The 53,037-nt window shown below is 41.9% G+C and overlaps 9 protein-coding genes across 17 annotated transcripts; all 9 read right to left on the bottom strand.

The window, feature by feature from the left end:
• Positions 1 to 2,023: 2,023 nt before the first annotated feature.
• LOC103182920 (gamma-crystallin M2-like) lies at positions 2,024 to 3,625 on the bottom strand. Its single transcript, XM_007900111.2, has 4 exons — positions 3,566 to 3,625; positions 3,114 to 3,191; positions 2,777 to 3,019; positions 2,024 to 2,299 (listed from the first exon to the last, which is right to left on the bottom strand). The coding sequence occupies exons 2-4, from the start codon at positions 3,120 to 3,122 to the stop codon at positions 2,024 to 2,026; spliced, it is 528 nt and encodes a 175-aa protein (XP_007898302.1). The 5' UTR covers positions 3,123 to 3,191; positions 3,566 to 3,625.
• Positions 3,626 to 9,960: 6,335 nt separating this feature from the next.
• Positions 9,961 to 10,716, bottom strand: LOC103182919 (gamma-crystallin S-1-like). Of its 2 annotated transcripts, none has more exons than XM_007900109.1 (3): positions 10,708 to 10,716; positions 10,368 to 10,610; positions 9,961 to 10,236 (listed from the first exon to the last, which is right to left on the bottom strand). In XM_007900109.1, the coding sequence occupies exons 1-3, from the start codon at positions 10,714 to 10,716 to the stop codon at positions 9,961 to 9,963; spliced, it is 528 nt and encodes a 175-aa protein (XP_007898300.1). The 2 variants fall into 2 exon arrangements, with proteins under 2 accessions (XP_007898300.1, XP_007898301.1); XM_007900110.1 differs by having other exon boundaries at positions 9,961 to 10,229; positions 10,364 to 10,610.
• Positions 10,717 to 13,426: 2,710 nt separating this feature from the next.
• Positions 13,427 to 14,445, bottom strand: LOC103182918 (gamma-crystallin M2-like). 2 transcript variants are annotated; one of them, XM_042336168.1, is made up of 3 exons: positions 14,386 to 14,445; positions 14,046 to 14,288; positions 13,427 to 13,705 (listed from the first exon to the last, which is right to left on the bottom strand). In XM_042336168.1, exons 1-3 carry the CDS (start codon positions 14,392 to 14,394, stop codon positions 13,427 to 13,429), a joined length of 531 nt encoding a protein of 176 aa, XP_042192102.1. In that variant the 5' UTR covers positions 14,395 to 14,445. The 2 variants fall into 2 exon arrangements, with proteins under 2 accessions (XP_042192102.1, XP_007898299.1); XM_007900108.2 differs by having other exon boundaries at positions 13,427 to 13,698; positions 14,042 to 14,288.
• Positions 14,446 to 19,270: 4,825 nt separating this feature from the next.
• On the bottom strand, positions 19,271 to 20,293 carry LOC103182917 (gamma-crystallin S-1-like). 2 transcript variants are annotated; one of them, XM_007900107.2, is made up of 3 exons: positions 20,234 to 20,293; positions 19,894 to 20,136; positions 19,271 to 19,549 (listed from the first exon to the last, which is right to left on the bottom strand). In XM_007900107.2, the coding sequence occupies exons 1-3, from the start codon at positions 20,240 to 20,242 to the stop codon at positions 19,271 to 19,273; spliced, it is 531 nt and encodes a 176-aa protein (XP_007898298.1). In that variant the 5' UTR covers positions 20,243 to 20,293. The 2 variants fall into 2 exon arrangements, with proteins under 2 accessions (XP_007898298.1, XP_042192099.1); XM_042336165.1 differs by having other exon boundaries at positions 19,271 to 19,542; positions 19,890 to 20,136.
• Positions 20,294 to 23,848: 3,555 nt separating this feature from the next.
• LOC103182922 (gamma-crystallin M2-like) lies at positions 23,849 to 24,605 on the bottom strand. Its single transcript, XM_007900114.1, has 3 exons — positions 24,597 to 24,605; positions 24,257 to 24,499; positions 23,849 to 24,127 (listed from the first exon to the last, which is right to left on the bottom strand). The coding sequence occupies exons 1-3, from the start codon at positions 24,603 to 24,605 to the stop codon at positions 23,849 to 23,851; spliced, it is 531 nt and encodes a 176-aa protein (XP_007898305.1).
• A 3,700-nt stretch (positions 24,606 to 28,305) lies between these two features.
• On the bottom strand, positions 28,306 to 29,338 carry LOC103182923 (gamma-crystallin M2-like). 2 transcript variants are annotated; one of them, XM_007900115.2, is made up of 3 exons: positions 29,279 to 29,338; positions 28,938 to 29,180; positions 28,306 to 28,584 (listed from the first exon to the last, which is right to left on the bottom strand). In XM_007900115.2, the coding sequence occupies exons 1-3, from the start codon at positions 29,285 to 29,287 to the stop codon at positions 28,306 to 28,308; spliced, it is 531 nt and encodes a 176-aa protein (XP_007898306.1). In that variant the 5' UTR covers positions 29,288 to 29,338. The 2 variants fall into 2 exon arrangements, with proteins under 2 accessions (XP_007898306.1, XP_042192197.1); XM_042336263.1 differs by having other exon boundaries at positions 28,306 to 28,577; positions 28,934 to 29,180.
• Positions 29,339 to 37,759: 8,421 nt separating this feature from the next.
• LOC103182924 (gamma-crystallin S-1-like) lies at positions 37,760 to 38,837 on the bottom strand. Of its 2 annotated transcripts, none has more exons than XM_007900116.2 (3): positions 38,829 to 38,837; positions 38,489 to 38,731; positions 37,760 to 38,038 (listed from the first exon to the last, which is right to left on the bottom strand). In XM_007900116.2, the coding sequence occupies exons 1-3, from the start codon at positions 38,835 to 38,837 to the stop codon at positions 37,760 to 37,762; spliced, it is 531 nt and encodes a 176-aa protein (XP_007898307.1). The 2 variants fall into 2 exon arrangements, with proteins under 2 accessions (XP_007898307.1, XP_042192148.1); XM_042336214.1 differs by having other exon boundaries at positions 37,760 to 38,031; positions 38,485 to 38,731.
• A 6,909-nt stretch (positions 38,838 to 45,746) lies between these two features.
• On the bottom strand, positions 45,747 to 47,495 carry LOC103182925 (gamma-crystallin S-1-like). Of its 3 annotated transcripts, none has more exons than XM_007900117.1 (3): positions 47,487 to 47,495; positions 47,149 to 47,391; positions 45,747 to 46,025 (listed from the first exon to the last, which is right to left on the bottom strand). In XM_007900117.1, the coding sequence occupies exons 1-3, from the start codon at positions 47,493 to 47,495 to the stop codon at positions 45,747 to 45,749; spliced, it is 531 nt and encodes a 176-aa protein (XP_007898308.1). The 3 variants fall into 3 exon arrangements, with proteins under 3 accessions (XP_007898308.1, XP_042192225.1, XP_042192224.1); XM_042336291.1 differs by having other exon boundaries at positions 45,747 to 46,018; positions 47,145 to 47,391; XM_042336290.1 differs by having other exon boundaries at positions 45,747 to 46,018; positions 47,139 to 47,391.
• Positions 47,496 to 49,990: 2,495 nt separating this feature from the next.
• LOC103182958 (gamma-crystallin S-1-like) lies at positions 49,991 to 51,260 on the bottom strand. Of its 2 annotated transcripts, none has more exons than XM_007900158.2 (3): positions 51,201 to 51,260; positions 50,862 to 51,104; positions 49,991 to 50,269 (listed from the first exon to the last, which is right to left on the bottom strand). In XM_007900158.2, exons 1-3 carry the CDS (start codon positions 51,207 to 51,209, stop codon positions 49,991 to 49,993), a joined length of 531 nt encoding a protein of 176 aa, XP_007898349.1. In that variant the 5' UTR covers positions 51,210 to 51,260. The 2 variants fall into 2 exon arrangements, with proteins under 2 accessions (XP_007898349.1, XP_042192223.1); XM_042336289.1 differs by having other exon boundaries at positions 49,991 to 50,262; positions 50,858 to 51,104.
• Positions 51,261 to 53,037: the final 1,777 nt, after the last annotated feature.

The following is a 53,037-nucleotide window of genomic DNA, read 5'->3' on the forward strand; positions in this document are numbered from 1 at the left end:
AAGAATGAGGAGAGGCAATATGAGCTGATGGTACAATCTTAAAGGGGGTGAAGGAACAGAGAGACCTGGGGGTTCATATAAGTAAATCTTTGAAGGTGGCAGGACAGGTAGATAAAGCTGTTAAAAAAGCATACGAGTTACTAGGCTTTATAAATAGGGGTATAGAATACAAAAGTCGGGAAGTTATGATGAATCTTTATAGAACGCTGGTTAGGCCTCAGCAAGAGTACTATGTTCAGTTCTGGGGCCGACACTTTAGGAATGATGTCAAGGCATTGGAGAGGTGCAAAGGAGATTTACCACGATGGAACTAGGAATGAGGGACTTCAGTTATCAGGAGAGGCTAGAGAAGCTAGGATTATTCTCCTTGGAGCAGAGAAGATCAAGAGGAGACTTAATAGAACTTTTCAAAATTATTAGGGGATTTCATAGGGTGAATAAGAAGAAACTATTTCCACTGGTGGTTGGGTTGGTAACCCAAGGACACCAATTTAAAATAGTTGTTAAAAGAAACAGAGGTGGGGTGAGGAGAAATTTTTTTACACAGCGAGTTGTTCAGATCTGGAATGCATTGCCTGAAAGGGTGGTGGAAGCTGATTCGATAACAGCTTTTAAGAGAGAAGTAGATAATTATTTGGGGAGGACAAGTTTGCAGGACTATGGCGAGAGCGCAGGGAAGTGGGATTGATTTGGATAGCTCTTTTCAAAAAGCTGGCACAGACACGAAGGGCTGAATGGCCTCCTTCTGTGCTGTACAATTCTGTGATTCTATGATTCTATGATTCACGAAATAAACTAAAGTGTAGTGACTGGGTTTTTATAGTTCTATATCTAAGGCAAGGATTATGATTATATTACAATGCTTTTATTAACCTGAGGCAAGTTAAACAAAGCTCCACTCTTGGTTCCCATCAGACCTAAAGCCTGTAACTTATACATTTTTGAAAAATTCAGCAGGTCCCTAAAATAGCTCACTTCTCCCAGGGAAAAAATGGATACAAAGCATTAGATCGCAGATTCCAGCACTTGTGAAAGGTCCAATCAGACAACTGGAATGGTCAAGATATGTCCAATAGTGTAGTATTTATTTTTGATTTAATTCATTTTTTAAGTATTGTATATATTTTATATATTTATAAAATACACATTTTAACATAAATTATTTTATTTATGTCCTGGCCAACAATGCCCCAGATAAAATTGGTCATTGACTCCATTGTGGGACATTGCTATGTGCAAGTTGGCTGCTGCATTCATGCACAACATTGTCATTAAATTTTACAGTAAATCCTGTGAAATGCTTTGCGATGTCTGGATGACCTAATACGGTGTCAAATACAAAGATTATTAATATAGGAATATTGTAAACCATATTGAGACTTTTCACCCCATGTGAAAGGCATATGAATATTAGATGTTGTTCAAATTATCATGGACCTTACATTAGCAGCAAAGGAACAAATGTATGTCCATACTTGAAGATAAAATGTGTTTATGGCCATATCAGTGACTCTTTTTATTTTGCTTTGGTGTAATTGAAATGGTTGAAATAGAAGCTGCTGACACTGACAAAAATATATCAAATGTATTGATTTAGAACTCCGCTGCCCATATTCTCCCCCATACCAAACTCTGTGCCTCCATCACCCTAGTCTTTGCCAGGCTCCACTAGCTCCCTATTGCAGAACAGTTCAATGATAAGATCCTCACACAAATTTAAAAATCAATTCACCTCCCTGTCTCTCTGGTCTACTCACATCCTAATTCCCTCTGCCTCACCACAACCTCGCCCATCTTCAGATCATATCTGACCCAACCTATGGTCACCTCCCTTCTCTTCCCGGCGTCAAGCCCCTGCCACTGTTAATAGCTCCGAGATGCTACCCCTCATGAAGTGCGTTATTTAAATGCTAGCTGTTGCGCTGCAAAATATGAGATGAGTGCCATTGGATGCTGAATCATTTAACTTTATTTAGGTTCATTAATATTTCACCAACCACATCATTGGGTTTGTGAATAAGGCTTAGAAATCCATAACACGTCTGAAAGATCCAATAGTTGAGCTGGAAGAGCCCCAGTCGCTGAATCGCCTGTACTCTCCGGGTCTCATGAAGTACTGGCGGCCTCTGTAGTTGGGCTGATCGTACATGGTCCAGTAGCCGTCCATCACGTTGCAGGAGTGGATGTCACGATAGCGGAAACAGTCATAGACGGATGGGCAATCATCCATGAATTCCATCATCTGTCCTCCAAAGTCAGTTCTCTCGTACACCCTCATTCTGTAGGAGCCACCTCTGTACTGTAATAAACAAAAGAGAGCATTTGTAATACAGCTGTAAAAAACAGATACATCATATGTATGAAAAAATAGAGCTAGTAAAAGATTCAAATTGTCTCATGCGGCTTAGTGAACTTTGAATATAATGTGTATAACTGCACCAATTTTACATTGTAAAACTTTACAGTGAATCCAATGAATCGCTTTGAGACATCCTGCCCATTTGCTGCATAAAACTGCAAATCGCTAATTATTGTAGGATTATTACCATGATTTTTACCATGATTGTGGAAAGGATAAGCAAGTATCCCAAGTGACAACTGTAAAAGACTTTGAGGTATTTGTGTGAAAGGTGCTTTGTAAATGAAACTTGTTGTGGACACTTTGTACACTATCAAGGAAAGAATATCAAACTAATCTATTAGATCGCCATAACAAATGGAATTCCCATCTGCATATCATTCACAACTGCTTTAGTGTTTTAGTGTTGAAACTTACATAGCTGTACATGCGGCATGATCTGATGCTGTCATTGAAGCCCATCCAGCGCTGGTAGTCAGGATACTCTCCCCTGGTCAGAACGTACTGGTAACCCATGTAATTGGGTCTCTCGTACAGAACCCAGCAGCCACTCTCAACACGGATGGAGTTACAGCGGCTGAAGTAAGACTGCAGGTCGTCAGAGTCAGAACTGCACTCATAGTGCCGTCCCTGGAAGTTCCTGTCCTCGTAAAAGATGATCTGAAAAAGAGACACAAGTTCAGTCAGTAACTTGACACATTCAGAGATTTGTCCTATGAACTATGTACAATTTCCAAATTAAGTTTGGCCTTACCTTTCCCATTTTGAGCTCACAGTTAACTCAGCAACTGAGTGGATGTGCCATTGCTTCCCACAGCCTGGTATTTATACACTGAACAGAGAGGACACAGGGAGGAATACTTTTGTTATTCTAATGATTTCGGTCTGATCATCAGCAGAAAAAGTTACAGAACAAAAAATCCTCATTGCAGAAAGACACCTGTATTCATATCCTTTTCATTTTGCTTTCACATCATTTACATTGTTCTGTGATAACAAAAAACTCCCTGTGTTAAATTTGCAACTCAACTGAGTTTGCATTTTCAATTTTTTTATGATGTTTAATGAAAATGCTGTTTATATAATATATCCATTGTATTACATGTTTTTGTTCAATTACTGAAAATATTTCTACAATACAAGGAATATCAGAATTAGATGTTTTACGTGGTGTGTGTTTTGTGCCCTTATTTCTCACTGACTCACACTTCTGTCATCCGAGACCATTCTCATTATTGTTGTTCAGATTACTAGTGAGTGTCACCTGACTTAATTGTAGCTCTTTACACAGTACATTATTCAGCCTGGAACCAGTTAGTTGTTTCTGGACTCTTTCCAGTTTATTTCTGTGTGACAAGGGGATAAACCCTATCACTGCCTTTTATGGTTATTGCCGGTCAACCTTCGTGTAAAAGGAACTAACAAGGCTGGACTCCAATCAGCCTCGATCGGCATTTGTGATAATTGGGCACCAGCCCTAAGTAATAATTAAGCAATGGTATAAAAGCTGGGAGCTTGGGCATGTGAGAGGAGGGTCTGGTGAAGACAGATGCATAGAAAAGTCTCCTTGTTCAAACATTTTCTTTGATATAGTAATCCTTGCATTTGATATAATGCCTTATCACATCTTCCAGATGTTTCAAAGTGCTTCACAGAATATACCGTAAAGTAAATTGACTGTGTAGCTCGTGGGCAAAATGCAGCAGCCAATTGCGCACAGCAGTGTCCCACAAACAGTTGTGGATTGAGTGACAAAATAATTTTTTTCAAGGGATTATTAGCCTTGGAAAAGCAATCTGCCAATCAACTAACAAGCACAGAGAAGAGCAACAAGCATGATCTCCAGTGTTAGAAGAATGAGCAATGAGTAGTGATTAGATAAGCTAAAGCTATTCAGTCTAGAAAATAAACTTCTCAGAGAGGACATCAATATGATATTTTCAATGGGATTCAAAAGGTAAACCCTGGACAAAACTTTAGGTTGTACCAAGGCAATAGAACAAGAGGACATAGCATAGGAGTTATATAGGGCAATTTGAGTTAATGAAGGTGGTAGATTGCGAAGCTGAGCAAGATGGGTTACAGGAGGATTTGAACATACTTGGGAATTGGGCAGATCGGTGGCAGATGAAATTCAATGTGGAGACATATAAAATACTTCACATGGGGATGAAAAATCCTGGAAGGGACTATTATTTGAATGGAAGGAAAATAATATGTATGGAAAATGAAAAGGACCTGGGGGTCCTGATTGACCATAAATTGATGCTCTTCCAACAATGCTCTGTGGCAGTGAGTAAAGCAAACCAGATGTTGGGATGTATCAAAAGATCAATAGCAAGCCAAATTAGTGGGGTAAACCTGCCATTATATAAATGATTGGTGAGACCATATTTAGAGTACTGTGTACAGTTCCGGTCGCTGCAGTGCTAAAAGGATATTGGAGAAATCAAGAAGATACAGAGGACAACCAAAATGATTGACGGAATGGAAGCACTGGACTATGAGGAGCGACTAAGTAAATTGGGCATGTTCACACTGGAAAAGAAAAGATTGAGAGGTGACATAATTGCTGTCTTTAAGATTCTAAAGGGGCAAGACAATATAGATCATGACAGGCTGTTTCAACTTGTCCAGAGTAGTAAAACCAGAGGACATGGCCTGCAATTGAAGGGGGGTAAATTTGGAACGAATCTACACAAACACTATTTCAATGAGCGAATAGTGAACCCATGGAACAGGCTCCCTTGGGAAATGGTTGAAGCAGGAAGTGTTGATTCTTTCAAACACAGATTAGACCAGTTTTATTTTAGGAAATAACATTATGGGAAACAGTACATAGATAGTTTGGGACATATGTGCATGCGATCGCCAGGAAGGTGGAAGGCGAACTAGATCGATCTTGGTCTTTTTTCATCTAGCATTTCTTATGTTCTTAGGTTCAATTTCACGACAGACACCAAGAAGACTTTTCTCTACCAGAGGGTAATTAAGGACTAGAACACCTTAATAGGAAGGGTAGTTGAGGCTAGGACACGACTCATTTGAAAAAAAACTTGATGAGGTGATGGGAAGAATGTAGGGTTTGTGTTCTGGAAAGATGAGATCAAGTGACCCAGGAGCCTTCTTCTGAACCAATCTTGTGAACTTGTGAACTAAACCTCAGGCAAGTCAAAGAAAGTGCTGCACTTGGATTCCCTCAGGCCTCAAGCCTGCATCTTGTAGATTTTTTTTCCTGAAATAGCCCACTTCCCCAAGGAAAAATGGATGCAAAGCATTAGAATGCAGAACACAGCATTTGTCAAACGTCAAATCAGTCAGACAACTTGAATATTTAAATTTTTTCCATAGCGATAATATCTGTTGGTTGACGGTGTTAGCATAAGGGTGCAGAATTGACATACTAACAATCGGTCAAAAGGGGTGAGAGGTCATGGAACATATGGAGTCAGTACAAGGAAAGAGCGTTGAAGGAAACATGATTGGATATGTTAATAACAGATTGTAAATGACTGATAAGAGATTGGAGGAAGATATAGAGGGAGTGGGATGAGAGTATAAAGACATGGAGAACAAAGAAGGAAAAGTTCGGAGGAGCACGAGGGAAGACTTGATGGAAGATCAAAAAGCTTGAATACCCAGACAAGACAGATTGGAACCTCGGCTGCTGAACGTCTCAACCCGCAGTAGTATTGCTTTTTGTCTTAATCCCTCCATGGTGTAATTTTATGGAACTAGTAAAGTTTGGCTTAACAGATTTTGCTTAAACGGAAGGCTGGGTGACCTTTCTTGATATCCAACATTTGGCGCCCGAACAGCAAAATAAATCTGTTAAGCCAACCCGGTAACCGTCAGAAGGACTTGACGGTGTGACTCGCGAGTGTGGAACGGTGCGGTTATACCGTCAGAAGGACTTGACGATATTAATCGAGCATCGACTCGCGAGGGGCTGTTAATCGAGCATCGACTCTGACAGTGCATATGTCGTTAATACGGTGCTTTTGCTTCCCTTATATGTATCCGGGAATTTCTGCACATTAGAGGGAAAACCCTTGTGCCACTCTGAATTGCTCCAAGTAATTTGGCATTGTCTCCAGCAGCGACCGATGCCCCTCCATATTGGAAAGGTGAAGGGACATTCCCGTGATCCTCATGACGAGGGCAACAGTCAAGCTGATAGCTGCGCTAAGGAGGCTGCCATGACGGCACCGGTGTGGACGATGCCTCAGGGGACTGTCAGCGCCATCATGCTTACCCCAGATTTATCCCTGGACCAACTACAGAAGACATTTAAGCCGTACACCGAAACCATTCAGTGGCTCCTGCAGGACGACCCCAGACCTCCGGCACCGGCCTACTCCTGGGTTTCCCAAGTGTCCCTCGCACTACCCTCTCATTCGGTTACCGAGCCACTCCTCATCCACACGGACACACATGGACACGTTTCTGTTTGCGTGCCCCCCTCATCGGCTGAGTTACTTTTTCAGTTATATCACTCAGACCCGGACGGGGAACATTTCTCCAGTACCACCACATATCACAAAATCTCCTCCGCGGCGTGGTGGCCAGATATGAAACAGGATATACATCGGCTCACCAGTCGCTGTTTGCTGTGCTTGCAACACAATCCTATCCCCTCCTCTTGCAAAGCCTGCCTCACCCCAGCGTCACCATCGGAGGGTCCCTGGACGCACGTCCAGATTGATCATATAAGTCCCCTCCCCACTACATCTGGGGGCTATAAATATGCCCTGGTAATCATAGATAAATTCACAAAGTGGGTGGAAGCCTTCCCCACAAAAAATTGCACCGCGCTCACCACAGCAAAGATTTTATTGAGTGAGGTGATCACCAGGTGGGGATTACCAATAGTGGTGGACAGTGATCAGGGAACCCATTTTACGGGGGCAGTGACACAAAAATTAATCTGATTATGGGGATAGATCAAAAATTTCACATTCTCTTTCACCCCCAGTCATCAGGGAATGTGGAAAGGAGCAACCGCACTATTAAAACCATGTTAAAAAAATATTGTGGCGATCACCCCACTCAATGGAACAAGGCCTTGCCCCTATGTTTAATGGTGATACGCGCCACCAGACATTCCTCCATGAATATTAGTCCCCACCAGGCAATGACTGGAAGGCTGATGAGAACCCCAGGGGATTTAATTTACAAGTGGGTTTGTTCCTCTCACATTCTAACCCCAAAGGGGCAATAGCCTCCAAGATGGGGTGAATGCGGATTGGATTAGGAAAACCGTTGAGTGCATCAATCACACAAACCAGTATGTGGCACAACAGCTGGGAAAAACCAGGCAACAAATGCAGAGGTACTATGACTCTAGGGTAAATCCACAGGAATACGAAATTGGCAAGAAAGTCATGGTAAGGAAATTGGGAAAACGGGAACCATTTGACCCCATATTTAAAGATCCATTTGAGATCATAAAAAAAATAGGACCAGCAGTTTACCTAGGAAAGGATTTGAACAAAGAGAAAGCACCCAGGTGGTACCATATAAATCAGTTGAAATTGATATCAGACGAATGAACTGCTGAGAAAACATACTATGCTTTATCCACAGGGGCTGACCAAGGAGCAATGGCGGTGTGGATCGGGGATTATATTCAGCTTCAGGAGATAGTTAGATTAGTGAGTAAAGATCACTAGGTGATACCTCATATTATTCGGTATCAAGGTGGGGAATGTTAGCATAAGGGTGCAGAATTAACATACTAACAATCGGTCAAAAGGGGTGAGAGGTCATGGAACATATGGAGTCAGTACAAAGAACGAGGGTTGAAGGAAACATGATTGGATATGTTAATAACGGGTTGTAAACGACTGATAAGAGATTGGAGGAAGGTATAGAGGGAGTGGGATGAGAGTATAAAGACATGGAGAACAAAGAAGGAAAAACAGAAGGAAAAGATCGGAGGAGCACGAGGGAAGACTTGATGGAAGATCAAAAAGCTTGAATACCCAGACAAGACAGATTGGAACCTCGGCTGCTGAACGTCTCGACCCGCGGTAGTATTGCTTTTTGTTGTAAGCTCTCCATGGTGTAACTTTATGGAACTAGTAAAGTTTGGCTTAACAGATTTTGCCTAAACGGAATGCTGGGTGACCTTTCTTGATATCCAACAACGGGTAAGTGTAAAATGTCTACAAAAGTCCTTCCAGTAAAATAAAATTCATGACTTAATGATACAGAAATAAGATTGATTAAGGGCTGTGTAACATTATTGTGAAGGAAATGGCTTAGGAGCTTTCCAGTGGTGCAGTTGCATGATTGTAGAAACCAATGGTTCATTTGAATTTTCTTAAAATTATAGATTGGAGAGAAACAGTCTCATTCTATTTCCAGTTGTTTCTGTTATTCTTGAAAAAGTCCCCAGTGAACTCCTATCTACTTTAATTTGTGACATAATCTTAAATTAGATTTACCATAATTAAAACATTTCTTCATGCATCAGTTTGTGCTATAGTGAAATATACTTCCCCCAAAGATAGCGAGTAGTGACATGTCTGCACGCTCACCCACAATTGAAGACAAAGATAGACCTTTGGTGATAATTTTTGGTATACTGTTTGGTATAATTTTGGGTTTATTCACATTCGTGTTCAAATTCCTTCACTCTCTGGCACCTCTCTGACTTCCTCGCTCCCCAATCCATCACCCGGCGCCTCCGCTCGTCCCTCACACCCTCCGCTTTACCATCGGAGGTTGCACTTTTAGCAATGTTTCGATGTTTGTAAATATAAGCAGCTGAATAATATCATTGGTAAAATGATCACAAAATTACTTTTTCAGTGACTTACTGTGGAAACTTCAAATCTTGACGTGAAATGGATATGATAGATGGATCTGGTTTCCTGCTAAATTGGGGTTTGACACTGGAAAGACACTGTATATATCATAGATCAATAGGCAAAAAATATTCCTTCATCCAAAGACTTGGAAGAATATGGAAGGCATTAGCCCCAAAAGGTTACAGATGCAGAATAATTTGAGCTGTGTTAAGTTGAAATGGATACCTACTTGGGAAGTAAGACATGCAGTGGAGTTGTGTAAACAGGAAAACAGCTTCAGTTCCACATTCTGAATATTACTTGAAGTTACTAAGGCTGTTTGTGTTGTCAATTTAACTTGAATGTCTTTGGTAGGGTTTGTATCAAATACTATTTACTAACTACTTTACACTGCTGAAGGCCTCGATATCTGGAGGTGGGAACTGGAGAAGATCTGGATGGGAAAGATGACAGAAAGCGCAGTCAAAGTCTTCAGACGGGCTTGAAAGTGGGAAAGGAGGGTATGAGTCGGAAGCACTCCATGATGGAGTTCAAGGGAATGGGGCAGAATAGATGAAAGCTCACATCTATATGATCAGCAATTCGGTATAAAGTTGTTCATGAGAACACATGACTTCGGTAAAATATGGAGAATTGGAAGAATGCAGAAACACAATTACTCTGTTACCCAATGTACACAAAGACCCAAACAATGAAGGTAGTAGGCAAGTGTTTTATTCATTTAGTGTCATTTCATGAGGTTAACGAAAATTTGTCAAGAGCAATCAGTCAGTTTGTGAATAAGCCTTAGAAATTCCGCATACGTCTGAACGAACCAACAGTTGAGCTGGAAGCGCCCCAGTCGCTGAATCGCCTGTACTCTCCGGGTCTCATGAAGTACTGGCGGCCTCTGTAGTTGGGCTGATCATACATGGTCCAGTAGCCGTCCATCACGTTGCAGGAGTGGATGTCACGGTAGCGGAAACGGTCATAGACGGATGGGCAATCATCCATGAATTCCATCATCTGTCCTCCAAAGTCAGGTCTCTCGTACACCCTCATTCTGTAGGAGCCACCTCTGTACTGCAATATAGAAACACAACATTTGTGATGCAGCTGTGATTGAAATTCACATTCTTATAGAAAACAACATGAAAGGCATACAACATCTCTAAATTGTTTGTCAGAATAAGCACCTTAAAACTGTCACTTACGTATGGGTAGGTACGGCATGATCTGATGCTGTCATTGTAGCCCATCCAGCGCTGGTAGTCAGGATACTCTCCCCTGGTCAGAACGTACTGGTATCCCATGTAATTGGGTCTCTCGTACAGAACCCAGTAGTCACTGTCAACGCGGATGGAGTTACAGCGGCTGAAGTAAGACTGCAGGTCGGCACAGTCAGAGCTGCACTCATAGTGCCGTCCCTGGAAGTTCCTGTCCTCGTAAAAAATGATCTGAAAAAAAGACACAAGTTCAGTCAGTAATTTATCATTTTCAGAGATCTGTGCTGTGAACTGTAAATACAACGTGAGAAATAAAGTTTGGCCTTACCTTTCCCATTTTGAGCTCACAGTTAACTCAGCAACTGAGTGGATGTGCCATTGCTTCCCACAGTCTGGTATTTATACACTGGACAGGGAGGACAATGTGAGGAATACTTTTGTCATTCTAATGACTTAAGACTGACCATCAGGAATATACTTACAGAACAAAAAAACACCATTGCGGAAAGACACCTGCATCCAAATCTATAGCAACATCATCCATCCTTTTCATTTTGCTTTCACATCATTTACATTGTTCTGTGACAGCAAACCCTCAGTGTTAAATGTACAAATATTTGCAGTTTGCTGCTTCTGTGAATTATTGTTTTCTGATATTTAAACATGTTTGATCTTTACGAAATGTTTTAAGATGGAAAATATTTTGAAGATCATGTGTTTTTCTAAATTACTTTCAAATATTTCTACAGCACATAGATTGTCAGAATTAGATTTTGCATGTATTGTATGTTTTTTGGCCATTGAGTGACATTGCTATCGCCTGAGCCCATTCTCTGCATTGTTGTCCAGATCATTCGAGTGTCACGTGACTTGGTTGTAGCTGTTTAAACTGTATATTATTCAGTCTGGTTGTTTCCAGACTCTTTCTTGTCATTCATTTTTCGTCGAATAGTTTATCTCTGACAACGTCACGACTTATATACCTCTATCTTCTAATGACTTCTCCACCTGTCCTCAGATGATAACTAGTACAGTTCCTCAGGACTCCATTGTGACCCTCTTTCTTTGTACTGTCTCCATGCTTCCCCTTGATGACTTCATTTGTGTGCATGGGGATCACATCTTTATCTATGTGGTTGACAACATTATCAATGTTTAATCTTTATAGGCTCTACATGTAATGCAAGGATTATTATTATATTGCAATGCTTCCACTAAACCAGTCAATTTCATAGAAAGTGGTATCCTAAATTCAATCAGACCTCAAGCCTATCTATATCTTGCGCATTTTTGATCAATTAAGCAAGTTTTTGAAATAGCTGATTTTCCAGGGAAAAATAGATGGAAATTATTAGATTGCAGATCCCAGTGCTTGTAAAAGTTCAAATCAGTCACACACTAGAATCGTCAAGATTTGTCTATAGCAGTAATATTGGTGTTGTTTAATTGGTAAGTTTAATGGTTCTCGAAAGATCGTTTTAGTAAACAATGTTCATAACTGAACAAAAGTGGAAGACGATTGATGAAGCCCGTTCAGCATTAATATGAAGGAAATGGTTCAGGAGTTTTTGGCAAAAGAGGTGGTCCACAAATCCAACCTCCTTTGGAGGATTGTGTAAACCAATGGTTTATTTGAGTTTTCTGGTAATGCTATAAATGGGAGAGAAACAGTCACATTAATTATTTCTGATCCTTCCAGATGTTCTTCTAAAAGTTCACAATGAACTTCTCTGAGTCTATTTTGATCCATGACATAATCTTAGATTTAAGGTGGTTAAAAATGAATCTTCACACATTGGTTTGTGAGATTACGAAATTCCCAGCCCCCAAATGTTACTCTTAATGCATAAAGTCATATCTGCACCCCACTCTCATTCAGAGACAAACATACACCTTTGACGATAATATTTGAATATATGGTATGTATAATTTTACAGACCTCCAAATATTGGGTGAAAACACTGCGATTTGAAAACATTTCAAAAGTAAATAGGTTATTAGTCGGGGTAATAATTCCTTCAAAATTTTTTTAAAAAATTACTTGGTAACTCAATCCAGGTCTGTTTGTGGGACACTGCTGTGCACAATTGGTTGCCGCGTTTCGCCCACAGACATAGAGTCAATTCACTTTACAGTATATTCTGTGAAGAACTTTGAGATGTCTAGAAGATGTGTAAACTGCCATATCGAATGCAAGAATTATTATTTATAACGAAACCTATATTCCATAAATATATCTATTAATAGGAGCAGCTAAACAATGTCAACAACAACAAAACTATATTTGTAAAGCGCCTCTCATGTCGGGAGGACGTCCCAAGGCGCTGAACAGTCAGGGATCAGGACCCGAGCGTGGGGGCAGGGTTGGGATGAAGGAGGGTGGCTGAAGGCATGGTCAAAAAAGAGAGTCTTGAGTCGTGCCTTGAAGGAGGCAAGAAAAAGAGTGGGGGCAGAGAGGCTGAAAGCCCAGCCGCCGATGGTTGGGCGGGAGACCTGCAGCAGGACGGAGCCCGCTGAGCGGAGGGAACGGACAGGTTGATAGGGAGTCAGCAGGTCAGAGATGCAGGAGGGTGCAAGGCTGTGGAGGGCCTTGAAAGTGAGGATGAGGATTTTGAATTCTATCCTCTGAGGAATGGGGAACAGAAGGACATTCACACAAACTTAACTGGCCAATTTTAAGAGTGACCAAGAGTGCTTCGGAAATAAGGGTATAGGGATCTAGGAAAACGGCAGTGTTAAAAACATGATCTTAAAAACTAATGGAGCAGCTGAATAGGAAAATGGCTTCAGTTCCACATCCACAAAAAAGTATGTTTGTGTTTTCTAATGGAATTCTCTTTGGTAGAAATTATGTAATGAATAATTCAGTGTAAAGTGTTCGTCAGAACACATGACTACTAAAATATGGAGAACTGGAAGAATGCAGAAACACAATTAGTCTGTTATATAACTCACATGAAAACCCAAACAATGAAGGTAGTTGACGAACGTTTTATTCATGTTTAGTTTCATTTCAATGAAGGCAAACAAACTTCTTCAATAGCAATTTAGAAGGAATCCCTCATACGTCTGAAAGATCCAATAGTTGAGCAGCTGCTGCCCCAGTCGCTGAATCGCCTGTACTCTCCGGGTCTCATGAAGTACTGGCGGCCTCTGTAGTTGGGCTGATCATACATGGTCCAGTAGCCGTCCATCACGTTGCAGGAGTGGATGTCACGGTAGCGGAAACGGTCATAGACGGATGGGCAGTCATCCATGAATTCCATCATCTGTCCTCCAAAGTCAGGTCTCTCGTACACCCTCATTCTGTAGGAGCCACCTCTGTGCTGGAATATAGAAACACAACATTTGTGATGCAGCTGTGTATATATCCACGTTTATATAGAGAGCTGAAAAGTAGGAAGTGATTGTAGTAATGGCAATTATCTATTTCTTTCTCATCAGATATAAAAATAATAATAAAAACACTGTTGTATTTCCAAAATGTCAACAATTACATTTCCTAAACTCGATTTGTTAGACATTGAATCAGAGGGAATAATGATATAAATAGTAAATTCAGCATAAATCATTTGACAAAAGACTAGAGCTGAAATATAATACATTATGGGCTCTCACCATCTCTCAATTGTTCAAAAACATAAGCATCTTGAAGCTGTGACTTACATATGGGTAGGTACGGCATGATCTGATGTTGTCATTGAAGCCCATCCAGCGCTGATAGTCAGGATACTCTCCCCTGTTCAGAACGTACTGGTAACCCATGTAATTGGGTCTCTCGTACAGAACCCAGTAGTCACTGTCAACACGGATGGAGTTACAGCGGCTGAAGTAAGACTGCAGGTCGGCACAATCAGTGCCGCACTCATAGTGCCGTCCCTGGAAGTTCCTGTCCTCGTAAAAGATGATCTGAAAAAAAGACACAAGTTCAGTCGATAATTTATCACATTCAGAGATCTGTGCTGTGAACTGTAAATACAACGTGAGAAATAAAGTTTGGCCTTACCTTTCCCATTTTGAGCTCACAGTTAACTCAGCAACTGAGTGGATGTGCCATTGCTTCCCACAGCCTGGTATTTATACACTGGACAGAGAGGACACTGCGAGGAATACTTTTGTTATTCTAATGACTTGGTTCTGCTCATCAGCAAAAAACGTACAGAGCGGAAACCCACCGTTGCAGAAAGACACCTGTATTCATATCTACAGCAAGATCATCCATTCTTTTCATTTTGCTTTCACATCATTTACATTGTTCTGTGACAACAAAACCCTAGTGTTCAATTTACGACTGTTTGCTGTTTCTGCGATTTTTGTTGACTGATATTTCAGTGTGATCGTTGTGAAATGTTTTAAGATAGAAAACTATTCAGAAGGTCATGTGTTTTCCTAAATTACTTTCAAGTATTTCTATAACACATGAAGTATCAGAAATAGATGTTTCATGCATTGTGTGTTTTGTGCCCTTGTTCTCATTAACTCACACTCCTATAGCCTGAGTCCATTCTCTGTATTGTTGTTCAGATCAATAGAGTGTCACGTGACTTGGTTGCAGCTCTTTAAATTGTACATTATTCAGACTGGTTGTTTCTGGACACTTTCCTGTCATTCACCTTTCCTCAAATAGTTTATCTCTGACACCGTCACGGTTTATCTGGCTTCAACACAGATACCTGGTTCCATCTACTAATGGCTTCTCAGCCTGTCCCCAAATGGTAACCAGTGGTGTTCCTCAGGTCTCCATTGCAACTTTCTTTCATTTTACTTGTCTTGATGTTTCCCCTTGATGGCATTGTTCGTGTGCAAAGGGGACACATCTATATGTTCGTGGATGACAATAAACTCTTTATAGGCTCTATATGCAATGCAACGATTATTGTTATATTATGATCTTCCGCAGAGCCTGAGGCAAGTCAAGGAAGGGCTAGCGTGGATTCAATCAGACTTCAAGCCGATATCTTATGCATTTTTGATATTTAAGTTCCTGAAATATCTAATTTCCCCTCGAAAAAATAGATGCAAAGCATTAGATTGCAGATCCCAGTGCTTGTAAAAGGTCAAATTAGTGACACAGCTGGAATAGTCAAGATTTGTCTACAGAGGTAATCTTTGTGTTCTTTAACGGGTAAGCTAATAGATGGTGGGAAGGTAAGTGGGGTCTACTTGGAGCTGAACTGGCTCCAAAGTGACATGCTTGGCAACGGAATATCAGAATCAACCCATTCTCTCTGTCGGGCTTGGTAATCCTGTACCTGAGCCAGACGGGTCCGCAGTATTCCAGTGCACTGCTGATAGCGCAACCAGGCTCATCGGCAGGATCTGGAAGGGCTGACCAATCACTGGGGTCAGGGAGTCATCCCACTCAGTTCCTGTACACCCTGTAAACCAAAGCCCTAATGGGTAGGGAAGTCCCAGCTGGTCAAGTCGTTGGAAAGCTTGCCAGACAGCGATATCACCGGCAAGTTATGCGGTTTTAGCTGGTTAAACTCCACCAGTACCCCAACACACACTCTGCGGTCCCCAAGCCTTGGCTTGTGCCAACCTGTGCCTTATACTTTCCAGAATTAGGTAAGCAGGATGCATCCCTAAAGAGAGAGAGTACGCATTCCATTCTAACAATCTCTCTCTGGAATTCCCATGTGTAGGTGGGATACAGGGAATTTTCAGTTTGGTTTGGATACTCTTAAGCATGGTGATGGGTTACCACAATTGTGCCAAACATCCAGCTGACCAAAAACAATTTTAACAGTTCTCCAAAAGTCCTTCAGTAAAACAATGTTCATGACTGAAGGATAGAGGATTAAGATTGATTAAGGGTCATGTTACATTATTGTAAGTTGTGGAGTCCTGTAGCTCAGTGGTTAGAGCACTCACTTTGCAGGAGACCTGAGTTCATTGGGCAAAGGAACTTATCCACACGCCTACTAATAATCCCTCCAAAAAAAAAAACAATAAATAAATTGGTCATTTTCAATCTACGAGTTGTACATTGCTGTGCGCAATTGGCTGCCGCGTTGTATAATTGTGGAAGCCAATGGTTCACTTAGGAACATAGGAGCAGGAGTAGGCCATTCAGCCTTTCGTGCCTGTTCCGCCATTCAGTTAGATCATAGCTGATCTGTACCTCAACTAATCCTGTCAATTCCAATTTCCCACTTTTTCCCCACAGTTCTTGATACCCTGACCTACAACAATCTATCAATCTCATTCTTGAAAGTGTGGATGGATCCAGCATCCACGGCCTTTTGGGGGAGATAGTTCCAGATTTCTATGCACCTTGAGTGAAAAAAATGCATCCTAATTTCACTCTTAAATAGACTGGTTCCAATTTTAAGATTGTGCCCCTTCTTTTGGATTCCCCCAACAGAGAAAATAGCTTTTTTGTATCTACGTTATCGAATCCCTTTATCACCTTAAACACCTCAATCAAATCACCCCTCAACCTTTTAAACTCAAGGGAATACAATCTAAGTTTATGCAGCCTTTCCTCGTAACTTAACCCTTTAATGCTTGGTAACATTCTAGTGAGCCTGCACTGCACCCCCTCCAGGGCCAATATATCTTTCCTGAGGTGTGGTGCCCAAAACTGAACGCAGTACTTCAGATGGGGTCTGACCAATGCTCTTAACAACTGAAGCATCATTTCTTCCCCTTTGTATTCCAGGCCCCTTGAGATAACGGCCAACATTCCATTCACCTTTTTGATTACTTTTTGCCCCTGGGAACTAGTTTTTAGTGGTTTGTGGATATGGACTTTGTTCATATGGACTTTATATCCCTTTGTTCCTCCACAATACTTAGTCTCTCCCCATGAAGAAAATATTCTGCTTTACCTTTTTTCGGTCCATAGTGGATGACCTCGCACTTCCCTGCATTGAACTCCATCTGCCACAGCTTTGCCCACTCATTTAATCTGTCTAAGTCCCTTTGTAACTTTGTCCTCCCATCTACACAACTTACTGAGCCTCCTAGTTTAGTGTCATCTGAAAACTTGGATATAAAGCTTTCTATTCCTTCATCCAAGTCATTTATATAATATGGCGAGAAGCTGAGGTCCCAGTACAGACCTCTGGGGGACATCACTTGTCACATCCCATAAATCAGATAATGTTCCCTTTATTCCTACTCTCTATTTCCTGCCTCCCAATTAATTACCAAGCCACGTCATAAGGTTACCTCCGATTCCATGTGCTTCTATTTTTGCTAATAATCTTTTGTGCAGAACCTTATCAAATGCCTTCCAAACGTCCATATAAACAACATTCATAGACACTCTTTTATCTACCATTTTAGTGATCGCCTCAACAAATTCAACTAGATTAGTCAGACATGACCTACCCTTCACAAACCCATGCTGACTCTCTTTGACTAATCTTGTCCAAGTGTTCAGTCACTCTATCCCTGATGATGGATTTCAGTCATTTCCCTACAACTGACTTTAAGCTGACAGGTCTGTAGTTTCCTGGTTTCTCCCTCATTCCCTTCTTAAATAACGGGGTGACATTCACATTTTTTTCAATCTAATGGCACAATTCCTGAATCTAGTGAGCTTTGGAAAATTATGACGAATGTATCTGCAATTTCCTCTTCTATTTTGTTTAACATCCTGGGGTGGAAACTATTAGCTCTTGGAGATTTGTTTATCTTGAGTCTCATTATTTTCTCCATTATTTTTATTTATATTAATTTTACTACACATTTCACTTTGACTTATTCTTACATTCCCCTGTATGGCCGGTATTTTGTCCTCATCCTCGACTGTACAAGCAGTAGCAATTTCCTTATTTTCCGTAAAAGTCTCACCTCCTTCTGTCTTTAATCCTTATTCAGAGACAAAGGCACACCATTGATGATAATATTTGGATATCTGGCATGTGTAATTTTACAAACCTCAAAATATTGAGTGAAAAAATTGGGATTTGAACACATTTAATCACAATTTAAACCCTTTGATTCTGATGTGAATACTCATCTGACAGAGCTGCGCATAGTGAATGCATGTGCTAAGCATTTTGTAGAATATGTATATACTGAAATCTGTATTCTATAAAAATATCTATTATTAGGACCAACTAAACAATATCATTAGTCACATAAACACAAAAGGTGTACTATTCATTTAGTATTATCAGCAGTTCAATTGTTGACATGAAATGTGCCAGATTCTGGTTTCTTGCAGGATAGGTGTCTGAATGAGCAGAGACATTGTATGTATAAAAAGTCAATAACCAGAAACATTCCTTCATCCAAAGCCTTGGGAGAATGTGGAACATAATCAACCAGAAGGGCCTTCAGGCAAAATTAATTCAGCAGTTTTAAATGAAGATGGATAAGTTTTTCGGAAGTAAGGGTGTAGGGATATGGGGAAAAGGCACAGTGAAAGACATGCAGTGATCTTAAAATTCGTGGAGGAGCTAAATGGGAAAATGGCTTCAGTTCTGCATTCAGAAAACTCCAACAAATTAGTAAGTACTGTATGTTTATACTGTTTAATGTACATCTCTTTGGTAGGATTTGTATCTATCCTCTCAGTAATTCATTGTAAAGGTGTCCATGAGGACGTGCAACTGGTAAAATATAGAGAATTGGAAGAATGCAGAAAGGTTTCACCCAACAAATATACAGCCAATTCACTTTACAGTATATTCTGTGAGATGGTTTGAGACATCTCGAAGACATGATAAGGCGCTATATAAAATGCAAAGATTATTATTAAAGAGTTCACAAGGACATGTGATTAGTAAAATATGGAGAATTGGAAGAATGCTGGAACACAATTAGTCTGTCATAAAATTTGCATGAAAACCCAAACAAGGAAGGTAGTTGACAAACGTTTTATTCATTTTTAGTGCCTTTTCATGAAGACAAATATACAAATCTTGAAGATCAATTTAGAAGGAATCCCTCATACGTCTGAAAGATCCAATAGTTGAACTGGAAGAGCCCCAGTCGCCGAATCGCCTGTACTCTCCGGGTCTCATGAAGTACTGGCGGCCTCTGTAGTTGGGCTGATCATACATGGTCCAATAGCCGTCCATCACATTGCAGGAGTGGATGTCACGGTAGCGGAAACGGTCATAGAGGGATGGGCAATCATCCATGAATTCCATCATCTGTCCTCCAAAGTCAGGTCTCTCATACACCCTCATTCTGTAGGAGCCACCTCTGTACTGCAATATAGAAACAAATGATTTGTGATGCAACTGTTATTATAGAGAAATGAAAAACAAAGTGTGATCGCAAGACTAACAATAATCTCAGCCCCTGTTTCTCTCTCATTGGAGATAATAGAGACTATATGTTTCCAAAATGTCCCAGAGAGATCAACAGTTGTATTTACCAAAGTTGCCTTTGAGTTAAAGTATGAGTTAGACAGTGAATCAGGGGAAATAATAATATAAATCAGAAATTCAGGATAAACTATTGCACAAAAGGCCAGAGGTGACATATATCAATGGCACACAACAATGTCTCAATTGTATGAAAAAATGAAGACCTTAAAGCTGAGACTTACATATGGGTATGTACGGCATGATCTAATGCTGTCATTGTAGCCCATCCAGCGCTGGTAGTCAGGATACTCTCCCCTGTTCAGAACGTACTGGTATCCCATGTAATTGGGTTTCTCGTACAGAACCCAGTAGTCACTGTCAACACGGATGGAGTTACAGCGGCTGAAGTAAGACTGCAGGTCGGCACAGTCAGTGCCGCACTCATAGTGCCGTCCCTGGAAGTTCCTGTCCTCGTAAAAGATGATCTGAAAAAAAGCCACAAGTTCAGTCAGTAATTTATCACATTCAGAGATCTGTGCTGTGAACTGTAAATACAACGTGAGAAATGAAGTTTGGCCTTACCTTTCCCATTTTGAGCTCACAGTTAACTCAGCAACTGAGTGGATGTGCCATTGCTTCCCACAGCCTGGTATTTATACACTGGACAGAGAGGACACTGTGAGGAATACTTTTGTTATTCTAATGACTTAGGTCTGATCATCAGCAAAACACTTACAGAATGAAGCACCCACAGTTGCAGAAAGACACCTGTATTCATATCTACAGCAAGATCATCCATCCTTTTCATTTTGCTTTCGCATCATTTACATTGTTCTGTGACAACAAATCCCCAGTGTTAAATTTACAACTGTTTGCACTTTGCTGATTCAGTGTTGATTGTTTACTGATATTTGAATATATTTGATCTTGATAAAATATTTTAAGATGGAAAACTATTCAGAAGGCCATGTGTTTTTCTAAATTACTTTTAAGTATTTCTATACATGGAGTATCAGAATGATATATTTGATGTTTTGTGCCCCTGTTCTCTTTAATTCACACTCCTATAGCCTGAGACCATTCTCTGTATTGTTGTCCAGATCAATTGAGTGTCACATGACTTGGTTGCCGCTCTTTGAATGGTATATTATTCAATCTGTTCACAATGAACTACACTGGGTCTGCTTTAGTCCATGACACTTTCCTGTCACTCACCTTTCCTCAGTTAGTTTATCTGTGACACCGTGACAGTTTATACAGCTTCACTACACTATCCTGCTTCCAATCTTCTAACGGTTTCTTTACCTGTCCCCAAATATAATAATAACAACAACAACAACAACAACAAGATTCCATTGATAGAGCGCCTTTCACGTCGGGAGGACGTCCCAAGGTGCTGTACAGTAGGGTCAGGACCCGAGCATTGGGGGGAAATGATCAGGGTGAGGGGAGGGAAGGGAGAGAGCGAGGAGGGGGTAGAGAGTCGAGAAGGGAGCTGAAGGCATGGTCAAAGAGAAAGGTCTTTGCATTTGATATAACGCTTTTCACGTCTTCTCGACATCTCAAATGTGAACTAATAGTGTTCCTCAGAACTCCTTTGCGAGTCTCTTTCATTTTACTTGTCTCCATGCTTTCACTTACTGGCGTCATTTGTGTGCATAGGGGCCATATCTATATATATGTAATATGTACATGCATGACAGCAAACTCAATTCAAGATTTATAGGCTCCATATGTAATGCACGGGTTATTATTATATTACAATGCAATCACTAAGCCTGAGGCCAGTCTAAGAACGTGCTGCCTTGGATTCATTCAGACTTCAAGCCGATATCTTACACATTTTTGATCAATTCAGCAAGTTCCTGAAATAGGTCATTTCCCCAGGGAAAAATGGATGCAAAGCATTAGATTGCAAATTCCAGCACTTATCAAAGGTCAAAGCAGTCATACAGCTGGATCAAGGTCAAGATCTATCTACAGAGGTAATATCCGTGTGGTTAAATGGGTCATTTAACGATTCTCCAAAAGTCCTTCCAGTAAAACAATTTGCATAACTGAAGGATAGAGGAATAAGATTGATGAAAAGCCATATAACATTAATGTGAATGAAACAGTTCAGAAGCTTTGGCAAAGGAGCTTTCCACAAATCTAATCGGTAGAGCTGGAAGATTGTGGAAACACTTGAGTTTTTCAATAATGTTACAAATGGGAGAGAAACAGACCCATTCATTATTTCTAATGCGTCCAATTGTTCTTTTAAAAGTTCGCAATTAACTTTAGTCCATGACATGATCTTAGATATAATAATGATAATCCTTATCACGTCATTGAGACATCTCAAAGCGCTTCACAGGATATACTGTAAAGTAAATTAATTGTAGTTTTTGTGGGCAAAATGCAGCAGTCAATTGCGCACAGCAGTGTCCCGCCAACAGTCATGGATTAAATGACCAAGTTATTTATTTATGTTTGAAAGGATTCAAGGTGGTTAAAAGTGAATCCTCACACATTGGTTTTTGTGAGATTGTGAAATGCCTGGCCCCAAAATGTTCTTGTTAATGCATAAGGACATGCTTGCACATCCACTTGAACAAAAACATACACTATTGATGATACATTTTGGAATATACTGTATGAATAATATTACAGACCTCAAAATATTGAGTGTAAAATACTAGGATTTATGCTAAACTAATTGAGGTTTTAAGGAAAGATGGATAAGTGCATCAGAAGTAAGAACAGTCTTGTGCGATGTTCCTCAGGACTCTGTCCTCGGTCCCCTCCTCTTCAACTTCTACATGCGCCCTCTTAGTGACATCATCTGCAGACATGGGGTCAACTTCCACATGTTTACAGATGACACCCAACTCTATCTCTCTGCCTCCACCCTCGATTCCAGGACAACTGAAGCCCTGACATACAATCTGCCAGACATCAAGTCCTGGATGAGAACCAACTTTCTACAGCTGAATGTCAGCAAGACAGAGGCCCTCCTGATTGGCTCGCGCCAGCGCCTCCACATCTCAGGAACTGGCAGTATCCAGGGATGCACACACCACCTCACCAAGCCAGTCAGGAACCTGGGCGTCTTGTTCGACCCCTCAACTGTTCTTTCTCCCCGATATCCGTGCCATGACACACTCTGCCTTCCCCCACCTCCGCAATATTGCCCAACTGCGCCACAGCCTCACCTCTCAGGCTGCCAAAACCCTCATATACACATTCGCTTGACTCCAGAAACGCCTTCCTTGTCAACCTTCCCAACTCTTCCCTCCACAAGCTGCAGATCATTCAGAACTCTGCAGCTCATTTCTTCTCCCATACCAGACACCATGATCCCATCACCCCCACCCTCTCATGGCTCCATTGGCTCTCCATCCCTCAGAGGATAGAATTCAAAATCCTCGTCCTCACCTTCAAGGACTCCACGGCCTTGCCCCCTCCTACCTCTCTGACCTGCTGACCCTCTATCAACCTGTCCGCTCCCTTCATTCAGCAGGCTCCGGCCTGCTCCATGCTTCCTGCCTGATCCGCTCTCCAATTGGCAGCTGGGCTTTCAGCCTCTCTTCCCCCACTCATTGGAACTCTATCTCACAATCCCTTCACCTTGCTGCTACCCTTGCCTCCTTCAACGCCGCACTCAAGATCCTCCTTTTCGACCATGCCTTCGGCCGCTCGCCTACCTCTCTGCCCTTCCTCATCTCAACCCTGCCCCCGACCACGCTCGGGTACTGATTCCTGACTGCTCAGTGCCTTGGGACGTCCTTCCAACATGAAAAGCGCTTTAAGAAAAGTGTTTTTAAAACTGTTGTTGGTGTTGTAAGGGATACAGGGAAAACAGCAGAGTTAAGGACATGCAGTGATCTTCAAAATTGGTGGAGCAGCTAAATACGAAAATGGCTTCTATTCCACCTTCTGAAAGCAGAAAATGTATGTTTTTGTTGTTTAGTGTAATTCTCTTTGGTAGAATTTGTATCCATGCAATGAGTAATTCAGTGTAAAGTGTCCATGAGGGCACGTGACTATTATAATTATAATTACTATTATAATATGGAGAATTGAATTGAAAGCAGAAACACAATTAGACTGTTGTGTTGGTTGCATGAAAACCTAAACAATGAAGGTAAAAGCCAAATGTTTTATTCACGTTTAGTTTCATTTCAATGAAGGCAAATAAAATTCATCAATAGCAATTTAGAAGGAATCCCTCATACGTCTGAAAGATCCAATAGTTGAGCAGCTGCTGCCCCAGTCGCTGAATCGCCTGTACTCTCCGGGTCTCATGAAGTACTGGCGGCCTCTGTAGTTGGGCTGATCATACATGGTCCAGTAGCCGTCCATCACGTTGCAGGAGTGGATGTCACGGTAGCGGAAACGATCATAGACGGATGGGCAATCATCCATGAATTCCATCATTTGTCCTCCAAAGTCAGGTCTCTCGTACACCCTCATTCTGTAGGAGCCACCTCTGTACTGCAATATAGAAACAAATGATTTATGATGCAGCTGTAGCAAATTCACATTCTTATAGAGAACTAAATGAAGAGCACACACCATCTCTAAATTGTTTGAAAGAATAAGCACCTTAAAACTGTCACTTACATATGGATGTGTACGGCATGATCTGATGTTGTCATTGAAGCCCATCCAGCGCTGGTAGTCAGGATACTCTCCCCTGGTCAGAACATACTGGTATCCCATGTAATTGGGTCTCTCGTACAGAACCCAGTAGTCACTGTCAACACGGATGGAGTTACAGCGGCTGAAGTAAGACTGCAGGTCGGCACAGTCAGAGCTGCACTCATAGTGCCGTCCCTGGAAGTTCCTGTCCTCGTAAAAGATGATCTGAAAAAAAGCCACACGTTCAGTCAGTAATTTATCACATTCAGAGATCTGTGCTGTGAACTGTAAATACAACGTGAGAAATGAAGTTTGGCCTTACCTTTCCCATTTTGAGTTCACAGTTAACTCAGCAACTGAGTGGATGTGCCATTGCTTCTCACAGCCTGGTATTTATACACTGGACAGAGAGGACACTGTGAGGAATACTTTTGTTATTCTAATGATTTGGGTCTGATCATCAGCAAAAAAGTTACAAAACAAAACTCCCCATTCCAGAAGAATACCTATATTATTACCTATAGTGGGATCATCCATCCTTTTCATTTTGCTTTCACACCTTTTACTTTGTTCTGTGACAACAAAAAACTCTTAGTGTTGAGTTTTGCAACTCTGCAGTTTGTTGTAGTCTATGTGTTATTTTATGACATTTTAACCAAATAAGTAACATGTTTGAAAATGAAAAAANCAATCAGCAGATCATCATATTCATTGTTCGTCAGCAGATCAAAATTGCAGCGGAAGTGTTTTTGTTTAACACGTATTTCTACCCCATGTGGAGCATTAGAATTTTTATGTTCTGTGTGTTTTTTTCCCTTTTTCTCATTGTCTCACACTCCTATAGCCTAAGACCATTCTCATTATTGTTGTCCAGATCACCTGACTTAGTTGCAGTACTTGAAATAATTCATTATTTAGTCTGGAACCAGCTTATGTTGTTTACTATCCTATAGTTTCCCATTCCTCATCTTTCCTCTAATTGTTTATCTCTGACACAATTATACAGCTTTGTTACAATGCCCTGGCAACACTAAATGTTTCTCTTCCTGTCACCACACTCTTACATGTGTTCCTCAAGAACTTCGTCCATGGCCCCTTCTCTATATTTCTCGACAAATTTCCCCTTGGTGTAGGCATGGGCTCTACTTCTATATGTACACAAATGACATTCAGCTCAATACGTATTCTGTATACGATTTATATCAAATGCAAGGATTATTATTATATTGCAAAGCAATATAATCATATATAATGATATATAAGCAATATAAGCATGAAGCAAGTCAAAGAAAGTGGTGCTCTTGGATTCTACCTGGCCTCAAGCCCGTTTCTTGTACTTTTTGAGGGCAATTCCTGAAATAGCTAATTTCTCCCATCAAATAATAGGTTGTGCAGATCTCAGCCCAAGTCAAAAGTCAAAGCCATATGTGATAATCAACATTTCTACATAGAGGTAATGTATGTTAGTTTATGCGTAAGATTAACGTTTCTACAAAAGTCCTTCCTGTAAAAGAAAAGTTTATGACTGAAGGATAGAGGAATAAGATTGGTGAAGGGCCATGTAACATTCATGGAAATGGTTCAGAAACGTTGGCAAAGGAGGTTCCACAACAACAACAAACAAACAACAAAATTACATTTGTATAGGGCCTTTCACATTGAGAGGACGTCCCAGAGTGCTGGACGATCGGTGTTTTGATACTGGCTGCAGGTCGGGATCGGGGAGGGTGGAGGGCAGGGGGTAAAGAGGGTGACCGAAGGCATGTACGAAGAGGAGGGTCTTGAGACATGTCTTGAAGGAGGCAACGGAAGAGGCGAAGTGGAGGGACTGTGCGATAGAATTCCAGGGAGTGAATCAGAGTGGCTGGGGCCCACCCGCCAATGGTGGGGCAGGCAAGGCGGGGACGTGAAGCAGGCCAGGGCCTACTGAGCGGAGGACGCAGGCAGGTTGGTAGGGGGTTAGGAGGTCGCAGAGGTAGGGGGGAGCAAGGCCATGGAGGGTTTTGAAAGTGAGAACCAGGACCTTGAACTGTATCCAGTTGGTGCAGTTGGTTGGTTATGGAATTCTATTAATGTTGTAAATTGGAGAAAAAATGGTCCCATTCGTTGTTGCTAATCTTTTCAGTTACTTTTTTCAGTTACTCTTGTAAAAGTCCTCAGTGAACACTTCTGATTCAGCTTGATTCCATGACATAACTTTGAATTAGATTGAAGGTGGTTTAAACTGAGTCCAGAAAACATTTCTTCACACATCGGCTTGTGCTCTTGTTAAATGCACAGCCTCAAAAAGATCCTGTAAATGCGTAAGGGCATGTCTGCACCTTCCCCATAAAAGAAGACAAAAATATCTTGATAATACTTTTGAAGCACACTATTGATGCAAATCAACTTCTCTCAGACCTCTCCCTCCACTGCCTACTCGAACCCCTGCAGTCTGGGTTTCGTGCTGCCCATAGCACAGTGACAGCACTCATTGAAGTAATAAATGACGTCCTCTCTCTCTGTGACCAGGGCTCCCCCTGCCTCCTCATTCTCCCAGACCTCTCCACCATGATTGACCCAGTCAATCCTGCTATTTTCCTCCACCGCCTCTCCTCCCTCACCCAACTTAGTGCTGCCTCACTAACATGGTTTGAGCCCTACTTAACAAACCGCCAGCAATACATCTTGGCAAACGATTTTTCCTCTCGCCCCCACCTGGTTATCTGTGCGGTACCCCAAGGCTCCATCCTCAGCCCCCTTCTTTTCCATATCTACATGCTAACTCTCAGGGATGTCATCCACACACATGGGGTGAACTTCCACATGTATGCGGATGATGCCCAAATCTACTTCTTCTCCTCCAGCGACAACTCCAAATGCACTGATGTCCTGTCAACTTGTTTGTTGGACATCAAGGACTGCATGAGCGCAAATTTCCGGCAGCTGCATGTCAGCAAGACGGAAACCATACGTCTTGGTTCCCATCAACATTTCCTTCCTGCGGCTCTGAACTCCTCAACCTCCCCAGCCTTTCCCTCAGGCGCACCGAACCTGTGTGCAACTTAGGTTTTAGGTTCAATCTCCAGCTTTCCTTTCTATCCCACATCCGAGCCCTGAACAGGATGGCTTTTTCAACCTCCATCACATTGCCTGCCTCCATCCATATCTCACAACCACTGCAGCGAAAACCCTCATCCACACTTTCGTCACTTCTCGGCTGGACAATTCCAATGCCCTTCTCGCTGGTCTCCCCAGCTCCACCATACACAAAATTCCATTAATTCAAACCTCCGCTGCCTGGATACTCACGCACACAGAACTCTGTATTCGTACCACACCAGTCCTTGCCAGGCGCCACTGGCTCCCAATTACTGAACTGATCGATTTCAAGATCCTCTCTCCCGTTTTCAATCCCTTCATGCCCTCTCACCTCCACACCTATTCTGATCTGCTTACCCCACCCATTCACCATCTGCTGCATCCGCTCAGCTGGCTTCGGCTTTCTGTTTCGCTCCACAATCAATGGTCATTCCTTTAGCTAATGCACCCTGACACTCTTCCTAAATTCCTCCACCTTGCCCACTACCTCCCCATTTGCAAATCCCGCCTAAAGACCTTCCTTTTTGATCGTGCTTATGGTAACGTCATCCCTCCCTCTCCCCCTGGTTCGGTATCAGACTCCACCACTATCAAGTGCTCCGGGGCGTTACCCTGCATAAACAGCTCTATATAAATGCAAGTTGTTGTTGTTGACAGTTTTACAGACTTCAAAACATTGAGTAAAAACACTGGGATTTCAACATTTTTATTGTTTACTTAGTGTAAATTTCTTTGTTAGGATTTGTATCTATCTTATCAGTAATTCTGTGTGAAGGTATTCATGTGAACAGGTGACGTTGGTAAAATATGGAGAATTGGAAGAATGCTGGACCACAATTTTTTGTTGTACAGTTTACATGAAAACCAGGACAATGTAGCTGATAGGCAAGTGTTTTATTCATTTTTAGTGCCTTTTCATGAAGACAAATATACAAATCTTGAAGATCAATTTAGAATGAATCCCTCATACGTCTGAAAGATCCAATAGTTGAGCTGGAAGCGCCCCAGTCACTGAATCGCCTGTACTCTCCGGGTCTCATGAAGTACTGGCGGCCTCTGTAGTTGGGCTGATCATACATGGTCCAGTAGCCGTCCATCACGTTGCAGGAGTGGATGTCACGGTAGCGGAAACGGTCATAAACGGATGGGCAATCATCCATGAATTCCATCATCTGTCCTCCAAAGTCAGGTCTCTCGTGCACCCTCATTCTGTAGGAGCCACCTCTGTACTGGAATACAAAAACAGATGATTTGTGATGCAGCTGTTATTATAGAGAAATGAAAAGCAAAGGGTGATCATAAGAATAACAATAATCTCAGCCCCCTGTTTCTGTCTCATTGGAGATAATATTGATATAGAGACTACATTTTTCCAAAATGTCCCAGAGAGATCAACAGTTGTATTTACCAACGTTGCCTTTGAGTTAAAATGTGAGTTAGACAGTGAATCAGGGGGAATAATAATATAAATCAGAAATTCAGGATGAACTATTGCGTAAAAAGCCAGAGGTGACATATATCAATGGCACACAACAATGTCTCAATTGTATGAAAAAATGAGGACCTTAAAGCTGAGACTTACATATGGGTATGTACGGCATGATCTAATGCTGTCATTGTAGCCCATCCAGCGTTGGTAGTCAGGATACTCTCCCCTGTTCAGAACGTACTGGTATCCCATGTAATTGGGTCTCTCATACAGAACCCAGTAGTCACTGTCAACGCGGATGGAGTTGCAGCGGCTGAAGTAAGACTGCAGGTCGGCACAGTCAGTGCTGCACTCATAGTGCCGTCCCTGGAAGTTCCTGTCCTCGTAAAAGATGATCTGAGAAAAGACACACAAGTTCAGTCAGTAATTTATCAAATTCAGAGATCTGTGCTGTGAACTGTGAATACAACGTGAGAAATAAAGTTTGGCCTTACCTTTCCCATTTTGAGCTCACAGTTAACTCAGCAACTGAGTGGATGTGCCATTGCTTCCCACAGCCTAGTATTTATACACTGGACAGAGAGGACACTGTGAGGAATACTTTTGTTATTCTAATGACTTGGGTCTGATCATCAGCAGAAAAAGTTACAGAACAAAACCCCCCATTGCAGAGACACCTGTATTCATACCTATAGTGGGATCGTCCATCCTTTTCATTTTGCTTTCACATCATTTACGTTGTTCTGTGACAACAAAAGTCTCTTAATGTTGAGTTTTTCAACTCTGCAGTTTGCTGATTCTATCTGGGTATTTTAATGAACTTTTAACAGAATTGTGTACGTAAAATATTTGAAAATTAAAAAGCACTCAGCAGATCATCATTTACATTTTTCTTCACAAATCGGTTTATGTGATTGTGGAATGCATGGCCCAAAATAGATCACATTTGCTGCCTCGGATATATTTGGTTTAAAATGTTTTTTATTATTATTATCATTATTATTATTATAAATGTTTTGAGAGAAAAATTCAGCAATAAAATTGTTCAGAAGCCTCCATTTTGGTAATATTTTAAGCTTTTTTTTATTATGTTAATACTTAGGAAAGGAGAAAAGCTTCTGTAACATTTCTGTTTTTTGGGAATGGGATGATAATAACAATAACAATCCTTGCATTTGATATAGCGCCTTATGATGTCTGCGAGACATCTTACAGAGCTTCACAGAATAGTTGACAAAGTGAAATTGCTTTATATTTTGTGGGAGAAACTCAGCAGCCAATTGCGCACAGCTTTGCCCCACAAACAGTCGTGATTTGAGTGACCGAATTTTTTTTTGTAGAAGAAATTATTACCCCCGGAAAAGAGATCCACCAATCAGCTAACAATGGGATTCCTGCTTACAGCTAGGTAAACAGAAGTGTGTGGAGTAAAGAAACTTGCGTAACATTTTTCCATGCCCAGGAATCAAACACAGGTCCTCTCGCTTGCTAGGCAAGTGCTCTAACCCACACGCTAGGAGATTCCACGGGATATTTTTGCTCAACTCTCCACAGCTGAAATTCTAGCAGGAGCCTCGAAGCTTTAATTTTGTTGAGAAGAGTACGACCATTGAAGTTAACACTGATAAATCTAAATGAATTTGTATTATTGGTAATGGTAACTGTACAGTGAGTTTCACAGTTTTTCTCTTATAGAGACCACCCTCGGGTCTGGCTGATGGAGATGTATACATACCATCCCGTAAACCAAGCCAAACACTGGTCAATGATAAAGTTTGGATGTACTCTGTTGTAGTAACATCAAACAATTGAGTAAACACAATGGGACTGAACAATTTTCATCCAAATTTGAACCTGCTGATCCTCAGATCAATACTTAACCTTCCGAGCTGCCCAAATGTGACCCCCAGTCATATTATAATAATAATCATTGTATTTGATATCGCAGCTTACCACATTGTTGATACTTCTCAAAGTGCTTCACAGAAAATATTGTGTATTTTGCGGGCAAAACACAGCAGCCAATTGCGCACAGCAGTGACCCACAAACTGTCGTGGATTGATTGACCAAATTTTTGGAGGGATTATTATCCCGAAAAGGGATCCACCAATCAACTACCAACTTGGCTGCTACTTTCTGCTAGGTAAACAGAGGAGTGTGCAGTAAGGAAACTTGCCTAAGGTTTTATCCTTCCAGGGAATCAAACCGGGTCCACTCACTTGCAAGGTGCGTGCTCTAACCAATACGTTACAAGACGCCACATATTAATAATCCTGGTTAGAATATAGTGTAACATATGCATGTTCTACATTGTGAAATGTATTTCTATCAATAGGTGCATCTGAAAAATCACATGCGTGAGATGATCAGCAATATGACTTCTTCATTGATTTACTTATCAGAATTAAATGAAAATCATTTTGGCTGACTTCAGCATTGGTGACTTGGAGAGCAGAGGTACGGTATATCTGATAAATCAATAACCGAATGTTTTCACTGGAAGTGATGTGAGAATGTGGAATGCGTTACCCAGAAGGCGATAGATAAAGAAGTAACTGAGCTGTTAAAAGGGGACTTGGATAATTATTTGGTGAGTAAGAGTATTAAGGGATATGAAGAAAAGGTAGGTTAATGGGACTTGAAGATAATCCATGTTCTTAAAAAATGGTGGAGTAGAATGAACAGGTAAGTGGCTTCAGTTTCCAGTTCTGAAAACTTCTTGAAGTTAGTACATAGCCATTGTTAAGTGTTCTGAGAGGCTACCGTGCATGGAGGGTGCTATATAAGTGCAAGTTGTTGTTGCTGTTGTATGTCTGTTTGTTTTGTTTTTTTAATGTAAATGTCTTTGGTAGGATTTGTATCTATCTGACCAGTAATTCAGTGTAAAGGTGTTCATAAGGACATGTGACTGGTAAAATACGGAGAATTGGAAGATTGCTGGAACCCAATTAATCTGTTGTACAGTTTGCATGAAAATACAGACAATGTAGCTAATAGGAAAGTGTTTTATTGATGATTAGTGCCTTTTCATGAAGACAGATAAAATTCTTCAAGAGCAATTCAGCAGAAATCCCTCATGCGTCTGAAAGAACCAATAGTTGAGCTGGAAGAGCCCCAGTCGCTGAATCGCCTGTACTCTCCGGGTCTCATGAAGTACTGGCGGCCTCTGTAGTTGGGCTGATCATACATGGTCCAGTAGCCGTCCATCACGTTGCAGGAGTGAATGTCACGGTAGCGGAAACGGTCATAGACGGATGGGCAGTCATCCATGAATTCCATCATCTGTCCTCCAAAGTCAGGTCTCTCGTACACCCTCATTTTGTAGGAGCCACCTCTGTGCTGGAGTACCGAAACAGAATATTTGTGATGAGGCAACGAACATATCCACATTAATATCAAGTATTGTGTTTTATTGTGTACTGAGCAGTAGAGCCAGAGGACAAGGCCTGCGTTCGAAGTGGGGTAAATTCAGAAAAAAACATATCCACATTAATGTAGAGAACTGAAAGGTAGGAGATGATCACAATAAGGATGACTTCTACACTTTAATCATACAATTGTTACATTTTCTAAACTCGCTTTTAAGAGAAAAGTTACGTAGACATCAAATCGAATGACAATAACAAAATATAATTCTGTAACAAGCATTGAGGGCTGGTAAATATTGAATTAATGGCACACAATGTGTTCAAATTCTTTGAGCAAATAAATCACGGTTACAAATGACCTTAAAACATTGACTTACATATGGGTAGGTACGGCATGATCTGATGCTGTCATTGTAGCCCATCCAGCGCTGGTAGTCAGGATACTCTCCCCTGTTCAGAACGTACTGGTATCCCATGTAATTGGGTTTCTCGTACAGAACCCAGTAGTCACTGTCAACCCGGATGGAGTTACAGCGGCTGAAGTAAGACTGCAGGTCGGCACAGTCAGTGCCGCACTCATAGTGCTGTCCCTGGAAGTTCCTGTCCTCGTAAAAGATGATCTGAGAAAAAGAAAAAGAAAAAGTAATTTATCACATTCAGAGATCTGTGATGTGAACTGTAAATACAACATGAGAAATAAAAGTTGTCCTTGCCTTTCCCATTTTGAGCTCACAGTTAACTCAGCAACTGAGTGGATGTGCCATTGCTTCCCACAGCCTGGTATTTATACACTGGACAGAGAGGACACTGTGAGGAATACTTTTGTTATTCTAATGACTCGTTATTTGGGCTGATCATACATGGTCCAGTAACCATCCATCACGTTGCTGATCATCAGCAAAAAAATTACAAAACAAAAAATGCTCTTTGCAGAAAGACACCTGTATTCATAACTATAGCAGGATCATCCATGCTTTTCATTTTGCTTTTGCATCATTTACATTGTTCTGTGACAAGTAGTCCTTATTTTAAATTTCTAACTCATTTGAATTTGCTGTTTTCATGAATATTTTAATAATATGTAACTAAAATGATCTTTATAAAATAACAGTGTGATCAGGTGTAGTCGTAATTACTATAAATTTCTTTACGCGTTTCTACAAAATTTGGAATATCAGAGTTAGATGTTTCAAGATTAAAGAACAGTTTGGAATGCTGAACAGTGATGTAGATTGCAGTGGATTGCAGGAAGACATAAACAGATTTAGTAGAATGGGCAGGCAGATGCCTGATGAAGTTTAATGTAGGAAAATGTGAAGCAAATCACTCTTTCAGGAAAAATAGTCTTGAAAATAGGAACCGAAGCAAAGAGGTCTGGGGATTTGAAATTTTGTGTCCAGCTCTGGTCTCCACACTGTAAAAAGGATATAGCAGCGATGGAAAGAGTACAGCATAGGTTTACGAGGATGATACCCAGGTTGGCAGGTTACAGCTATTAAGATAAAAATATAAGAATAATATAATATAATAATCCTTGCATTTAATATAGTACCTCATTACGACTTTGACATCTCTCAAAGCGCTTCACAGGATATACTGTAAAGTTGATAGACTGGATAGGTCAGGTTTTTTTTCCCTTGAGAAAAGGCATTTCATGGGGGACTTAATAGAAGTGTTTAAAATTATAGAAGGGTTTGATAAGGTCCACATAAATAGTTTGTTTCCCTCTGGTTGGGGAGTCCATAACCAGTGGACACAAATACAATATAATAGCTCTTTGGAGATCTAAAAGAATTTTAGAATCTTTTTAAAAGAATTTATCAGGAGAGAGGGCGGTGAGATTGTGGAACTCGCTGCCTGAAGCAGTGTTGAATCAGTTAGTACAGATGCATTAAAGAGGAAGCTAGACATTCACATGAGGGATTGGGGAATAGAAGGGTATGGGAGGGAATAAAGAATGGTTGAAGACTGGTGTGGAGTATAAACACTGGCATGGACTGGTTGGGCTGAGTGGCCTGTTTCTGTGCTATAAATGTTTTGTATGTGCTGTGTGTTTTGTGCCTTTGTTCTCGTTTTCTCGCAATTCTATAGCCGGCAACCATTCTCATTATAGTTGTCCAGATCATTCCTGAGTGTAGCCTGACTCAGCTCAGCTCTTTAAATTGTACATCATTGTTCTATTTTTGTTGGAAAATATATATTTATTTATAAATATAATGTTTAGTACAACAGAAATCCAAAACAAACACAACAGCTTCGGTCACAATTTTTTTCTTTTCTCCTGATACAAAAAAAATTCCGTTGTTTATGGTACATTCCTTCACCACACATAAGTTGTGCACAGGTTTTTTTGGCCGCTCCCTCTGACACAGTCGGGAATCGCCCCTGTGTACCCCACGTCCTTGTGCGCGCCCATACAGGCCCTGATAAAGCGCCCTTGCCGCTTTCGGATGGTGTCCCGATGTGCACCGTACATGTACATGTTTACCATTTTCGGGATGCTCTTTGGTTACATCTCGAGCATCCCTCTGTGCCCTTACCACAGTCGGTTTTGGGTGCGCTCGTGGGTGCGCCCTGATCAGGTTGTGCCGGAACGGCTCCTGCTGGGATCATGCCTTTGCCGTGGTCGAGCCAAACTTCAGCTTGTCCCTTAGTTTATAATCCCTGCTTATAGGGTGCGCGAGCATGAGGCAGGCCCTCACCGTCCCCTCGTTCTGCCAGAAGAACAACTTTTTTCGGGAGTGCCAAAGGGCCTCCTTTACCGAGTTTATGATCCTCCAGGCACACTTGATGTGAGTTTCGCTGTGAGTTCCAGGGAACAGGCCGTACAACACCGAGTGCCATGACAGCCGGTCCCCAGGGACGAACCAGGAGAGAATCCACTCCATCTTTTTCCAAACCGCCTTTGCGAAACAGCACTCCAGGAAGAGGTGGTCCACGGTCTCCTGGTCTCTGCAACCAGCCTGAAGGCAACCTGCTGACTGGCCCAGACCTTGACCATGCATGAAAGCCCTGAGGGGCAGGGCCCTTTTTATCACCAGCCAGGCCATGTCCTGATGGTTGTTGGTCAGGGCCAGTGATGAGGCGTTTTGCCAGATGTAGCTGACCGTCTCCGCCTTTTGAACTGTTTCGACTACCTGTCGTGCAGACCACTCGGTGATTGCGCGGGGGTCTGGGATGGTGTTCTTCAGAAATTTCTCAACATGAGATAGATATTTCAGCACGCTCCAACTGTGTGGAATATTTCAAGGCAGTTCTGCCAGAACCACCCTTCTTAGCACCGGGTACAGGTAGAAACCCAGCACCTAGCGGCATTTGTTGCTGGCGTAGCCGGGCTCCAGGCACATCCTCGAGCAGCTACACACAGAGGTGGCCATGAGGATCAGGGCTACGTTAGGGACCTCTTTTCCCCCCTTTTCCGGGGTTTTGTGCATCGTGTCTCTGCGGACACGATCCCCAGATCAGTTGGAAGACCTCTCTGGTGACTGCAGTGGCGTTGTTCCTGGTCAAAGGCCAGACCTGGGCCACATACAGTAATACCGAGAGGGCGACATACTTTTTCACCAGATTCTTCCCGGTGATGGACAGCGAGCCATAGCGCCACATCACCAGTTTTTTCCTCACTGCACCTAGACGCTCCTCCCAGCTTTTCTGGCACATCCCGGTAACCCCGAACCAAATCCCGAGGACTTTGATGTAGTCTGGCTTCACCGCAAAAGGTATGAGACTGCGTTCTTTCCAGTCTCCAAAATACATCACCTTGCTTTTCTGGCAGTAGACCATGCATTGTTCAGCATGGAACCAACCAGTTGTTTCCAGACACTTTTCTATAGTTCACCTTTCCTCGAATGTTAAACCCTGACACAGTTACATCTTATACAGTTTTACTATATTTTCCTGATTCCTTTCCTACCATCTCCCAGCGTTGTCACAATACACAACAATAAAATACAATTCACACTTATAGATCACCTTTCATGTCTGGAGGATGTCTTGAACCATCTAATAATTGTGGCTGGGTACCGGAGCTGAGGGTGGGAGCTGAGAGGAATAAAGAGAGGAAAGATAACCAAAAAAATGGTCACAAGGTATATTTTGAGATGTACAATGAAAGATGAGAGGAAGGGATTAAGTAGGAAAAGAACTTGGAATTCGAATTCCTGAGTGCAGGCTCCAAGTAGCTGAAAGGGTGAGGGTGGGACAGATAGAACGGGGAATGTAGAGTAGGCCTTTGTCGGCCATGCAAAGAAAACGGCCGGGTTGGTGTGGGTGAGGGAGGTTGCAAAGGTACTGTGGGGAGAGACTATGGAAGGATTTAAATGCGAGAAGGAGGATCTTCAACTCTATCTGCTGGAGAAAGAGGAGGCAGTGAAGCCAAGCAAGGATGTGGGGTGATAGGCTTACGGAGCTTAGCACATGATACCAGGTACTACCCCTCCTCTAATGGTTTCTCCTTCTGCTGCACACAGACACTTACAGTGATCTTCAGATGTCCATCCTCAACCTTCTCCTTTCCTTGTCTACATGCTTCTTCTGGGTGGCATCAATCTCAGGAATGGTGTATGCTTCCATATATAATAATAAATAATCCTTGCATTTAATATAGTGCCATTCACAGCAGGAGGAAAGCAACAACAACTTGCATTTAGTTTAGCACCCCTCAAAGAGAGTAGCATCCCAGAGTTTTTGACAGTGGTGGAACACGACGACAAACCGGGAGGCCAGGGAAGGTGACATAAGCACGGTCACAGAGGAAGGTCTTCAGGCATGACTTGAAGATGGGGAAAGAGGGGACAAGGTGGAGGGATAGAGTGAAAGTGTTCCAGAGTTTTGGGGCACAGTGGCTGAAAGTGCGGCCACCGATTGTGCAACGGACAGTATGAAAGACAAGTAGGAGGCCTGAGCCAGTCGAATGGAGGCAGCAGGCAATGCATTGTGGAGTAAGCAGATCGGAGAGGTAGGGGGGTGCCAGGGCATAAAGGGATATGACGACGAGTGTGAGGATCTTGAAATCGATCCGTTTGATGATAGGTAGCTTAGTGCACATGAGCATGCGGATAATGGATCTCTCAAAGTGCTTCACAGGATTTTACTGTAAATTGTATTGATTGTGTAGGTCAACATAGCAGCCAATTTGTGCACAGTAATATCCCACAAACAATCATGAAGTTAATGACAATTCTATGTGGGGGATTGTTGGCCATGACACAGGGAGACACCGTCTTCTCTTTTCAAGTAGTATCACGGGATCTCTTTAATTGTATTTAAAGAGATGCCATGATCTTAAAAAAGGTGGAGCAGACTGAATGGGAAAGTGATTTCAGTATTAATTTCTGAAAAATCCTTAAGGTTGGGAAGTCTGTTTGTGTTGTTTGCTCAGTGCAAATCTCTTTGGTATGAATTGTATCTATCTGATCAGTAATTCTGCGTGAAGGTATTCATGTCATCAGGCGACGTTGGTAAAATATGGAAAATTGAAAGAATGCTGGAATACAATTTTCTGTTATACAGTTCACATGAAAACCCAGACAATGTTGATAGACAAGTGTTTTATTCATTTTTAGTGCCTTTTCATGAAGACAAATATACAATTCTTCAAGATCAATTTAGAAAGAATCCCTCATACGTCTGAACGATCCAACAGTTGAGCTGGAAGCGCCCCAGTCGCTGAATCGCCTGTACTCTCCGGGTCTCACGAAGTACTGGCGGCCTCTGTAGTTGGGCTGATCATACATGGTCCAGAAGCCGTCCATCACGTTGCAGGAGTGGATGTCATGGAAGCGGAAACGGTCATAGACGGATGGGCAGTCATCCATGAATTCCATCATCTGTCCTCCAAAGTCAGGTCTCTCGTACACCCTCATTCTGTAGGAGCTACCTCTGTGCTGGAATACCGAAACACAACATTTGTGATGCAGCTGTGAACAAATCTACATTAATATAGAGAACTGAAATGTAGGAGGGGAATCACAATAATGATCACTTCTAAATGAAGATTTTATTCATGAAAACAAAACAGCGATCTAAAACATCTTTAAATTATTTGAGCAAATAATTAATGACTACAAATCATGTAATATTTTCTGGGATCTCAAGTCCACAAGCTTTGACTCTTGCCAACCAGCGCTTAATACCTTCCAGAATTAGAAATTGCGTCCCTCAAGAGCACACCATTCCAATAACCCATCTTTGGGACTTCTACGTGTATGTGGGATGCATGGAAATCTCAGCTTGGTTTGGATAATCTTAAGCATGGTGAATGGTTTCCGCATGTGTCAGACTCCCAACTGACCAAAAAAAATCCAATTACAAATGACCTGAAAACTGAGACTTACATATGGGTAGGTACGGCATGATCTGATGTTGTCATTGTAGCCCATCCAGCGCTGGTAGTCAGGATACTCTCCCCTGTTCAGAACGTACTGGTATCCCATGTAATTGGGTTTCTCGTACAGAACCCAGTAGTCGCTGTCAATGCGGATGGAGTTACAGCGGCTGAAGTAAGACTGCAGGTCGGCACAGTCAGAGCTGCACTCATAGTGCCGTCCCTGGAAGTTCTTGTCCTCGTAAAAGATGATCTGAAAAAAAGCCACAAGTTCAGTCAGTAATTTATCACATTCAGAGATCTGTGCTGTGAACTGTAAATACAACGTGAGAAATAAAGTTTGGCCTTACCTTTCCCATTTTGAGCTCACAGTTAACTCAGCAACTGAGTGGATGTGCCATTGCTTCCCTCAGCCTGGTATTTATACACTGGACAGGGAGGACACTGTTAGGAATACGTTTGTTATTCTAATGACTCGGGTCTGATCATCAGCAGAAAATGCTCTTTGCAAAAAGACACCTGTATTCATAACTATAGCAGCATTCATCCATGCTTTGCATTTTGCTTTGGCATCATTTACATTGTTCTGCGACAACACATAGTCCCTATGTTAAATTTCTATCTCATTTGAGTTTACTGTTTCCATGAATATTTTAATAATATGGCCTTTATAAAATAACAGATCAGATGCAGTTGTGGTTTTGTTAAATTATTTTAGGTGTTTCTACAACATATGGAGTATCGGGATTAAATGTTTCAAGATTAAAGAACTGTTTGGAAACCGAAAGCAAAGGGTAGTAGTTTAGGATATTTGGCAAGAGGTAGTAAGAGGTGTTCTGTAGGGATCTGTGTTAGGATCACAGTGGTACACCATATACACAAATCATTTGAATTCAGGTGTGGAGATGTGTTGTCAAAATTTAGAGATAACACTAAATTGGTAAACAGTAAAGTGGATTGCTTTGGAATGGAATGCTGGAGGATATAAACAGGTTTAGGAGATTGTAGATGAAGTTTAATGTATGAAAATGTGTTCACTTTGGCAGGAAAAATAGTCTAGATAAGAGGAAACGAAGAGGAGAAGCAAGGATATCTGGGGATTCAGAAACACAAAGTAGCTACACCGATAGATAAGACTACAAAAAAAGGCCAATGGGGTCTTGAGCTTTATATCCAGAATGATAGAGTATAAAAGTGAGGAGGTGATGTTGAGTTTATGCAAAACCTCAAATCATGTCATACCTACCCATCATTTGGAGTTTTGTGTCCAATTCTGGTCTCCATACGATTAAAAGGATTCACGCTGCCTGAAATAGTGGTTGAATCAGTAAGTAAAAATGCATTTAAGAGAAAGCTAGATCTTCACATGAGGGAGATGGGAATAGAGGGTATGGGGGGGGTGGGGAGAGAAAGGAATAGGTGAAGACTTATGTGGATTACAACCACCAGCAAGGACTGGTTGGGCTGAGTGGCCTGTTTCTGTTCTATACATTCTTTGTATGTGCTGTGTGTTTTGTGCCCTTGTTCTCATTATTTTGCACTCCTATAGCCTGCAGCATTCTCATTATAATTGTCCAGACCATTAGTGTCACCTGACTTAGCTGCAGCTCTTTAATCTATACATTGTTCAGCCTGGAACCAACCAGTTGTTTCCAACTCTTCTATTGCTCATCTTTACTTGAATGGTTTATCTCTGCCACAGTCACACTTTATACTGCTTTACTGTAATAATAATAATCCTTGCATTTGATATAGTGCTTTTCACATCTTCTAGACGTCTCAAAGCGCTTCACAGAATATACTGTAAAGTGAATTGACTGTATATTTTATAGGCGAAACAAGGCAGCCAATTGTGCACAGCAGTGTCCCACAAACAGTCGTGGATTGAAGTAACCAGTTTATTATTTTTTTTCTTGAAGAATTATTATTGGGCATATATTTTCCGGATTCTTTTCCTACCATCTCCCAGCGTCTTCACAATACACAATAAAATACAATTCACACTTATAGAGCATCTTTCACATCTGGTGGATGTTTCAAACCACTTAATAATTTTGGCTGGGCACCGAATCTGAGGCTAGGAGCCAAGGGAATAAAGAGAGGAAAGATAACCAAAGACGTGATCAAAGGGGACATTTTGAAATGCACGATGAAAGAGGAGAGGGAAGGACCAAGTAGAAGGATCTGGAAATGGAGTTCCTGAGAGCGGGCGCCGAGTAGCTGAAAGTCTGCTTGCCAATGGTGGGATAGACAGAACGTGGGACTGTTACAGTCACCACTTCACCTTCTGTTAAAAATCTCTATCTGTGACCAGGGCTCCCTCTGCCTCCTCATCCTCCTGAATATCTCTGCCATGTTCGACACAGTCGACCACGCCATTCCTTCTCCACCGTCTCTCCTCCCTCATCCACCTTAAGTGGTATCACACTCCGATAGTTTGAATCCTACTTAACCAACCACCTCCATTTCATCTCGGCAAATGGTTTTTCCTCCTGCCCCTCCCCAGTCCTCTGCAGCGTACCCCAGGGCTCCATCATTGGCCCTCTTCTTTTTCTTATCTATATGCTTCCTCTAGGTGATGTCATCCACAGACACAGGGTAAATTTCCACATATATGCAGATGAAACACAAATCTACTTTGCCTCCTCCAGTACCAACTCGAGGTCCACCGATGTTCTATCAGCTTATCTGGCAGACATCAGGGCCTGGATAAGTGCAAATTTCCTGCAGCTGAATGTGGACAAGATGGAAGCCATACTCCTGTGGATCAGAACTCCTCATCCTCCCTGGTCTCTCCCTCACACTCACCGAACCAGTGCGCAATCTAGGCATCCGGTTCAAACCCCAGCTGTCCTTCCTCCCCCACATCCGGTCGCTGACCAGGACCACTTTCTTCCAGCTTCGCCACATTGCTTTTGGGGTACTTTACCCCAAAATGCAGTCAAAACCTTTTTGCATGCGTTTGTCACCTCCTGCCCGGACTATTCAAACGCACACTCCGCCCCACCATCAGAGGTCGCGCTTTCAGCCACTACCCCCCGAAACTGTGGAACACTCTCCCTCAATCCCTCCGCCTTGCCCCCTCTCTCCCCTTTTTCAAGTCCCACCTGAAAACCTTCCTCTTCGACCGTGCTTATGGCCACCCCCTCACCCCCTGCTCAGATTTAGGTTCCGTCCACAGTTAAATGCTCTGAGACGCTACCCTGCATGGAGGGCACTATATATATGCAAGTTATTGTTGTTAAAAGTGTCCTTATTTGTGTTTGTATTGTTGAAAGCGTCTAATAAGCCAGTGTGCTGTTTGAGTTATTGGAAGCTCATGCATGCGCAGCTACCACGTATAGCTTTAAGAGCAATTTAAAGTCCATAGCCAGTAATTTAACTTAAAACTAAATTCCTTCTTAGCGACGTCAGGTCTAGTCTAGGCAATTTATCGGGGAAAAGGATTGGCAGGACCCAGTGGGCAGAGCTGCAGCGATACATTGTGAATTTGGCGGGGAAAAGTATCGGAAGATACTTCCTAAAAGGGGCAGAGTTTACAGCCTATAGAAGGAGCGAGCACATGGGGCTCGGGGTCGTTGCTTACCTGATGACACCAAAGGTATGTGCCTGACTGATACTGAGAAGTAGTCCTCCAGGTCAGGAATTGGTTTCTCGTGCATTCGTTTCACTAACTCATTGTTGAGTGGCTGCTAGCTGGTATTTAGTTAAAGTTAAGGATATACTGTGTTGATAATTTTACAGATCTCAAAAGATTCAGTGAAAACATTTCATCCCAATGTCAACCTTCTGATTCTAAGGTCAAAACTGAACTGACTGGGTTGCCAAAAGGTAACCCTTATTCATATTATTAAGGATCCTCGCTGCCTGAAGCAGTGGTTGAATCAGTTAGTATAGATGCATCCAAGAGGTAGCTTGACCTTAACATGAGGGAGAGGGGAATAGAAGAGTCTGGGAGGGAGTAAGGAACAGGTGAAGACTCATGTGGAGTTCAAACATTGGCACCGACTGGTTGGGCTGGTTGGCCTGTTTCTTTGCTGTACATTCTTTGTATGTATGTATTCTTTGTATGAGGGCTCTGTCCTCGGTCCCCTCCTCTTCACCCTCTATATGCTCCCCCTTGGTGACATCATCCGCAGACATGGGGTTAACTTATAATGTATGCGGATGACACCCAACTCTACCTTTCCTCCTCTACCCTCAACTCCACGACCACCGATGTCCTGACAGCTGCCTGTCCGACATCGAGTCCTGGATGAGAGACAACTTTCTTCAGCTCAACGTGCGTAAAACTGAGGCCCTCCTGATTGGCTCACGTTAGCGCCTCCGCACCTCAGGCGCTGACAGCATCAGCATCCAAGGCTGCACTCTCCACCTCTCAAAGCCAGTCAGGAACCTCGGGGTTTTGTTCGACCCTGAGCTGTCCTTTCTCCCTCATATCCGCGCCACAACTGGCACCGCCTTCCATCACCTCTGGAATATCGCCAGACTATGGCACTACCTCACCCCTCACGCTGCTGAAACTCTGGTCCACACCTTTATCACCTCAAGGCTGGACGATGGGAACTCTCTCCTCACCGGCCTTCCCGGCACCTCCCTCCACAAGCTGCAGGTCATTCAGAACTCTGCAGCTCGTGTACTGTCCCGCACCAGGCTTCGGGACCACATCACTCCCACCCTCACTCGCCTCCACTGGCTCCCCATCCCCCAGAGGATCGAATTCAAGATCCTCATCCTCACCTACAAGGCCATTCACGGCCTTGCTCCCTCCTACCTCTCTGACCTACTATCCCCCTACCTACCTGCCCGTACCCTCCGTTCCTCTGGCTCCGGTCTGCTCCACATCCCCCGCCCCAACCGCCCTACCATCGGTGGCCGGGCCTTCAGCCTCTCAGCCCCAAGGCTCTGGAACTCTATCCCCCAGTGCCTTCGCAGCCTCCTCCCTTTCCTCCTTCAAGGCCGGTCTCAAGACCTTTCTCTTTGACCGTGCCTTCAGCTCCCCTCTCGACTCTCTACCCCCTCCTCGTTCCCTCCCTTCCCACCCCTCACCCTAACCATTTCCCCCCTGCTCAGGTTCTGACCCAACTGTACAGCGCCTTGGGACATTCTCCCAATGTGAAAGGCGCTCTATAAATGGAATCATGTTGTTGTTTTTGTTGTTGTATGTGCTGTGTGTTTTGTGCACTTGTTCTCGTTATCTCACACTCCTAGAGAATTAACAATTGTATAACATATGATTTTCTATATTATAAAATCTCTCTATATATATATAAATGCACATAGGAGCAGTAGAATTGGTAATATTGTCACACAACTACTTTTTTTCCACACACACTGACAAAACTTTAATACTTCACATGAAATTGATATGATAGAATCTAGTTTCTGAAGAGCAAAGGCACTATATATATCATAAATCAATAACCAGGATATATTCCTTCACCCAGATTGTTGTGAGAATATGGACCAGAGGTCCAAAGGTGCAGGATCAACTGATCTATTAAAAGAAGATGGATACCTACTTGGGATGTAAGGGAACAAAAGGATGAGGAGAAGAGCCAACGTAATTAGATTTAAAGAGATGCCATGATTTCAAAAAATGGTGGAGCAGACTGAATAGGAACGTGGTTTTAACAACAACACAACAACTTGCACTTATACAGTTCCCTCCATGCAGGGTAGCATCTCAGAGCGCTTAACATTGACGGAGCCTGATTCCGAGCCGGGGGAGGCGAGGTGGCCATCACATCTTTCTGAACACTGTGGCTGAGATTCTTCCCATTCAGCTCCTGTTAATCTTGCATGCCAAAGCCTAATGGGTAGGATGGTCCTAGCTGGACAAGCAGCGGGAAGCTTGTCAGATAGTGCTCTTAACTTGAATTCCAGCAGTAACCCCAAAGCACAGTATGGGGTCCCCAAGCCTTAGCTCTCGTCCACCGACATGTGATTATAGAATTAGGCAAACAGGATGTGTCCCTCGATGAGAGAGTGCCATTCCATTTCAGACACAGGAAACTTATATGGGTAGGTGACATACATATGTGAAAGCCTTTATCCGGGTTGGATGATCTTTAGCATGGTGATGCATTTTGTGTGCACTAATCTACCTTCAGGTGTAGAAAGTAAATGAGAAGTAAACAAAAGACACTAAGCTTTCACATTGAATATTGGCTTAAGATTCATATTTTCAGGCAATGAGTGGAGAAGATCTTTTTCTGAATATAGCTGGCATTTCAGTCATCTTCCATTCCATTGTCCAGATGAAAGTTGAAATGCTCACTGTTTTGCTATCAATACTAACTGTAGCAGAAGAACTCCTCCAAGCATACAGTTGTCAGAGCCTTCAACGTTCATGTGGGATGGCAGCTTTTCCTCCAAAATCTCAGCACAGAAAAACATCAAGAATTTACTATTGACAACAAAACAAACAACAACACAATTGAGTCTGGCAACTGCATATCGTCTACGTTTTTAGATATGTGAATTTATGGATATGACATGCAAATTAAACTTTTCAGTTAATGGAACCTGTTCACAAGTGTAATTGCTTTCCGAGCCAACACATTTGGCTTTTCTACTATAACCTGTGTCCACACTTGTGGCAACATAAAGGCTGTAAATAAACACTGGGGTTAAATCTGCTCAAAGTGTATGAAAAGCAATGAGTAAGTTAACGGTTATTTAATACTAAGCAGTTATTGTGTTTTTTTTACTGATTTCCAATTTTTTGCACCTAAAAATGGACTTTGGAATTTTTCAGACACAATTTTTACACATGTAAAATGATCTAATCAAATTTAGAAGCGTTTTAGTGTCTTCATGTGAATAAGTAACAATAGTATGAGTTTATATGCTTTGGAAAAAAGCAGAGCATATGAACTCATATTATTGTTACCTATTCACACCCAACAATTCTAAACTTTAAAAAGAATGCTTAAACAAGGGTTAGGGGGTATGTCCATTTATTTCTGATCATTTGATTATTCTCTACGATGCAATAGGTTTAACATCATGATGTTATGTAGTGCTAGTCATATAATTTTCCTATAAATCAATGAATCGCATGATATAATAGTCAATTGAAGGAGTTTTATGAGGTTCAGAAATATATCAGCTTGACTTGATTTTAAACATGGGATAGAAATCCCTCATACGTCTGAAAGATCCAATTGTTTACAAGGAAATTCAAACAACGAAAGTAATAGCCAATAACTTTATTCATGTTTATTGTTATTTCATGAAGGCAAATAAAATTCTTCAAGACTAATTTAGAAGGAATCCCTCATGCGTCTGAAAGATCCAATAGTTGAGCTGGAAGCGCCCCAGTCGCTGAATCGCCTGTACTCTCCGGGTCTCATGAAGTACTGGCGGCCTCTGTAGTTGGGCTGATCGTACATGGTCCAGTAGCCGTCCATCACGTTGCAGGAGTGGATGTCACGGTAGCGGAAACGGTCATAGACGGATGGGCAATCATCCATGAATTCCATCATCTGTCCTCCAAAGTCAGGTCTCTCGTACACCCTCATTCTGTAGGAGTCACCTCTGTACTGCAATATAGAAACACAACATTTGTGATGCAGCTGTGTCCATATCTAGGTTAATATAGAGAACTGAAAGGAAGTGATCACAATAATGATCACTGCTAAATGAAGATTTTAATCATGAAAACAAAACAGTAATCTAATGCAAGAAAATGTATAAAATGTAGAACATCTTTAGATTGTTTGAATAAACAACAACAACAAAATTACATATGTATAGCACCTTTCACGTTGGGAGGATGTCCCAAGGCTCCAGACAGACAGAGTTACGGACCCTAGCTGGGGGACGGGCTCGGGGAGGGTGGAAGACAGGGGTGGAAGCACGTTCAAAGAGGGGGGTCTTGAGATAGGTCTTGAAAGTGGCAATGAAGAGGGCGAGGCGGAGGGATTGCGTGATGGCATTCCAGAGGGTGGGGGCAGAGTGGCAGAAGGCGCGCCTGCCAATAGTGGGGCGAGCGAGGCGGGGGACGTGAAGCAGGCCGGAGTCCACTGAGCAGAGGGAGCGAGCAACAACAACAACAACAACAAGATTCCATTTATAGAGCGCCTTTCACGTCGGGAGGACGTCCCAAGGCACTGTACAGTTGGGTCAGGACCCGAGCAGGGGAGAAATGGTCAGGGTGAGGGGAGGGAAGGGAGGGAGTGAGGAGGGTGTAGAGAGTCGAGAGGGGAGCTGAAGGCACGGTCAAAGAGAAAGGTCTTGAGACCGGCCTTGAAGGAGGAAAGGGAGGAGGCAAGGCGAAGGCACTGGGAGATAGAGTTCCAGAGCCTAGGGGCTGAAATGCTGAAGGATGGTAGGGCGGTTGGGGCGGGGGATGTGGAGCAGACCAGAGCCAGAGGAACGGAGGGTACGGGCAGGATGGTAGGGGGTTAGGAGGTCGCAGAGGTAGGGGGGAGCAAGAACAAGGAGGGCTTTGAAGGTGAGGACCAGGATCTTGAACGGTATCCTCTGTGTGATGGGAAGCCAGTGGAGTTGGGCAAGGATGGGGGCGATAGGGTCACAGAGCCTAGTGTGGAAGAGGACAGGGGCTGGGAGTTCCGGATGATCTGCAACCTATAGAGGGAGGAGGAGGGAGGAGGGAAGAATAAATTATTCATGATTATAAATGACATGAAAACTGTGACTTACGTATGGGTAGGTACGGCATGATCTGATGCTGTCATTGAAGCCCATCCAGCGCTGGTAGTCAGGATACTCTCCCCTGGTCAGAACGTACTGGTATCCCATGTAATTGGGTCTCTCGTACAGAACCCAGTAGTCACTGTCAACACGGATGGAGTTACAGCGGCTGAAGTAAGACTGCAGGTCGGCACAGTCAGAGCTGCACTCATAGTGCCGTCCCTGGAAGTTCCTGTCCTCGTAAAAGATGATCTGAAAAAAACACACAAGTTCAGTCGGTAATTTATCACATTCAAAGATCTGTGCTATGAACTATGTACAATTTGCAAAATAAAGTTTGGCCTTACTTTTCCCATTTTGAGCTCACAGTTAACTCAGCAACTGAGTGGATGTGCCATTGCTTCCCACAGCCTGGTATTTATACACTGGACAGAGAGGACACAGCGAGGAATACTTTTGTTATTCTAATGACTTAGTTCTGATCATCAGCAAAAAAAAACAAATGCCCCATTGCAGAAAATCACCTGTATTTACATCTACAAAGGCATCATCCATCCTTTTCATTTTGCTTTCACATCATTCACATTGTTCGGTGACATTGTTCTGTGGCAACAAGCATTCAAATGTTAAATTCAAACTCTGTTGAGTTTGCTCTTTCTGAGAAATACTTATTGATATTTAAATAAAATTATCTTTACAAAGCGTAATTAACAATCATATGTTTTTGCGGAATGACTTTAAGCATTTCCACAGTGTGGATTGTATCAGAATTAGATGTTTCATGCGCTGTGTGTTTTTTGCCTTCGTTCTCATTGTCTCGGATTCCTACAACATGTGACCATTCTCGTTATTGTTGTCCAGGTCACTGTAAAGTGTCATCTGACTATGTTCAAACAATACATTGTTCAGTCTGAAACTAGATGTTTGATTCCAGGCAATTTCCGATCACTCAGTTTTCCTCTAATTGTCTATTTCCGAAGGTCACGCTTTAGAAAGCTCACTACCCTGGTTCTATTCCTCTAAAAGCTCTTCTGCCTCTTGCTCCTTCTTCTTCCCAGTGAACGGTCACGTATGATGTTCCTAAGGGCTCCATATTCAAACCTCTCTTTGCACTTCTCTGCATGTTTCCCCTTGATAGCAGGATGTGTAGGCATCGGGTTCATAGTTCAAAACTATCGCAAGGTTTAGTATAATGTTATATTAGAATCTTTCAGCTAAACTTGAATCTTTCAGCTAAACTTGCTAAAGTAAGTGCTGCTCTTGGATTTCATCAGAACTCGAATCAGTATTTTGTGCATTTTGATCAGGGAGAAATGGATGCAATGTTCAAAAGTTACCTTTGAGAGTGATAATTTGGGGGCATTTTATACACAGAATTTTTAATATTTAGGAAAGAAAAAATGCTTCTATTATGTTTCTGCCTTTCGTTTGGGAATGGAGTATTTTATGCTCAACTCTCAGAAGCTTTATAGTCTAACCAGAAGCGTAAAATAGTAGAATCCAGCGGGATGAAATCTATCTTAATTAGTATCATTATTAATGCTAACTGCAGTAACTTTCAAAGCACTTGTCTTGCTAAGACCACCCTAGATATTATGCCTCCTTGGATTCCTCCATCAAGCTTTATAACAACATTCAATGATAGTTTCTGGATATACTTTATTGATAATTGCAGCGTCGCCAAATGGACTGAGTGAAAACCCCTGTGATTTCAACTTGATCCATCCCGATATGAACCTTTTGATCCTAATGTCAAACTTCATCTGACTGAGTTGAACAACTTCATTAGTAAAATGGTCACAGAACTACATGTTCGATTGATTCACTTTAAGAATTTCAATTGTTCAGTTGTTCACGTGAAAGAGATATAGTGAATTTTGGTTTACTGCAGTATCTGTGTCTAATGTCTCTGAAAGAGTAAACTATATATGATAGATCAGCCTGGCACAGTTGGCAGCAATCTTGCCAGTCATACTCTTGCCTCTGAGTTAGAAGATTATGGGTTCAAGCCCCACATTGGACATTGATCACACATTGGCTAGGTTGGCAGTTTAATGCTGTGCTGGTGTTGTTTTGCATTTTGTGTTGGAAAGAGGTGCATTTTTCAAATCAGACTTTAAACTGAAATTCTGTCTGCAGGGTCAGTTGGACGTTAAATATCCTGTGGCACCATTTGAAAAGAAAAGGTGTCCTGGCTAACAAATCCCCCAAATTAAATCAGTTATTCATTTCTTGGTTGTTGGTGGGACATGGCTGTGTGTAAAATTGGTTACCATTAATTTTACAAATACAGAGGCACAACACTTCATAGCTTATCCTGAGAAGTTCTTTAAGACGTCTCCATGTGGTGCTGTATCAAATGCACAGATTATTATTTTGTTATTATTATTAGATCAATAACCATATTCCTTCATCTGAAGGGTTGTGAGAATGCGGAACACACTGCCCAGGAGTCATAGATGGTAAAGAGCAGAGGAGTGACCACTTGAGATATAAGGGTATTAAGAGGTATGGAGAAAAGGCATGTTAATGGGATTTAAATATATACCGTGTACTTAAAATCTTGAACAGGAGAATCAATGGCTTCAGTTCCAAGTTCTGAAAACTTCAAGTTTGTAAGTCTGTCTGTTTTGTATTATGTAATCCTCTTTGGTGGGATTTGTTTCTATCTGTTCAATGTGAAGGTGTTCATGTGTGCATGTGACGGTACAATGTGGAATATCAGAAGAAACATAATTATGTACTCTGTTATTCAGTTTCCACGAAAACCAAAACAATGAAGGTAATAGCCAAGAATTTTATTGATGTTTAGGTCACTTCATGAACTGAAATAAAATTCTGCAGGATCAAATTAGCAGGAATCCCTCATGCGTCTGAAAGATCCAATAGTTGAGCTGGAAGCGCCCCAGTCGCTGAATCGCCTGTACTCTCCGGGTCTCACGAAGTACTGGCGGCCTCTGTAGTTGGGCTGATCATACATGGTCCAGTAGCCGTCCATCACGTTGCAGGAGTGGATGTCACGGTAGCGGAAACGGTCATAGACGGATGGGCAGTCATCCATGAATTCCATCATCTGTCCTCCAAAGTCAGGTCTCTCGTACACCCTCATTTTGTAGGAGCCACCTCTGTGCTGGAGTACCGAAACAGAATATTTGTGATGAGGCAACGAACATATCCACATTAATATCAAGTATTGTGTTTTATCGTGTACTGAGCAGTAGAGCCATAGGACAAGGCCTGCGTCCGAAGTGGGGTAAATTCAGAAAACATATCTGTGAAAACACTACTTCAGTGAGTGAGTCGTAAGCCTATGGAACAGGCTCTCTAGGGAGATGGTGGAAGCAGAAAGTGTTGTTTTTTCAAGAACAAATTAGGTAGATTTCTGCTAGAAAACAATCTCGCGATAAAGAATATAGTTTGGGACACGACATGTCAAGCTAGTGCCATGATGGATGAGGGCATACTGGATGAACCTTTCGCCTAGCTTATTCTTATGTTCTTGGGTAGACTGTGCAACAATTAAATCCTATTAATTCATTTTTGAGGTGAAAGGTGAATTAGACATCATAGTCAATTGCGAATAATAAGATAAAAGGGGAATCAGGTGAATTATTTACATTAAAGGCAAGAGCTGATTTATAATGAATTAGTGGCACACAACGTCTCCAAGTTATGTGTGCAACTAATTCAAGGTTATTAATAACATTAAAACTGTGACTTACATATGGGTAGGTACGGCATGATCTGATGTTGTCATTATAGCCCATCCAGCGCTGGTAGTCAGGATACTCTCCCCTGGTCAGAACGTACTGGTATCCCATGTAATTGGGTCTCTCGTACAGAACCCAGTAGTCACTGTCAACACGGATGGAGTTGCAGCGGCTGAAGTAAGACTGCAGGTCGGCACAGTCAGTGCCGCACTCATAGTGCCGTCCCTGGAAGTTCCTGTCCTCGTAAAAGATGATCTGAAAAAAGACACAAGTTCAGTCAGTAATTTATCACATTCAGAGATCTGTGCTGTGAACTGTAAATACAACGTGAGAAATAAAAGTTGGCCTTACCTTTCCCATTTTGAGCTCACAGTTAACTCAGCAACTGAGTGGATGTGCCATTGCTTCCCACAGCCTGGTATTTATACACTGGACAGAGAGGACACTCTGAGGAATACTTTTGTTATTATAATGACTCGGGTCTGATCATCAGCAAAAAAAGTTACAAAACAATCCCCCTGCCTATTGCAGAGAAACACCTATATTCACATCTACAGCCTGATCATCCATCCTTTTCATTTTGCTTTCACATCATTTACATTGTTCTGTGACAACAAAAATTCAAATGTTAAATTCAAATTCTATTGAGTTTGCTGTTTCTGTGAAATGTTTAATGGTATTTAAACAAAATAATCTTTATAAAATGCAATCAGCAAATTGTATGTTTTTGTGAAATTATTTTAAACATTTACCCAACACGTGGAATATTAGAATTAGATATTTGATGTGCTGTGTGGTTTGTGACCACTCTAAGTATTGTTGTTCGGATCAATGTAGAGTGTCACCTGACTCTGTTGCAGCTCTTTAAACTGTACACTATTTAGCCTGCGTGTTTCCAGATACTTTCCCATCGCTCACCTTTCCTCTACTCGATTATCTCTCACAGTCACGGTTTATATAGCTTCTCTGTACTTTTTTGGTTCCACTTTTCTAACGTTTTTTCCTTCTGCTCTCATGCAGGGTCATATATGGTGTTCCTGAGAGCAGTACCCTGAGCCTTTCATTTTACTTGTCTACGTGCATTATCTCTGGGACGCTGCCCCATGTGAAGGGCACTATATAAATGCAAGTTGTTGTTGTTGATCCGCAGGCCTGGGGTTCGCTATAATATACACCTAAATGACATCCAACTCAACATTTCATACTTATATGCTCTGTATCAATTTACATGGTTTTATTATATTACAGTGCTTCAATTGATCCTGAGGTACATCAAAGAAAATGCTGCTTTTGGATTATACCAGGCCTCAAACCTTTTTGATCAACTAGTACGCTCTTGAAATAGTTACTTTCTCCGAGGGAATGCAAAGCATTAGATTGAAGATCCCGGCATCCATGAATACCCAAATCAATAAAACAACTGGAGTGGTTGAGACTTGTCCATACAGATAATATTTATGTTGGTTTACCATGTCTTTCCAGTAAAACAAATTTGATGCCTTAAAGATAGAGGAATATAGATTGGTGACGTGCCATGTAACATTTATGTGAAAGAAATAGTTTAGAAGCTTTGGTAAAGGAGGTTATCCACAAATCCAATTGGTGAGGTTGGATGATTATGAAATCCAATAGTTTATTTGAATTTACTAGTAATGTTACAAATGAAAGGGCAAAAGTTACAATCATTATTTCAGATCAATTCAGTTGCTTCTAGAAGGCTTCCAAATAAACTGTTCGCATTCTCAATCTAAGGCATTGGTGACCAACCTTTATGGTCAGCCAACACATTTTCTGATTGAATATTTTTGGATTTATGCCATAAATTAAAATATTTTTTAATAGAGAAAAATCTGAAAACACACTACACATTGAACAAGAATTTACCTAGACTCGTGTGAATGTTTGGGAAGGTCGCTTTTAGCCCATGGGCCACAGTTTGGCCACCACTGATCTAAGGAGTAGTTAAAATATGGAATGCCCTGCCGGGAAGCAGTGGTTGTGGCAGAATTCACATCAGTTTTCAATAGAGAACTAGATAAACACTTTTAAAAGATGGGTTTGGGGAAAGGGCAGGTAATGGCATTGAAAAGTTTGCTATTAAAGGAGCTCATCATTTATTGTTCTGAGACAACAAAAAATCCTGTTGTTAAACTTCCAACTTTGTTGAATTTACTGTTTCTGTGATTTT

The sequence above is a fragment of the Callorhinchus milii genome, unplaced genomic scaffold (genome assembly GCF_018977255.1).
Source record: "Callorhinchus milii isolate IMCB2004 unplaced genomic scaffold, IMCB_Cmil_1.0 Scaffold6, whole genome shotgun sequence".
Taxonomy (NCBI): domain Eukaryota; kingdom Metazoa; phylum Chordata; class Chondrichthyes; order Chimaeriformes; family Callorhinchidae; genus Callorhinchus; species Callorhinchus milii.

Bases quoted from the DNA above. Each gene is read 5' to 3' on its own strand.
- LOC103182920 (XM_007900111.2), bottom strand. The intron at 2,300-2,776 runs GTAAGTTTCAAC...TGTTTATTACAG, and splicing joins CATGCCGCATGTACAGCTAT to TACAGAGGTGGCTCCTACAG.
- LOC103182919 (XM_007900109.1), bottom strand. The intron at 10,237-10,367 runs GTAAGTGACAGT...TCTATATTGCAG, and splicing joins CATGCCGTACCTACCCATAC to TACAGAGGTGGCTCCTACAG.
- LOC103182918 (XM_042336168.1), bottom strand. The intron at 13,706-14,045 runs GTAAGTCACAGC...TCTATATTCCAG, and splicing joins CATGCCGTACCTACCCATAT to CACAGAGGTGGCTCCTACAG.
- LOC103182917 (XM_007900107.2), bottom strand. The intron at 19,550-19,893 runs GTAAGTCTCAGC...TCTATATTGCAG, and splicing joins CATGCCGTACATACCCATAT to TACAGAGGTGGCTCCTACAG.
- LOC103182922 (XM_007900114.1), bottom strand. The intron at 24,128-24,256 runs GTAAGTGACAGT...TCTATATTGCAG, and splicing joins CATGCCGTACACATCCATAT to TACAGAGGTGGCTCCTACAG.
- LOC103182923 (XM_007900115.2), bottom strand. The intron at 28,585-28,937 runs GTAAGTCTCAGC...TTTGTATTCCAG, and splicing joins CATGCCGTACATACCCATAT to TACAGAGGTGGCTCCTACAG.
- LOC103182924 (XM_007900116.2), bottom strand. The intron at 38,039-38,488 runs GTAAGTCTCAGT...TCGGTATTCCAG, and splicing joins CATGCCGTACCTACCCATAT to CACAGAGGTAGCTCCTACAG.
- LOC103182925 (XM_042336290.1), bottom strand. The intron at 46,019-47,138 runs GTTTTCATGTCA...TGCAGTACAGAG, and splicing joins CTACCCATACGTAAGTCACA to GTGACTCCTACAGAATGAGG.
- LOC103182958 (XM_007900158.2), bottom strand. The intron at 50,270-50,861 runs GTAAGTCACAGT...TCGGTACTCCAG, and splicing joins CATGCCGTACCTACCCATAT to CACAGAGGTGGCTCCTACAA.